This window comes from Podarcis erhardii, assembly GCF_964252035.2.
Source record: "Podarcis erhardii genome assembly, chromosome: 13".
Taxonomy (NCBI): Eukaryota; Metazoa; Chordata; class Lepidosauria; order Squamata; family Lacertidae; genus Podarcis; species Podarcis erhardii.
In genome coordinates, this window is record NC_138502.1 from 54,473,364 (window position 1) to 54,543,825 (window position 70,462).

At 49.8% G+C, this 70,462-nt stretch overlaps 1 protein-coding gene, 2 long non-coding RNA genes and 1 pseudogene across 4 annotated transcripts; 2 read left to right on the forward strand and 2 right to left on the reverse strand.

Moving 5' to 3' along the window:
* Positions 1 to 20,456: 20,456 nt before the first annotated feature.
* LOC309327358 lies at positions 20,457 to 34,566 on the reverse strand. Its single transcript, XR_014150517.1, has 2 exons — positions 33,643 to 34,566; positions 20,457 to 20,719 (listed from the first exon to the last, which is right to left on the reverse strand). It is a non-coding gene; the product is annotated as an uncharacterized lncRNA (long non-coding RNA).
* On the forward strand, positions 20,882 to 29,905 carry LOC309327323 (vomeronasal type-2 receptor 26-like; annotated as a pseudogene). Its single transcript, XR_014161597.1, has 6 exons — positions 20,882 to 21,610; positions 23,171 to 23,462; positions 23,755 to 24,567; positions 26,790 to 27,017; positions 28,062 to 28,188; positions 28,774 to 29,905. The product of XR_014161597.1 is annotated as a vomeronasal type-2 receptor 26-like (transcript).
* On the reverse strand, positions 22,903 to 24,484 carry LOC309327356. Its single transcript, XR_014150515.1, has 2 exons — positions 24,451 to 24,484; positions 22,903 to 23,023 (listed from the first exon to the last, which is right to left on the reverse strand). It is a non-coding gene; the product is annotated as an uncharacterized lncRNA (long non-coding RNA).
* A 1,339-nt stretch (positions 34,567 to 35,905) lies between the features above and the next one.
* Positions 35,906 to 39,651, forward strand: LOC309328504 (vomeronasal type-2 receptor 26-like; the record flags this gene model as incomplete). Its single annotated transcript, XM_081838505.1, has 4 exons — positions 35,906 to 36,004; positions 36,714 to 36,935; positions 37,933 to 38,059; positions 38,741 to 39,651. 4 exons carry the CDS (start codon positions 35,906 to 35,908, stop codon positions 39,649 to 39,651), a joined length of 1,359 nt encoding a protein of 452 aa, XP_081694631.1.
* Positions 39,652 to 70,462: the final 30,811 nt, after the last annotated feature.

Consider the following 70,462-nt stretch of genomic DNA (forward strand, 5'->3'; position numbering starts at 1 on the left):
CTCCTGGGCTCACCTGGGGGCCCCGTCCCTGCCAGCCTCTCTGGCCTCTGAGGGTGTGCAGAGTGCAGATCCCCCAAGGGGCCCCTCTCTCTCTCGGGCTCACCTGGGGGCCCCGTCCCTGCCAGCCGCTCCGGCCTCTGAGGGCGTGCAGAGTGCAGATCCCCCCAGGGGCCCCTCTCTCTCTCTCCCGGGCTCACCTGGGGGCCCCGTCCCTGCCAGGCTCTCTGGCCTCTGAGGGTGTGCAGAGTGCAGATCCCCCCAGGGGCCCCTCTCTCTCTCTCCCGGGCTCACCTGGGGGCCCCGTCCCTGCCAGGCTCTCTGGCCTCTGAGGGTGTGCAGAGTGCAGATCCCCCCAGGGGCCCCCTCTCTCTCTCCCGGGCTCACCTGGGGGCCCCGTCCCTGCCAGGCTCTCTGGCCTCTGAGGGTGTGCAGAGTGCAGATCCCCCCAGGGGCCCCTCTCTCTCTCTCCCAGGCTCACCTGGGGGCCCCGTCCCTGCCAGCCTCTCCGGCCTCTGAGGGTGTGCAGAGTGCAGATCCCCCCAGGGGCCCCTCTCTCTCTCTCCCGGGCTCACCTGGGGGCCCCGTCCCTGCCAGCCGCTCCGGCCTCTGAGGGCGTGCAGAGTGCAGATCCCCCCAGGGGCCCCTCTCTCTCTCTCTCCCGGGCTCACCTGGGGACCCCGTCCCTGCCAGCCTCTCCGGCCTCTGAGGGCGTGCAGAGTGCAGATCCCCCCAGTGGCCCCCCTCTCTCTCTCCCGGGCTCACCTGGGGGCCCCGTCCCTGCCAGCCTCTCCGGCCTCTGAGGGTGTGCAGAGTGCAGATCCCCCCAGGGGCCCCTCTCTCTCCCGGGCTCACCTGGGGGCCCCGTCCCTGCCACCCTCTCCGGCCTCTGAGGGCGTGCAGAGTGCAGATCCCCCCAGGAGCCCCTCTCTCTCTCTCCCGGGGTCACCTGGGGGCCCCGTCCCTGCCAGCCTCTCCGGCCTCTGAGGGCGTGCAGAGTGCAGATCCCCCCAGGGGCCCCCCTCTCTCTCTCCCGGGCTCACCTGGGGGCCCCGTCCCTGCCAGCCTCTCCGGCCTCTGAGGGCGTGCAGAGTGCAGATCCCCCCAGGGGCCCCTCTCTCTCCCGGGCTCACCTGGGGGCCCCGTCCCTTCCAGCCTCTCCGGCCTCTGAGGGCGTGCAGAGTGCAGATCCCCCCCGGGGCCCCTCTCTCTCTCTCCCGGGCTCACCTGGGGGCCCCGTCCCTGCCAGCCTCTCCGGCCTCTGAGGGCGTGCAGAGTGCAGATCCCCCCAGGGGCCCCTCTCTCTCTCTCCCGGGCTCACCTGGGGGCCCCGTCCCTGCCAGCCTCTCCAGCCTCTGAGGGTGTGCAGAGTGCAGATCCCCCCAGGGGCCCCTCTCTCTCTCTCCCGGGCTCACCTGGGGGCCCCGTCCCTGCCAGCCTCTCCGGCCTCTGAGGGTGTGCAGAGTGCGGATCCCCCCAGTGGCCCCCCTCTCTCTCTCTCTCCCGGGCTCACCTGGGGGCCCCGTCCCTGCCAGCCTCTCCGGCCTCTGAGGGCGTGCAGAGTGCAGATCCCCCCAGGGGCCCCTCTCTCTCCCGGGCTCACCTGGGGGCCCCGTCCCTGCCAGCCTCTCCGGCCCTTGGGTGACTCTGGCCAGCTGGACGGGCTGCAGGCGCTGGTGTCCCTGGCGGACGAGGAGGGTCATGTGGCCCTCGGAGGGGAAGGGGCCACCTTCCAAAGGCCCTGCAACTCCCGCCAGCCTCCGCCGGCAGACTTCCCAGCATGCACTGCCAGCTCCATTAGGCCAATGGTTGAATCCCAGCATGAAGAAATTTGAAATTTACTCGTTTTTCCAGTGTATAACCAAATAATTCAATCTCAAGGAGTCTTATGTTTGGCTTCGCTTATTAGCTTCATGGATAAATTAACCTCTATTAGGTTTCATTTCATTTCCCTCAGGTCCTTCTTCCCAGCATGCTTTGCTGCCCCATCTTCTCACAAACAAAGATCCTGTGTCCTATAATTGAAATTTACTCATTTTCCAATGTGTAACTAAATAAATTAATCCCAAATTGTCTTTGGTTAGGTTTCACTTAATAGCTTTATTGGTAAATTATCCCTTATTAGGTTTCATTTCCCTCAGGTCCTTCTTCCCAGCATGCTTTGCTGCCCCTTCTTCTCCAAACAAGGATCCTGTTTCCTATAATTGAAATTTACCCATTTTCCAATGTTTAACTGAATAAATACATCTGAAAGTGTCTTTCGTTAGGTTTCACTTATTAGCTTTATTGATAAATAAAGCGCCCTGCTTGTGGTTAACGCTTAGCTGGAATGAAATATTCAACGCAGCAATAGAGAAATTAAAATAGTAATTTATTTGTCAGACAAATAAATGAGAGGCTCAGTGGTACATGGTTACCAAGCTCTGGCCTGGCCTCCTGCCATTCTGGCCAGCACTTATATTTCCTTAATCCAACCCCCTTGCTCCTCCTGTGGCTGCCTCTGTCCAATCAGCCTGGTTGAAATTCCTATTGGCTGTTTGCTAGAACCAATCACAAGAGATACACCCACTTCCTTCTGTCCTTTTATGGAACACAAAGAGCTATATATTGTTACATCTATAAATGACAAATAAGTAGTAATATATCTTACATATGTCTCAACAAGGAATCTTAATTACCAGCTCACCTCTTGCCCTCCTTGCCCTATTGCCTTCTAAAACAGATGGTTAATCTTAAATTTTTATCTTCAACAGATGTCAAGGATCTTGAGTTCACATCAACATTGAAAGATCTCCTTCATTTGATGGTTTCTAAACAAAAAGGCCTGACAACTATATATCAGGAGTGCTCGATGGCGTCTCCTGTCTGGCAGGAGGCTGGGCTCATTTGCCCCTCTGGTCTCCTATTGCAATATGACTCTATGAAATAAGAATCTAGCATTTCTTAAATCCTTTGCATAATTACATTTAAGCCAATATATTTAAGCTAATATATTTCATACATTATCATAGGTAGCCTTTTAAAAGGAATAAGGCCTTTGTAAAGTAAAAAAGGAACTCAGTAAAAAACAGCTTTAAAAGAAGCCTCTTCAGTTTACACCCCTCCTTTCACAGCCAGCTAGATGCTTCTCCATTGCTCTTGGCCTTTCAACCTTAGGAAGAAGATATGGCTCATTTTACTGGGAGGCAAATGGTATTATTTTACTATTTATCCACCCTTAATTTAGTACTTTGCAATATGCAAGGTCAGTGTCTGTAACTCCCTTTTTTTACGACTTTGAGAATTGTTTTCTGCTATAAATCAGGGGGCCCCTTTCCTAGGAGGAAAACATTGCCAAGGTTCTTTCTAAGCAGCTGGTCTTTTGCCTGGCATGAAACATTTGAAAATCTTTAAGCTTATTTTAAAATGCAAGCCCTGATTAAACATATAGAAGCTTTGATAAAAATGCAGGCTTATGATTAGATGCCTCACTATAATTGAAATTTACCCATTTTCCAATGTATAACTGAATAAATACATCTGAAAGTGTCTTTCGTTAGGTTTCACTTAATAGCTTTATTGATAAATTACCCTTTATTAGGTTTCATTTCCCTCACGTCCTTCTTCCCAGCATGCTTTGCTACCCCTTCTTCTCACAAACATGGATCCAGCTTCCTATACTTGAAATTTACCCATTTTCCAACATATAACTGAATAAATAAATCCCAAGGTGTCTTTTGTTAGGTTTCACTTATTAGCTTTATTGGTAAATTATCCTTTGTTAGGTTTGATTTCATTTCCCTCATGTCCTTCTTCCCAGCATGCTTTGCTGCCCCTTCTTCTCCAAACAAGGATCCTGTTTCCTATCATTTTCTTTTTCTCTAGGCGTATTTGGATTCTTCCATTTAAACTTGATGGAGGGGCAGAGCGATGGAAAAAGAGAGGCGGCTTTTCCTCCCAGCCTTTCCCTCGCCCTTCCCAGGCTGCCCTGCGCAACCTTCCTCCTGGCCTGCTCATCAACTCAGAAGAACCAATTCTTCGACTCCTAAACCCCCATAACCCAGGAAGCCTCCCAGAGACCTCGTCCTTTTCCTCATTCCCTTGGAGGCACCTAGAAGGGCTTCCCCCTTTTCCCGACGTCCCGCGGCTCCGGCGCCCTGGACAACAGAGGCCAAAATGGCCTGGGCCACCCGCCAGTTGTTTTCCCTGCAATTTAGAGCTCCCAAAATGCTTGAAATGCATGTTGTGGCTGTGATTTGGAGAGTGCTTTTAATGTTCTGTTGGGAGCCGCCCAGAGTGGCCAGGGAAAGCAATATTATTATTATTATTATTATTATTATTATTATTATTATTATTATTATTATTATCATCTCATCGCCTTGATTGCAATGAAACCTAAAGCAGACCCATTGAAATGCAATTATTAACTTGGTTTCGGGTTTACACCAACCATTCTTCTTTTCGCAGTTGAGATGTTATTTCTGACCATTCACTTTGTTCTGATTGGTACCTGATTGATAAACTCATTCTTTAACGTCATCTGAATCTCTTGCTATTGGTTTATAGATACAAATTCTGTTCTTAACCTGAAATTGTTCTTAACCTGAGGTACCATTTTAGCTAATGGGGCCTCCTGCTGCCGCCTCGCCGCTGCCACGTGATTTCTGTTCTCATCCTGAAGCCAAGTTCTTAACCCGAGGTACTATTTCTGGGTTAGGGGAGTCTGTAACCTGAAGCGTCTGTAACCCGAGGTACCACTGTATGTATATAAAGTCAGAACATGATTGTAAAGTTACAAGAAAGGAGATTCCAAACCAACATCAGGAAAAACTTTCCGATAACAATGACTCGCGAATACAGCATCGAAGATGCAGAGAGAAGCCCCGAACAAGGGGGGCTCCTCCTTTTAACAAGTTTCTCCAGGTTACCCCCCACACCTTGTGGGAAGCATCACACACATGTCGTGAACATGTCAGAGAACAGGTGTGGTCCTGGGGTGAAAACTGATGCCGTGTCCATCCCAAATGTCAGGCATCTCTGACCCTCCAGACCTTTCTCTTTCCAATACACGGAGACCGGGAGGACATGGTTTCCGGGATGGGTTGGGGTCCGGCTGGAGGGCTTGACCCTTCTGCCATAGGGCAGGTGGGGACGTGAGCATAAGCTTCAGAGATGAGGGCAATGCCAGGCTCAGCCCCAAGCCCCTCCTCGGATGGCCACCTTCCCCCTGAAGAAGCAGCCTGGGCAGGATGCCAACCCGTCCCGGGAAGGATTTCTGCTGATTTCTTTCTCCAGATTCCTCCTCAATGGAGGGTCGCTCCAATGCAGCCCGTGGGTGTCCATGGCTTCTTCGCCCTTCCCTGCTTGGGCAGCTGCAGTACCAGCGCAGGCGTCGCTAGAGGGCGATGTTTCGCAACCTCTCCTGATCCCGCGCTTCGGATTGGCAAAGGAAAGAGGGCTCTGTCAGGAAGGGCGCTTGGGGATTGGTCAAGCCCTTGATGAAGGGGGGAAAGGAGGAAACGAAGGGGATCGCTGTACGCTGCGCTGCACGGGGTTGAGCTACAGACGTGCAGGTCTGCAACACGTGCAAAGAGTCGGCGAAAGAATCCGAGACCAGGGAGAAGAGTCGGGGGAAGAAGATTGGAAGAAATTTAAAGACTACTTACATAAATACTGCCAAATTAATGAATGTTAGAATGATGTCGGAATGAAGTTAAGTGCTTTTAGCAGTAATGTTATAAAGGAATATGTAAAAATGGATTGTTACTAAGTGAGAATACAAAGCTATAATACATTAAGGTAAAGGATTAAGATAAAGATAAGGAAGGAAAGGATTTGCTGGATTAACTAACTGAATTGGAATACAAAAAAGGGAGGTGTGAGGAGGTCAAGGAAACAAGCAAATGAAAGACAAGACATGAAAAGATTGATTTGTTTTTAATTGTTTGTACTTTGTATTTTTTCTCTTTTTTCTCTTTTTTCCTTATTTTGTAACCTTTTTGAAACTCCAATAAATATCTTTAAAAAACAACAACAAAGAGTCGGCGAACAAAACACAGGATCAAAATTCAGGGCGCCACCGGCGAAGTCAGTCCTCTGTTCTTTTCTCCGGTTACAACCTCCCTGATTTCAGAATGGGGGGAGAGTCACATTTATAAGCCCCCCCCCCCATGGATCAGCAAGGGCATCAGCCCCAATTTCAACCCAGAGGGGAGGGGAGGCCAGGAAGCAAGCCGCCCCCTCCCCTCAGCTGGAAGGGGCCGTTAAAATGGGGAGGGCTCAGAGCCACAGACTTTAAGTCCCCTAAGCTATTGGTCTGAAGCTCAACATCCAAAAAACGAAGATCCTGGCCACTGGTCCCCTCACCTCCTGGCAAATAGAAGGGGAAGAAATGGAGGCAGGGAGAGATTTCACTTGCTTGGGCTCCATGATCACTGCAGATGGTGACAGCAGCCACGAAATTTAGAGACGCCTGCTTCTTGGGAGAAAAGCAATGACAAACCTGGACAGCATCTTAAAAAGCAGAGACATCACCTTGCCAACAAGGGTCCATATAGTTAAAGCCATGGTTTTCCCAGGAGTGATGGATGGAAGTGAGAGCTGGACCATCCAGAAGAATGGATGCTTTTGAATTCTGGTGCTGGAGGGGTTCTGTTTGTCTTTAAAAGGGGGGTCCAACTCTGTTACTCCCCCCCCCCATTTCCCCCATGCGCCTCCCGCTGCCGACCACGCTGAGGACTCAGCCCCCCCCTTCAGCTGCCTCCTTCCTCCAGCTGCTTCTGGCGCCCTTGCTCCGCCTCCCTCCGCCAGGCCACGCCCCTTACAGGCCCCCCGTCTTGGCCAATCAGCGCGGGCGAGGCAAGCGGGAAGGGAGGGGAGGGGAGGCTCCTGTGCTTGTGAGAGTGGCAGGCCGCCTACGCCAATCCGGGCGAGCCATTGTGAAAGGAGGCGGGGAGAGTGGAGCTGGGGAAGGCAAGAGGTGGGCGGGGCTTAGTGGGGAGTGGTCACGCCCACTGGGAGGGTCAAGGCAAAGCTGGGAGGAGCCTCTGGCCGGACTTATTTCATTATTATTACTAATATTAATGAGTAATGAAGTATGAATTTGGGGGGAGAGGAATACATTACATTAGTGTGCGATCACTGCATTACTAGGATATTTCATTTCAATCAATCAGATCTTTATTACCTTAGTAGACCAGCATCAGTAGGGTGAGGTACAATCATTTACAGTCTGTAAAACGTTTTGGACAGCTAAAAAGTATTAATCACAAAGTATATATAAAAGTCTAAAAGAAGCTAACAGAATCTAAAAGAAAGGTTTAGGAGCATTAAATGGATGTGGAAGAACATAAAATGTTAGTATATAAAGACTATGGCTATCAATTTACAATGTACTCTGATATGAGTGTTCATTAAATCTAGAATAATAATAATAATAATAATAATAATAATAATAATAATAATAATAATAATAGGTGTTGCAATGGAGGAGTGCAGGGGAAAAGAAAACTCCTGGCACTCATTCTTTCTTGCTACAGAATTAAAAGATTTCTCTCCTTTTCTCCTTCTTTTTCTCTTGGGTGGTGTGTTCAGCGGTCACCCTCAGGGGAAACAGGGTCACCCCCCTGGAGGAAATGGACTGTTCGGAACCTGGCTGTGACATCGGCTCAGAATCCCAACCTCACTTGGCAGTTGAAGCCAACCCCTGCCTTGATCAGCAGCCTTTGGGTGCCTTATATGCAACTGCAAAGTGAGACGATTGACGCCTGGGAAAATGGTGAGGGGACCAGCAGGAAACTGCTAAGGGAGTTTGGAGTCCTTTTTTTCTGTTGCAGTTGCAGAGAAAGGAGGGTGGGGGATTGGGGGCCACCCCAGGTGTCATCACTGAGGGGGGTGGCAAAAGGACAAAAAGCCGAGTTTAAAATTAAAATAAAAATTGGGCTCACCAAACCTTTTAGTTGAGTCAAAAAACATGGCTGGCACTGGGCGCCACACCGTGGGGGCTGGCACTTACCGGGGGGGGGGCTGTAGAGTGCCTGATCCTAGCGTCTCTCCTGGGAGTGACATGGTGGCGTGGGCCCCTGCAGGCTGGGCGCTGCCTGAAACACCAGCGTGGGGCTTGCGTCTGCCCTCTGCCTCTCCCTCAGCCGCCCTACAGCTGAGGGGGAGGCAGGAGATAGGCTCCAGGTAGCGCTCCCCACCTGCAGGACCCCCGCGTTGAACTGGGCACCCGAGCGGCTGGCTATGCCGCTGTTCTGTTGTTTCAATTATGGGTGCCTTGAGAGTTAATGTGCTGTGCTTGCTGCCCCACTCGTCCTGATGGACCAGCCCCCCATGGCACCAGGGCTGTAGGTCTTCCCTGGCTAGCTACTCAATGTGGGCAGGAGAGTTTGCCTTCTGGGTTCCTGTCTCATTTTGGGCTGCTCTCGGACTTCCGGGTTGGCGCCTCCGGCAATGGCTGAATTCCTCTGATCGGGAGGCATTTGCCTCGTGGAAATCTGGGTCTGGCCGCCATGGCGAAGGCGGAGACCCACTAAAAATCACCGGCGGGTGAAGCCTGTGAACCTGGGATTCGGCTGGCACCTTTTGCGCCTCCCCCACTCGTGGGGAAACCCGGTTTCGGGGTTCCGGAGCAACGTGGGGTGAGTGTCACGGTGCTTCGAATTGACTGCTTCTTCCACGGAGCAAAGCCGCATAGCTGTTGCTGGAGAGCGCTGACGTTTTCCTGTGGACAATTTGATGTTAAAGCAACTACCCGTGAGTAGAGCGGAGAATTGGATTTTTAAACATCTTAATTTGACACCGAAACGGGGAGGTTCAAAACAGGAAGTCCGCCTTCCCCTTTTGTAAATAGATCACAGCAAAGAGACTGTAAGCTAAAGTCTTGGAAAGCCTATTGTACAGGACTAAATTTCCATCGGTAGAAAACATCAAACCCCCCTTGGAAGCAGGAGAAGAGGGGGAAAGTTTTGGATTGTGTGTGCCTGCAGGAGAAAGTGAAGAAAGTCAAAATACCACCGCTCCAAACCTGGAAACGGGCTGCTAGTAAGACTGACGTTTTTGGATTGGTCGTTGACAGTGAATAGAACATTCGCTGACAGCTAGCTAAATAAGAGAGATACATTGTTTCTATTCTCTCCGTCTGCTCTTAAAAAGGAGTAAAAGTAACTGAAAACTGAAACTAACTTTATTGTTTGAACTGTGCTTAAAAGGATTGATACAAATAGAAACTGTTTCCCTCTAGAGGAAGCCTTTGAAACTATGACAAGAGCTGAGCTGGGGGAATTTCCAGCTGCAAGATAAGGCTGTGAGACTTTGGGAATGACCTTGAATCGGTTAAGAATGTCGACAGAAGAGGCCTTAGTGGCTGTATTATGTAAGATAAAGGATTCATTGGAACAGCTTCACAAGAAGGTGGATTTTTTGGGACAAAAGGTGAATACCAATACAGAAACTATCCAGAAATTGACACAGGAATCTACTTTGACTTGGCAAACTGCGGAGAAGGCTAGGGAGAAAGCTGTTGCCGTTGAACCTAAAGTAACACAATTGGAGAGAGAAAGAGTCCCAGCCTCATACATGCAATTTGATGATCATAAGTTGATGCCTGTTATGATTGAATCTAAAGGAAAACAGACTTTGAGGATCAGAGCCCTGCCTGAACTGGAGAGGGAAGTTTTGATGGACTTTCTTACACAGGAATCTGCTGATTTTTGGGACCTGGACTTGGGCCAAGAAGAGACTAAAATTGTGAGGGTTTTCAGACTTTACCAGAAGAACTTAGAAGAACAACAGTCAAGAGTGGAAATTTTGAAAGACGTCCTGAAATACCTTTTGGATCTTAGGTTTAACTATGGAGATTTGGTTACCCTGTCGAGATGGAATAAAATTATCTTTAGGTGGGAGTTTCCCCAAGACCTACTCTTCAGCCTCAAAGGAAGGAAAACAAAAATAAGATCAGTAGAAGACAAAGTAAAGTTCTTGTATAAGTACGAAGAAGACCCGCAGAAGGGACTTGGAAAAGAGTTAAGAGCATCGGACAGAAGATCACCAAGTTGGTGGACTATATGGAATTGGCGGAATGGACTGGCAGAATCCGAGACCAGGGAGAAGAGACGGTGGAAGAAGATTGGAAAAAGTTTAAAGACTATTTATAGAAATAATGTAAAATTAATGAGTGTTTGAAAAATGTTGGAATGAAGTTATACGGCTTTAGTAGAAATGTTATAAGGAATTAAGTATAGATAGATTATTAGAGTATTACAGGGAAAATAAGGTTAAAATATGTTAAGACAATTATATGACAGAAATAGAGGAAGATGGAAAGGATTTGCTGAAATAATTAACAGAAGTGGAATACAAAAAGGGAGGTGTGAGGAGGTCGATGAAACAAGGGAATGAAAGTTAAGATATTGGTATGGTAAGAAGTGTGTTTTAAAATGTTTTTGTTTGGTTATGTTTAGTTTATTGTGTTAGTGTTGTGTTGTGTATTGTTTATATATTGTATTGTATTGGGTTTTTTTTTCTTCTCTTCTTTTTCTTCTTCTTTGTAATGTTTAAAAGCAATAAACATTTTGGGCTGCTCTCTTTCTCCTTTCTCCCTGCCACCACCACTGGGTCTCTGCCAGCAGTCAGCCATCGAGGAGGACATTTTCCATGAAAAGGACAATGAAGGAAAAGGCGAGGAGGAGTCCGCAAGACGGCTGGATCTCCTCAGTCCTGACTGGGTAGGTGGCCGTGGCCTAAGTGGCCGCAGGATGAAACTGTTGTTTCAGTTAGGGGTGCCTTGAGTTTTAATGTTTGGTTTGGTTTTTTAATTGCTCGTTTTTTGCATCTTTCCTTGCAGGTTCCAAGTATGTCACCCTTTTCCAGTGTTTCCTCCCTGTCCTCCCTGGATTCCCTTTGGGACTCCCTCAATGAGGTACGTAGCAGACAGAGCAGGAGGGAAGCCCTGCTGAGCTGGGCAACCCTGAGGCCGGGGAGGAGGAGGAGGAGGAAGCCGGCCGGCCGGCTGGTCAGGCCACCTTCTGGACTGGTCGTGAGCAAGGGGGCAGGCAGGCAGGCAGGGGGATGCTAAGGGTATGCTTGCTGCCCCACTTGTCCTGATGGACCAGCCCCCCATGGCGCCAGGGCTGTAGGGCTTCCCTGGCTAGCGACTTAGTGTGGGTTCCTGTCTCATTTTGGGCTGCTCTCTTTCTCCTTTCTCCCTGCCACCACCACTGGGTCTCTGCCAGCAGTCAGCCATCGAGGAGGACATTTCCCATGTAAAGGAGGATGAAGGAAAAGGCGAGGAGGAGACCGCAAGACGGCTGGATCTCCTCAGTCCCGACTGGGTAAGTGGCCGTGGCCTAAGTGGCCGCAGGATGAAACTGTTGTTTCAGTTAGGGGTGCTTTGAGTTTTAATGTTTGGTTTGGTTTTTTAATTGCTCGTTTTTTGCATCTTTCCTTGCAGGTTCCAAGTATGTCACCATTTTCCAGTGTTTCCTCCCTGTCCTCCCTGGATTCCCTTTGGGACTCCCTCAATGAGGTACGTAGCAGACAGAGCAGGAGGGAAGCCCTGCTGAGCTGGGCAACCCTGAGGCCGGGGAGGAGGAGGAGGAGGAAGCCGGCCGGCCGGCTGGTCAGGCCACCTTCTGGACTGGTCGTGAGCAAGGGGGCAGGCAGGCAGGCAGGGGGCTGCTAAGGGTATGCTTGCTGCCCCACTCGTCCTGATGGACCAGCCCCCCCCCCCATGGCTCCAGGGCTGTAGGGCTTCCCTGGCTAGCGACTCAATGTGGGTTCCTCTCTCATTTTGGGCTGCTCTCTTTCTCCCCTCTCCCCACCACCACCTCTGGGGTCCTGTCTCTAGCAGCAGTCAGCCTCTGAAGTGGCTATCCAGGAGGAAGAGCCACAAGAAGAATCAGGGAGCCCCCCAGAGGAGGACGGGGAGGACAAAGAGGACAGGGAGGACCTTGATTTGGCGTGCCCCCCACCTGGAGAACACCTGGAGGCAAGCGTAATTGAGGTCAGACGAAACATTCATTCATGACATATGAAAAGCTTCCCTGAACAGGGCTGTCTTCAGATGTCTTCTAAAAGTCAGATAGTTGTTTATTTCTTTGACATCTGGCGGGAGGGCATTCCACTGGGCGGGTGCCACTACCGAGAAGGCCCTCTGCCTGGTTCCCTGTAACTTGGCTTATCGCAGTGGGGAACCGCCAGAAGGCCCTCAGCGCTGGATCTCAGCAGAACGATGGGGGTGGAGATAATTCTCCTGGGTTGCTTTTCGTTTGGTATTTGTTTTGTAAGATAACTCTTTTGAATGCGTTTCCAGGTGGCTCCTGCCAAATGAAGTTAGTAATTGCAAAGTGGGTTTGGCGATAATAAAACCATGTTGGCACTTTGCAAAGCCGGTTCTCTCTGGGGTTTTCCTGCCTCCTGTACCTTCCCCCCATCCGCTTGTTCTTGGTTTTGTGTCTCGTTCAGATCTCTCCAAGGCCGGCCACATGAGAACTTGGGAGAGGAGTGTTCCCTCCTGACTACAACCCTTTCATATAACTCCTCGCCCCCAAACAGAAAAGGAGGGATTCTGACAGCCTGCCACCACACAGGCCCTTCTTCGTGTGGCACCTTCACAAACGGTCTGGAGGGCAGCAACACAAGAAGGGGCCTTTTCTGTGGTGGCTCCCACTTGGGGAATGCTCTCTCCAGGGAGGCTCATCTGGCACCTTCATTATGTATCTTTAGGTACCAAGCAAAGACGTTTCTCTAGAACAGAGCTTTCCAAACTGTGTGTCGCAGAACCTTTGTGCTCCTCCCAGGGCTGGAAAAGGGCTAGTTGAACTGAATCCCTATGTTGCGAAATGAGGCATGTCTCCAAAGTGTGTCACCAACATGGAAAGTTCTGCTCTAGAACCAGCCTTTGGCTAATTGAACAATGCATGGCCTTTTCAACATGCTTGTGGATTGGGAGGTTGGCTTATGACTTCGTTTTTGTTTTTAATACATATGTTGTGTTTTTATTTTGTATTTTTATCCTGTAAGCCGCCCTGAGAGCTTCAGGTTTTAATTAATCAACCAATTGATTGATTGATTTATTAAAGATTGTGGCATTTTCCCAGAATCTGGAGGTGAATTGTTTACTTTTCTCACAGGACTGCGAGGAAGAGAGGCCCCTGAAGACCCCCAGTTGCCTGGCTTCCATCATCTCCCGGATTCGCAAGATCTTCAGAAGAGCGCCGCCGCCAGCACCACCAGTGCCACCGGGGCGACCCAGTACAAGAGCCAGCAGCGGGGCGCAGGCAGAACGGAGGCCACTCTGCACGCGGCTCAGGCGCTGGATGCGGCAGCATCGCAGCTGTGTCCACCCCGAACCAAGGTGAGGAGGAGTTGGGAGACTTGCACCGATCCGCCCGGGGGGATTTTGTCAGCCCCCCCCAAGGGATGACACTCGGGGCAATACCCCCCCCCCCCGCACCCCACCTTCCTCCGCCAGTGGTGGCTGGGGAAGTAGCACCTGGAGGCGCGTGAGTCCCTAAGGGACATTTCCTTTTTGTTGTCCTTGCACAGGTCTTAATCCTTGTGGGCTGAACTGGAGAGGAAAGATCAGAACGCGGAGGAAAGCGGGGCGAGAAACCCAAACTCTCGTGGCCCTACGCCCGGGGGGATTTTGTCAGCCCTCCCCCCAAGGGATGACACTTGGGGCAATACCCCCCCCGCACCCCACCTTCCTCCGCCAGTGGTGGCTGGGGAAGTAGCACCTGGAGGCGCACGAGTCCCTAAGGGACATTTCCTTTTTGTTGTCCTTGCACAGGTCTTAATCTTACGCCGGCGTCCCACACGGCCAGCCCCAGTCCTAGAGCCTGTCACCTTTTGAGATTATGGAGCGGAACAGAGAAGACAGCGGGCAAAGGGTGGACGGCGAAGGAGAAGTGCGAGAGAACGACAGCGTCTGCGAGAAGTGCGAGAGAACGACAGCGCCACGCTGCCCACGCCCAAAGGAGGAGGAAGGAAAGGAGGAAATCAAGCGAGCCAGAAGGGACAGCTAAAGAAAGAACTGAGAAAAGAGACAGCGAGACCTTCTGGGGGTCAAAGAAACTACAATGAGAAGGAAACTGAGTTTCCTTCCCCCCCCCAGCTTGCTGATGGTCCTGCAATGTTCTATTTACTTTTTATGTATAATTCTGTATTATATTGTTGAACTGTTTTCTTAGGTGATAAGCCTATAAAGGAGGGATTTAAGGGAGGGGGGAAGGTATTAAGGGAAGACTTTGAAAAGAAAGGCAGAAAATAAAAAGGGGTGGGAAGAAATAAGTGAGAGGGAACGTGTAAAGGGAAGATACAAAGCATTATATAATTTTTGATTATTGTTTAAAATAAAGAAATAAGTTGGGTTTTAAGCGATTCCAGTCTTTTAATAATTTCTTTTTGTTCCACCACTGGTAAATCTGCAAAGGAGGCAATGAGTTCGATCTCTTCTGGTGGTGTCAGGCCACTTTCCGGATGGTCATTGTCCTTTGCTAGGGGAGAGGAGGCTACATAGCTCTTCTCCTGGAGTAGAACACCCCCTCCGGTGACCACTGGTGGATCGGGTTTAGCAGATTTTGAGCCCTCTTTGGTTATTGCCTCCAACAGTAGGGGTTTAGGCGTAGAGTCTATAAAAGCTCTCGTTGGTACTATCCCACAGCGAAACAAAAATGCTTAATTCCTTGACATTTGATGGAAGGGCGTTCCACAGGGCAAGCGCCACTACCAAGAAGGCCCTCTGCCTGGTTCCCTGTAACCTCATTTCTCGCAATGAGGGAACCGCCAGAAGGCCCTCGGCGCTGGATCTCAGTGTCCTGGCTGAACAATAGGGGTGTAGATGCTCCTTCAGGTATACTGGGCCGAGGCCATTTAGGGCTTTAAAGGTCAGCACCAACACTTCGAATTGTGCTTGGAAACGTACTGGGAGCCAATGCAGATCTCTCAGGACCGGTGTTATATGGTCCCAGTGGCCACTCCAAGTCACCAGTCTAGCTGCCACATTCTGGATCACCTCTAAAGGTAGCCCCATGTAGAGCTCATTGCAGTAGTCCAAGCGGGCAATAACTAGAGCATGCACCACTCTGGCGAGACAGTCCGCAGGCAGGTAGGGTCTCAGCCAGCATACCAGATGGAGTTGGTAGACAGCCACCCTGGACACAGAATTGACCTGTGCCTCCATGGACAGCTGTGAGTCCAAAATGACTCCCAGGCTGCGCACCTGGTCCTTCAGGGGCACAGTTACCCCATTCAGGACCAGGGAGTCCCCCTACCCCCGCCCACCCCCCGTCCCCCCAAAACAGTACTTCAATCTGTTAGCCGCCATCCATCCTCCAACCGCCTCCAGGCACTCACACAGGACCTTCACTGCCTTCACTGGTTCTGATTTAAAAGAGAGGCAGAGCTGGGTGTCATCTGCATACTGATGAACACCCAACGCGAACCCCCTGATCATTTCTCCCAGCGGCTTCATATACATATTAAAAAGCATGGGGGAGAGGACAGAACCCTGAGGCACCCCACAAGTGAGAGCCCAGGGGTCTGAACACTCATCCCCCAACACTACTTTCTGGACACGGCCTGGGAGAAAGGAGCGGAACCACTGTATAACAGTGCCCCCAGCTCCCAGCCCCTCCAGAAGGATGTTATGGTCAATGGTGTCAAAGCCTGCTGAGAGATCCAGCAGAACTAGGAAGCAGCTCTCACCTTTGTCCCTAGCCCACTGGAGATCATTGACCAGGTCGACCAAGGCAGTTTCAGTCCCATGGTGAGGCATTTCTCATAAATAATGGACAGATGTTGTAAAGTAGCAAATTTTTCACATTGCATGGAAGCAACAGAAAAGTGTTTGCATTTAAAAGGTTCAGACAAAGAGGTGTTTCTTCAGGATTAGGCAGGATCCAAACAATGCAGTTAACAGAAATGGAGTGGTCACTGCCTCTCAGTTTATCCTAGATCACAATGTTAATAGAGCACAGATCATGAGGGATGTAACTGATGCTGCAGCCACTCTTTTCCTCTTTCCCAGATGCAGAACATTGCACCAAATGCTCAGAAGATCACCATTCAAACAAGGACAGAGATCAATGTGTCCCCAAGATTACCACCTTCCTGACTTATGGAGAATATTTGGGAATGGTTTTAGCTTCCATTGCCCTCTTCTTGTCCTTAACAGCAGACACTGTGTTGGGAATCTTCATTAAATACAAGGAAACTCCCATTGTCAAAGCCAACAACCGGGACCTCTCCTACATCCTCCTCGTCTCCCTCCTGCTTTCCTTTTGGTCCTCCTTCCTCTTCATCGGGCGCCCAAGGAAAGAGACCTGCCTTCTCCGACAAACGGCCTTCAGCATCATCTTCTCAGTTGCTGTTTCTTCTGTCTTGGCAAAGACCATCACGGTGGTGCTGGCCTTCCTGGCCACAAAGCCCGGGAACAGGCTGAGGAGATGGCTGGGCCAGAGTCTGGCCAACTCCATTGTCATCTCCTGTTCTGGGGGGCAAGTTCTCATCTGCACCATCTGGCTGGGCTCTTCTCCCCCATCCCCAGAACCCGACATGCGCTCCCAGGTGGAAGAGATCATCCTGCAATGCAACGAAGGGTCTGTGGCCATGTTTTACGTTGCCCTCGGCTACCTGGGCTTCTTGGCTGCCACCTGCTTCACAGTGGCTTTCCTAGCCAGGAAGCTGCCTGGCTCCTTCAACGAAGCCAAGCTGATCACCTTCAGCATGCTGGTCTTCTGCAGTGTTTGGGTGTCTTTTGTGCCCACCTACCTGAGCACCAAGGGCAAGTACATGGTGGCCGTGCAGATCTTCTCTATGTTGGCCTCCAGCGCTGGGCTTCTGGGCTGCATCTTCCTTCCCAAGTGCTACATTATTGTGCTGAGGCCTGAGCTGAACACAAAGGAGCACCTGACAACAAGGAATTCAGGGGACCTCTGATTCTTGAAACAGTCCATGTTCCTGATGTCCAGAAGTGCCTAAAGGAAACACAGCTACTCACCCATGCTGTTTATTCTCCATCTCTGAAAGAGATTGTGTTCATTCTTAGCCTGGGTTTTAGGAAGTCCTGTTCACATGAACAGTAAGATGGGTGGAAATCCTTTGTATGCTGTATCATTTATAAGTGCACTTCACATCATTTCATTCTCCCAAGCTTAGTATATCAATAAACTGAGAAATTGATTTAAATTATCCTCCTTAGTCTGTTGATTTAATTTCTGTATCGTGTAAGCTCTGCTCCCTGTTCCAAAGAGTAGCCGCTGACCTTAAGCATAGCCTTGACTGGAGTAAAATGAATTCTCTTGATTTGGCCTGGATCTGACACGTTGTGCACTGATGTTGAGTGGATCACCAGAGTGAGTGAGCCAGCAACAAGTTCAGCATTGGAGGGAAGCAATGAGGCGATGCCAAATAGTTGTATTCCCTGCCTGCCAAACCTTATGCTCAGTCAAGAAGGAAGAGCGAGAGGCCTCCTCCTCCAACTCAGGTTCGTCCCACTCAGGCCCCCATTTATAGAGGAAAGCCAAGATCAGATGGGCAACTAAAAATAATTCACAGAACAGCCACTGATAAAGCATTTATATTAATTAGCCAAGATCGCATCCTGCTTCAACTTTCATGACTCAAAACTAGTGGAAAGCTTACCAAACTCTCAGTCTTATAGCAATTCAACCTGTAGCATTCCAATGAAGGGTGCTTTATAAATTTAATAAATAAAGGTCCTGAGAGAGCTGACTGTTTGTTTGTTGAATCTGGAGGTCTAAAGACCTAAAATATATTGGTCTATATCCCTATATCTATATACCTGGAGGTCTAAAACAACAACCCAATAACAAACCCCTGAAACCCCACATTTTAAAAGGGCATAAGATGTCCTTCCAATCAACCAAAGGCCTGGTTAAAAAGCAACGTTTTTGCTTGGTGCCTAACTGTGCATAATGAAGGTGCCAGGTGAACTTCCCTGGGGAGAGCATTCCACAGACGGGGAGCCACTGCAGAGAAGTCAACAGACACTCAAGGAATAGTTTCGGAGAAAAAGCTTTATTTCTACCATCCATGAACTGGTAGAAGGAGCAAGTGTGATAGTTCACAAACAAGCACGGGTTCACAGTCATTTGCACAGAGCATATATTCCCCTTCCAGTTCCCTCCCCTTTCTCCTCCCCTTCAGAGTCCTGCCTCGAGTTCCCCTGAGCATGAACAGAAAGCTCCTGTCTTGGGACTCTTGGACTCTTGGCACCCTTCCCAGGAAAGGGAGTGAGAAGCCTTGCGTTCAGCATGTCCAAGATGTTGCAACTGAATGAGATAAAAGTCACTTCTCAGGCCTGAGTATTCTTGGCAATGACAGAGCCTATTCATTAGCCTTTTTTGAAGCTCTCTTGTACTGATAAAAATCACGGTTTGCCTATGAGAAAACAGAGGAAAACTTTAGCTGTGGCTTTTTTAGGAGACAAAAAAGGAATTTTGGACAGTTTTGAGGCCTGGGGTGATTATTGGGGGGGGGGGTGACTTCAGCCTAGGCGGGGTCACCTGTCCTCACCTCCTTCATTCCCTCCTCTTAATTTTTGGACAGCTGCCAGGCTCGTCCCAAGCTAGGCTGTATAGGGCTTTAAAGGTTAAAACCAGCACCTTGAACCTGATCCTACATATTACTATTATTCAACTACCAGACTTTTAGAAGACATCTGAAGGCAGCCCTGTTTAGGGAAGCTTTTAATGTTTGGTGTATTACAGTATTTTAATGTTTTTTTGGAAGCCACCCAGGGTGGCTGGGGAAGCCCAGCCAGGTGGGCGGGATATAAATAATAAATCATTATTATTATTATCCTGTACTCCACTGGGAGCCAGTGCCCTGTGGAACCCCACATTCAAGGCTCCCGGGAATGAAAAACATTCCCCAACTAACACCGTCTGGAAACGACGTCAGACCTAATCTGACGCGTAAATTAATAATGCAGAGTTTTCAATTGAAAGAATAAGAGCTTTACTGAGTTAAAATAAACTTCTTCCTAAACACCATGTTTCCAAACAGTTTGACTGAGATTGCACACTGCTCACAACTGAGGCAGACTGACTCTGACTGAAACCTAAGAGAGAAGACAGAGGGAAAATGGTTGCCAAGTCCCATGCCAGAGCGACTCAGCAGTGAGCAGTCCGGTCTGGAGAACTTGACTAGGCAGCCCCAATGACTGGCCAGTCCCAGCACTTCCCAGCCTGCTTGGCCTAAAGCCCACTTGAAAGGGATCCAGAAAACCAGTTTCTTTCAAAAGCGCCTGGATCTGGTCCAGAACCTTGCTCAGGAAAGGGAGATGAGAAACTGGCACCGGTGGTTAGTTAGGTTTTCTGAATGCAACCACAACAGCAGCTAGGACTTTATACACACGGAAGTGGAAAGAAGAATTCCCCACCAACGAGGAATGGCTTATGAAGCTGGTGGAAGAGGCTGAAATGGAGAAATTCCCTGCGAAACTAAGAGGACATAAGGAAGAATTGTTCAAGGAAGAATGGAGACCATTGTTATATTATCTGCCATACTAACATCCATACCTGAAGTCAAAGGCAGGATTTGAAATATAAGCAGAGGATTACTGATATACGACTTCGGGGCTTAGATAACTTAAACATGTTTTTAAAAACAGGTGATAAAAAGTAGTAATAAAACAAACATCAAAAAAGGAGGGGTGCGAAGTCAAGAAGCAATTATGTATTTAGTTGTTTTAAAAAACAACTCTAGTGTTTAGACAAGTGTTTTGGAATATCTTTGGAGAATTAATAAAAAATATTTTTTAAAAATAAATTTAATAATATAGCATCCACCCAGATTCTTAGGAAGCTGATACAATTTTGTTATTTTAACTTTTTTTAATGTTCTGAAGTAAGTTTGTAAACTTTTTTCTGAATGTCCTGCCTTATCTTAAAATAAAGTGCTTTAGGGGTTATTGGCCTAATCAAGTGCTGCATGGATTTTATGAATCAGATTAAATAAATAAGAATAAATAAATAGATAAAGAATAATAAAGCTGCTAAAATGCTAGCCTGGCTTCTGCGCAGACAATTTGTTTATGAGTAGAGAAGTTTCTGCTCAAAGACGAGGAGCAAGTTGGCTCCATGTGCAACAGAAGCTCTCCTTCCCCAGAACATGTCGAAGGGGAAGGGAGAGCCTAAGGCTCAGAGCAACCTTTCTCCCCTCCACCAACCCCAGAGAGCTTCCCTCTGTTGGAGAAGCCTTTCAAAGATGGGGTGGAAATTCACTTGAAGTGGCTTCAAAGCCACCAAAGAGCTACTTCGCTTCCGGGGGAGAACCAGAAGGGATAGGCAGGAATCAAGCAGCCCAGACCCAGCCAAAGGGGCCAGAGGGTGGGCTTGAGAAAGCCCTCCCCATCGCAGGCTCCACCAGTCTCTGTCTCTAGCAGCCTCCAGGAAACAAGATCTCACCATCATGTATCCCGTTCACAGTAGTGAGGATGGCATTTTTCAGCATTCTCCATTGATTGATTTTTATTTATTCATATTTATTCCTTTATTTATTGATGTACTGAATCTATATATCGCCCTATCCCTGGAGGTCTCAAGGCTGTTCACAGAACAAAATCAAAATATAAAACCACAACATATATAATCAAAATAAAAACAACAAGCCAATAATACCCCCAAAACCCCCACATTTGAAAAGGGCTTAGGATGCCTGGGATACAAGGCTAGGACTCCTACATCTGGCTGTTGTCCATCCCTGACTTTCCCACCTCTTCTTAAAAACCTCCAATGAATCATAGAATGGGAGACTTGAAAAGGGACCCCAAGGTCCTCTAGTCCAACCCTCTGCAATGCAGGAATCTCAGCTGAAGAATCCCAACAGATGGCTATCCAAACTCTGCATTAAAATCTCCAAGGAAGGAGAGTCCATGGTCGGATCCAGCTTCAGGGCTCTTCTTTGGTCCTTGGGAGCAAGGTTCAGGCCAAACTTCCAACTCCCAAACACACCCCTTGACTTCTGTTCAACATGTTTTTCTCCAGCTCTGCACCTGCCGCTTGAGCCATTCAAGACTCCAGAAAGTTATTGTGGTGAAACTTATTCCACTTGGAATAATCAAAATTATAGTCATCTCATCTTCTGAAAGCTCAGGAGATATTTCTGGGGGTAGCACAAGACTCGGAAAGCAACAACAGCATGGCAATATTAATTGCACTGTGACTGGGAAAGAAAAAGTTGGTGCAGAGAATCTTTCCTGTGTTGGAGACAGACTGTGTCAAGATGCAGAGCTGGCGAAAGAGGGGTGTGCCTGCCTTGGGCTTCCGAGCTCTGAAGGTAGAGTTGAAAACCACCCAGATTGGGAAAGCCCAGGCAGTCTGGCCTTGCAAGAGTCTTTGGGTTCTTCTGCTTTGCCTCCTTGGTAGGTAAGAGGAGGAGGAGGCAGAGCCAGAATGAGATCCCTGCTTCTGCTGCTCATGATGCCCTTTGGAGTCTGCGGGAACCACAAGGCGAAATGCCCCTTGAATCTGGTCAGGGATGAAACGGATGCTCGCAATTACTACCGGCCTGGACACTTTCTCATCAGTGGGATCATCTCTCCAAAACGCCTTATTGAGACAACTCCATACAACTTTACTCAGACACCCTTCGCCAGGAATGAAGTGTATGTAAGATCATATGCGGCTGGGTTTCATGGTCCTCCAGTCCTTGCAATGGTTGAAATAGGAAATAGCCCCTTTCTCAGGGCTGGGGAGCCAAGGGCTGATGTTGCAGGACTGCCCTGCCCTGACCATTGGTCTTGCTGGCTGGGGCTGATGGGAGCTGGGTCGTCCAGGAGAAGATTCCACACAAACCTCTCCAATTTCCTTGTTCCCTCTGTCTTCCTAAGTAAAACAATCCTGTACCTATTCCTCTGTGTTGCTTTTAGAAGAATGCAAGAAATCTGGTAAGGGTTCAAAAGGATGCACTGAATTTCCCCACCTGCGGGATGCCATGAAACTCAGACAATTTCCAAGGCTTAAAGGTTTTATGCAATATTATTCCATTTGGACCATTCATAAACTGTCATTAAGGAATGCTACAGTTTTGCACATGGAATTTTAAGAGCCTCTTGGGGACCTTTCGTAGCTGAAGAGCAGGAAAGATGTGCTTTAATTGAAAGGATAAATAAAATAATATGTCAGGGGAGTTCCTTGTAAGTGGACTTAGATCTCTAAAATGTGAAAAGGAATTATTCCTTTTTTGACCACACACAACTGGCCTCATTTCAAAGTAGTGAGGTGTTTGAGGTTTCTTCCTAAGCCAGAGGGTGGCATGAAACTCAAGCAATTTCCAAGCTGCTATGATTATTTTATGTTTATTCTATTTGGGTCATTTGTGAACAACCTTAGCACAAATCTCTTTACACAATGCAACGGGAGACCTACAGCCCATCATGGGGAACTCTGTCTCAGCTACATTAAAGGTTTCCTCCTCCAATCCCAGCACTTTCCCCTTTCTGTCATTTTTTTAAAAAAATTAGAAGCGTTTTAAGAAACTCCTGAAAATGGCTGGATTTTTATGGGCGAAGAACAGGAATGATATGCTTCAAATAAAATGATTATGTAAAATAATACAGACCAGGGGGTGTCCTCATTGGTGGAGTCAGTGATGAAAAATATGAGCAAAATTATAAATTCTACTACACACTCAAACCTGAAAGCCACCAGGCCTCATTTCTAAGTAAAAGTGTACTGAAGTATTTGGTGCTTCCTCTCTTTCAATAAAATTGTCTCTTATCTACCTGTAGTCTAGCCCCTTGGAAGGCGCCAAAGACCACTGCAGGAAAAGCAACCTAGGGAGCAGCTTCCCAGTATATCTCAAATTTTGAGGGCCGCCTTAATTTCCTACTCATAGAAACACAGTAGAAAAGAATCATAGAGTTGTAGAGATGGAAGGGACCTGGAGGAATCTCACCTGGAGCATCCATGACACATGGTCACCTTCGGAGGGAGTCTGTTCCACTGTTGAACAGCTGTGTGCTGTTTGCATCAAAGCTCCGGTTATGGAGCAGAGATTTCCAAATTTTTATTTTATGCTAGACAGGAAAAGGTTTGATGTCGATGCAAAAGGATGGATAAACAAAGAAACAAACAAATATTAATCTTTGTGGATCATATAATGTCCCCAACCCCATTAATATGAATGCCAGTTTCACTCTTTTTAAAGAATTCCTTTATTGCAGGGAGGCAGCTAGGTTCTACTGGCACATGTTGTCTTTCCTGCTCACCATCCAAGAGATCAACCAGGATCTCAGGCTCTTACCCAACATCACCCTGGGCTACAACATCTATGAGAACTATTTTGATGCAAGGATGACTTCGGACGCCATGCTAGAGCTGCTTGCAGGCAGTGGATGCCATATTCCCAATTATCACTGTGGAGAACAGAATCACCTGCTGGCTGTTCTTGAAAGAGGCAATACTGTCATCTCAAGAGTGATTTCAGCCTTGTCAGGCATCTACAAAATCCCACAGGTAAGTAGTGGGAGAGCATGGAGGGAAAGAGAATTTCAGCTGCGTAAGATTCTACTTTCCCTTTGGAGGGGTCAAGTGGGGATATTTTTAAAAATGGGAAAATCCTGAGCTATGGATGCTACATCCCTTTTTCAAAACTGAGCCTTCACCAACTTGTCACCTCCAGATGTTTCAGACTAAAACTCCCAACAGCCTCAGCCAGCAGAGATTTAGATATCAGTCATTTCAGATAATTAAATATCTGTTGTGCTGAAAGTAAAATAAATTGTTGATCTTTTGCTTTCCTTGCTAGATCAGTCATGGCTTCACTGCCCAGGTTCTCGAAGGTAAAACCCTGTTCCCTTTTGTCTACCGGATGAGTCCCAAAGAGGAAAGTCAGTACCAGGGGATTGTTGAATTACTCCTGTATTTTGGATGGACGTGGATTGGCCTCTTCACTCCAGACAATGACAGTGGAGAAAGATTTGTGAGCGCTGTGAAACCTCTGATGCTCAGCAGCGGAACCTGCATTGCTTTATCAAAAAGACTACCAGAAAATAATATAGAACAATTTATCAGACCTGGGGAACCTTTTTTCCTATGGAGACAAGTTGGGGTATTTGTTTCCTATATAACCAATGCACATGTTATCATAATACTCATGGTAATACACGATATCTATGAGAAGGAAATAGGGGCGAAAGTCTGGATCACAACAGCTTCGCAAGAAATCAGATTTAGCTTTTACATCCCTACAAATTACTTCCAGCACCTCCATGGTTCTCTGTCCTTTGAAATTCAGACCGGAATAAGGAGCAACAAAGGTGAGAAATATAAATCGCAGTCCAATCTTCTTGGAGATTTTTTGGATGAAGCTTTTCAGTGTTCATATTCAAAGCATCTGTTGTCTGTGAAAGGCCGAACAAGATGCAGAGAGGAGGAGGAAATGGAGATGGTGTCCCAAGGGGTATGTGAGACAATCCTGTCTCTAGACAGCTATGGCACTTACATCCATGTTCAAGCTGTGGCTCAGGCCTTGCATGCTTCACTTTCCACTAGATCCCAGAGGAGGCTGATGGTGGAGGAAGGAGAGCAATGGGGACCCCAAAGGCTACAGCCGTGGCAGGTATTTCCTTCCCCTTTTTGCAACCTGCAGTCCACACAGATGCTGATCTGTCTAACTGTGGATAGACCTGCAAAATATCATAGTTACTTTTAGTATTACTAATAGTAGCTTACCTTCCAACATGTCTCCGATGAAAATAGGGATGTCCCATCCCATAACGATCATTTTGCTATTTATACCCAGGGCTTTCTTCAGGGGGAACTCGCTGGAACTCAGTTCCAGCACCTCTCAACTGGGTGCCATTTTGACCTTTGGAGGGTCTGTAGCAATAATATTAGTATTATTCTGTTTATATATCAACTTTCATCTGAAGATCACAGGGTGGTTTACAGAATAAAAATACAAAATGAGAATAGAAAAAGCAAATGAAAGAAACAAAACAAGCAAACCAAAAGCACATTAAAATGCCCAGAGATGGTTTTATCCACCCAAATCCTGGTTACAGAATAACTTTCTCGCCTGGCACCTAAAGATTTGTCACAAAGGCAAAGGACAGCATCCCCCAAGCGAGGAGCCACCACAGAAAAGTCCTGTTGTCGTGCTGCCACCCTCCAGATATCTCTCATATATATATATATATATATATATATATATATATATATATATATATATATAAAATTTAAGTTTTTCTTCATTTCTCTCCAAGCTCCTGTGTAGTTATTCTTAAAAATATTTATGTTCATAGCTGTTATCCATACTCCTAAATATTAAACTTTCTTCTCAATCATCAGTTCCGTTTTTTGTCTTTTTTATTTTGCTCTTTCACATTTTACACCAATACTTTCGTTCTACCTTTATTTAGTTTAAAACCTGCTACTTCTCCAAACTTGAGAATCTGTTCAAGACCCTTGGTTTACTAGCCAAGGGGTCTTCTACAGTTACCACTTGGTCATCTGCAAATGCCTTGAGTTTATATGCTTTGTAACCTAATGTTGGGGTGCGGGTGGCGTTGTGGGTTAAACCACATAGCCTAGGACTTGCCAATCAGAAGGTCGGTGGTTCGAATCCCCGTGACGGGGTGAGCTCCCATTGCTCAGTCCCTGCTCCTGCCAACCTAGCAATTCGAAAGCATGTCAAAGTGCAAGTAGATAAATAGGTACCGCTCCGGAGGGAAGGTAAACGGCGTTTCCATGAGCTGCTCTGGTTCGCCAGAAGCGGCTTAGTCATGCTGGCCACACGACCCGGAAGATGTACGCCGGCTCCCTCTGCCAATAAAGCAAGATGAACGCCGCAACTCCAGAGTCAGTCAGGACTGGACCTAATGGTCAGGGGTCCCTTTACCTTTACCTTTAACCTACTGTTATCCCTTTTATTTCTTCATCTGATCTTCTACTTCTGACCAGGGTCTCTAAAACTAAAATAATAATGGTGACTGGGGATATCCCTGTCTTGTCCCTTTCATTATTTTGAGTTTTTCTCTTATTACATTATTTACTATCATCATAGCCTGTTAGTCAGAATAAATTGAGTCAATTCCTCTAAGTACAGTGGTACCTCAGGTTACAGACACTTCAGGTTACAGATGCTACAGGTTACAGACTCTGGCAACCCAGAAATAGTACCTCGGGTTAAGAACTTTGCTTCAGGATAAGAACAGAAATCGTGCGGCGGCAGCGGAAGACCTCATTAGCTAAAGTAGTACCTCAGGTTAAGAACAGTGTCAGGTTAAGAATGGACCTCCAGAACGAATTAAGTTCTTTACCTGAGGTACCACTGTAATGACTCTCTGAAATTCATCATCTCTATAGTCTTCTTTGTAGAAGTCCATGAAACATGGTCAAATGCCTTCTCTGCGTCTATAAAAATCAACACTGCTTGCCTATCATTTCTAACCTCCAGATCTTCTATTATATCAATTATATTCCTTATATTATCCTTCATCTGGCGGCCTGGTAAAAAACCAGCCTGGTCCTGATGAATTAAATCCATTAATAGCACTTTCATGTTGTTTGTCAATAGGTCTGCAAACAGCTTATAGTCATTATTTAATAGAGAAATCAGCCTATAATTTTTGACTGATAATAGATCTGTATCTTTTTTCAGAATCAGCGTAATGTAAGTATCTTAAATCTTTTAGTGGTTGTGCCAAATAATCTTGTAATTTCTTATAGTACTTTGCTGATAGACCACCTGGCCCCGGTGTTTTCCCCATTTTGGCTTGATTAATTGCCTGTTGTAGCTTCCCAGTTTCTTAATGCTGCTGCTTTCCCCTGCCATTCCAGCCTCACCCTTTCTTGAGAGAAATCCGGTGTCTGAATACTTCCAGGGGCAGACTGTGCTTGGATGAGAACTGGGAGCTACCAGCGGACTTCGATATTATGAACTGGGTGATGTCTCCCAATAAGTCTCGTGACCTTGTGAAAATTGGGAATATAAGGAGTGAGACGTCTGCTGGTATAAAGTTCACCATTAACCCAGAAGCCATTGAGTGGAACAAGAAATTCAATAAGGTAGAGGGAATAATTGGGGGAGGGGGGGCTAGGAGATCCTGATTGTGGTGTTCCTTGAACAACCACTGCAGAATGACCATGTCAGGCTGACTGTCCAGTAACAGCTGGAACCACCACTCCTTCTTTCTCTAGCTGCTGAGATAGGAGTGGAATTTGGGATGCTCAAATAAAGGATATTGACCTTTCACACATGCAGAAGGATGAAAAGTAATTTATTTTAGAAATGATAATTACTGATTTATTGTATATATTTTTTAATTTGTGAGTAAGCTCACTTGTATTAAATTTGTCTTAATTTGTGGTTGATGTGGTGAAATTTGGAAAATCAATTAAAGCAATTTGGCAAAAAAAACCCCAAAAAACCCCAACTCTCCTTTCAGTTGGGCATTGAACAGCAAAGAGCTTTCTCTCTCTCTCTCTCTGAAACACACAAACACAAACACGGGAATGAACCATGTGAGAGATTATTCGAATCCTGAAATTTGGGGGAATCACATGTCAGACCCATTGTCATTTGCTTTGAAGTTTTTTTAAGAAGGGAAACAGGTAAATGGAGAAGATGAAACAAAGTTCTGTGGCTCAAACCTCAGTTGTACTGAACTAAATTTCAAGCACAAGATATTCTGGTCACCCCAATGGTCAGTGCAGGGTTGAAATTCCAGGCTGCATTCCAGAGATCATGTTCTGAAGCTAAAGAGAACTGACCGCATTAAGGGAATGGGGAGATGGCAGCCTACTGAGGTTCTTGGCTGCTGGAAACGGCAACTGGGATCTCTCAGGATTCCCTGCCAGACAGACCCCTCCCCAACCTTCTATGTGATGTGATGTAGAGCTGTGATGATTTCCTGAATGATTCATTGGGGGCCACAACTGCAAATCTTTGGGTAGATCAGGCTTTCCCAAACTTGGGTCCCCAGTCTTTGGACTACAGCTCCCATCATCCTGAGCCGGGAAGACCGGTTGTCAGGGATCACCACCATGCTATAGAGATTGCGTTACTCCTAACTGTTCCTCTTTGTTGCACCTTCTTGTCTTTCTGGTTAGACTGTACCTCGTTCCAGGTGTACAGAAAGATGTCGACCTGGATATGCCAAAGTGATTCTAGAAGGAAAGCCTGTTTGCTGCTACGCTTGTGCTCGGTGTGCGGAAGGGACCTTCTCCGCTTGGGAAGGTGGGTGACTCCATGGGGAAAGGAATTCCTGGAGAGAGTAAACACAGGGCAGAAATTCAGTCTCACACACTTTTTGTGAGAATTCTGCAGACATAGGGGAATAGGAATCCTTCCTCGACTTCCTTAGTATTAATCACCTTTATTACATCCAGGAAGTGAGTTGATAGGAATGACCATAACGAAGAAATCTCTGGGGTGCAAACTGGGCAGCTCTGATAGGAATGCCCGCAAAGCATTCCTTTTTTATTTTTTAAAACAAGCCACACAAAAAGGAAATAATGTTGACACTTATCAAAAATAATGGATAGACGATGAAAAGCAGCAAATTACTAACAGCAAAAGCACACTAAAAAATAAACAATACTTTATTTGAAAATTATTACAATTATAATCTATGGACCGTTTTGATCTCACTGCTATGAACTTTGCATGTCTGCATTTTAAAGGTTCAGAGGAATAGTCAGGATCCAGTTAACAGAAGTGGAGTGGTCACTGCCTCTCAGTTTATCCTAGATCACAATGTTAATAGAGCACAGATCATTAGGGGTGTAAGTGATGCTGCAGCCATTTTTTCCCCTTCCCCAGATGCAGAACATTGCACCAAATGCTCAGAAGATCACCATTCAAACAAGGACAGAGATTAATGTGTCCCCAAGATTATCATCTTCCTGGCTTATGAAGAATATTTGGGAATAGTTTTAGCTTCCATTGCCCTCTTCTTGTCCTTAACAGCAGGCATTGTGATGGTAATCTTCATTAAATACAAGGAAACTCCCATTGTCAAAGCCAACAACCGGGACCTCTCCTACATCCTCCTCGTCTCCCTCCTGCTTTCCCTTCTGTCCTCCTTCCTCTTCATCGGGCGCCCAAGGAAAGAGACCTGCCTTCTCCGACAAACGGCCTTCAGCATCATCTTCTCAGTTGCTGTTTCTTCTGTCTTGGCAAAGACCATCACGGTGGTGCGCCTTCCTGGCCACAAAGCCCGGGAACAGGGTGAGGAGATGGCTGGGCCAGAGTCTGGCCAACTCCATTGTCATCTCCTGTTCTGGGGGGCAAGTTCTCATCTGCACCATCTGGCTGGGCTCTTCTCCCCCATTCCCAGAGCCCGACATGCGCTCCCAGGTGGAAGAGATCATTCTGCAATGCAACGAAGGGTCTGTGGCCATGTTCTATGTTGCCCTCGGCTACCTGGGCTTCTTGGCTGCCACCTGCTTCACGGTGGCTTTCCTAGCCAGGAAGCTGCCTGGCTCCTTCAACGAAGCCAAGCTGATCACCTTCAGCATGCTGGTCTTCTGCAGTGTTTGGGTGTCTTTTGTGCCCACCTACCTGAGCACCAAGGGCAAGTACATGGTGGCCGTGCAGATCTTCTCTATGTTGGCCTCCAGTGCTGGGCTTCTGGGCTGCATCTTCCTTCCCAAGTGCTACATTATTGTGCTGAGGCCTGAGCTGAACACAAAGGAGCACCTGACAACAAGGAATTCAGGGGACATCTGATTCTTAAAATAGTCCATGTTCCCAGTGTCCAGAAGTGCCTAAAGAAAACACAGCTACTCATCTATTGGAGGGAAGCAATGAGACGAAGCCAGATAGTTGTATTCCCTGCCTGCCAAACCTTTTAAGAGGAGGCATCTTATGCTCAGTCCGGAAGGAAGAGCGAGAGGTCTCCTCCTCCTCCAACTCAGGTTCCTCCCATTCAGGTCCCCATTTATAGAGCAAAACCAAGATCAGATGGGAAGTGAAAATAATTGGCAGAACAGCCACTGATGAAGTATTTAGAATAGGTTAATAAGCCAAGATTGCATCCTACTTAATTTTTCCACACTTCAAATTGGTGGTAAGCTCACTAAGCTCTAAGTCTTTTAGCAATTCAACCTGTAGAATTCCAATGAAGGGTGCAATATAAAATTAATAAATAATGGTCCAGAGAAAGCTGACTAGTTTATGTATGTCTACAACCACAGCAGCTAGAACTTTATATGCACAGAAATGGAAAGACTTCCCCACCAAAGAGGAATAATAATAATAATAATAATAATAATAATAATAATAATAATAAATTTTATTTATATCCCGCCCTCCCCAGCCGAAGCCGGGCTCAGGGCGGCTAACAACAATCAAACAATCAAACAATCAAACAATCAGATAATCGCACATTCTAAAAATATTTCATTATAAAAATCAATTAAAATCAATTTAATGGCAACTGATTAAGCAAGATTCTGTGCAGGTTGCCAGAGGAGGGAGTCAGGCTGCGCCCTGACCAAAGGCCTGGTGGAACAACTCTGTCTTGCAGGCCCTGCGGAAGGATGTCAGGTCCCGCAGGGCCCTAGTCTCTTGTGACAGAGCATTCCACCAGATTGGAGCCGCAGCTGAGAAGGCCCTGGCTCTAGTTGAGGCCAGCCTAACCTCTCTGAGGACTGGGACCTTGAGGATGTTATTATTTGCAGACCGTAGGTTTCTCTGTGGGGCATACCAGGAGAGGCGGTCCCGTAGGTACGAGGGTCCTAGGCCGTATAGGGCTTTAAAGGTTAAAACCAGCACCTTAAACCTGATCCTGTACTCCACCGGGAGCCAGTGGAGCTGGTATAGTACCGGGTGAATGTGATCTCGCAGCGAAGACCCCATAAGGAGTCTCGCCGCGGCATTCTGCACCCGCTGGAGTTTCTGGGTCAGTCTCAAGGGCAGCCCCACGTAGAGCGAGTTACAATAATCCAGTCTGGAGGTGACCGTCGCATGGATCACAGTGGCTAGGTCAGGGCGAGAGAGATAAGGGGCCAACTGCTTAGCTTGGCGGAGATGAAAAAATGCCGCCTTTGTTATAGCTGTAATCTGCGCCTCCATAGAGAGGGAGGTATCGAAGATTACACCCAGACTCTTAACGGACGGTGCTGGCACTAATTGCACCCCCGCAAGAGATGGGAGTTGCCCCCTCAATGGCTTATGAAACTGGGGGAATATGCTGAAATGGTGAAATTACCTGCTAAAATGACCATCCAAAATGACCATCCAAAATGATGGATTGTTTAAGGAAGAATGGAGACCCTGGATATATTATCTGTCAAACCATCATCCATACATGAAGTCAAAGGCAGAGGATTATTGAAATATGACATCAGGGCTTACATAATAAAAGCATATATATTTTAAAACATCTGATAAAAAGGAGTAATAAAAACAAACATCGAGAAAGGAGAGGTGAGGAGTCAAGAAGAAATTATGTATTTATTTTTACAAATTGTACAAGAAGAAAGGTGTTTTGGAATATCTATGGAGACTTTATTAAATTGTTATAAAAAATATATTTTCGTTAAGGATCCACCCAGATTCTTAGGAAGTTGAGGTAATTTGAGTCTGTTTTATTATTTTAACTCTTTGTATGTTCTGAAGTAAGTGTGTAAACTTTTTATGATTGTTACATAAAGTGCTTTGGGAGTTATTGGCCTAACCCTGTGGTACGTGGATTTTATGCAAGAGATGAAATGAGTAAGTAAGAAAGAAGTAAATATTAATAAATAAATTGATAAAGAATAATAAAACTGCTAGAATGCTAGCCTGGTGCAACGGGCTTGGCGCCTCAATGTGCCTGCTCTTTTTTACATATATTGCCCCCCCCCCTCACTGAACCACCCTTAAAACCAATGCTAACTATCCCAGAGTATTCTGTAGGGGACCTGGGTGTGGGGGATAACCAGTGAGCTGGAGTCTCAAGCAGATGTTTTTAAAATAACAATAAAGATTTATTTTTAAACAAGGTAGTATAATACAAGTGGAGAAACTTAGGTTACTCCAATAATAATACGCTAGTTCAATTCATTTTCACAGGTTTCAGCTTTATAGTTTGGTTCCGTTCTAAGGCGGTACTTTCCTTCAGTTAAAGATAAAGGGAGCCCTAACAGTTAAGTCCAGTCGCGGAGCCAGCGTTTGTCCGCAGGTCATGTGGCCAGCATGTCTGGGTCATGTGGCCAGCATGACTAAGCCGCTTCTGGAGAACCAGAGCAGTGCACGGAAACATCGTTTACCTTCCCACTGGAGAAGTACCTATTTATCTACTTGTACTCTGATGTTCTTTCAAACTGCTAGGTTGGCAGGAGCATGGACCGAGCAACGGGAGCTCACCCCGTCGTGGGGATTTGAACCGCCGACCTAGGCAAGCCCTAGGCTCTGTGGTTTAGACCACAGCACCACCCGCATCCCTCTTTTCCTTCAGTTACCCACCCCTTTAACAAACTGAGGGCGGACTTTCAGTAACAGTCTTAAGGGTTCACCACACACACCCTTCCTTCACTGGGTTTTGGGAGTCTCTTCTTTCCTCAGAAGAGTCTCTCCCCTCCAGACTAGTTTGAGACCTAAGTAGACCTCAGCTCCTACTTCTGTCTCAGCCTCAGTCTCCCTGCAAGATCTGGTCCTATTACTCCCGCAGGACACTACACGCAGACACTACACTCAGTCCTTCACTGTACAGTGGAGTGGACCTTTTCTCCAGAACCATCTCTGCCTCCTCAACACTCTTTGTATTTCAACCTGACTCCTATCCTATCTCCCTATCTAACGCCCAACCTCCTTCCTCAACCAGCTCAACTCAACCAACCACACCACCCTCAACAGCCCAACTCCCTGTCTCCCTCCAACGTCTCTCTTTTTAAACTCTTCCTCCTGGAACCTCAGCCAATCAGAGGCTGTCGTTCTTTCACCATTTGCTGGCAGGAGATAAAAGTAAAAAAGAAATACTTATGGAACCAACTTTTCCATCACATCTGGCTTCTGCACACGCAATTGTTTACAAGTAGAGAAGTTTCTGCTCAAAGACCAGGAGAAAGTTGGCTCCATGTGCAACAGAAGCTCTCCTTCCGCAGAACATGTCGAAGGGGAAGGGAGAGTCGAAAGTTCAGAGCAACCTTTTCCACCTCAACCAACCCCAGAGAGCTCCCCTCTGTTGGAGAAGCCTTTCAAAGATGGGGTGGAAATTCACTTGAAGTGGCTTTGAAGCCACCAAGGCGCTACTTCCCTTCAGGGAGAGAACCAGAAGAGAGCGGCAGGAATCAAGCAGCCCAGACCCACCCAAAGGGGCCAGAGACGGGCTTGAGAAAACCCTCCCCATCGCAGGCTCCACCAGTCTCTGTCTCTAGCAGCCTCCAGGAAGCAAGATCCCACCATCATGTATCACGTTCACAGTACTGAGGATTCTCAGCATTCTCCATTTATTCCTTCATATTTATTTACTTGTTGAATCTATATACCGCCCTATGCCTGGAGGCCTCAGGGTGGTTCAGAGAGCAAAATCAAAATGTAAAACCACAATATATATAATCAAATAAAAACTACAACCCAATAACAGCCTCTGCCCTCCCAAAAATACTCTACATTTTAAAAGAGTTTGGATGCCTGGGATACGATGCTGGGACTTCTTCATCTGGCTGCTGTCCATCCCTGACTGTCCGACCTCTTCTTAAAAACCTCCAATGAATCATAGAATGGGAGACTTGGAAAGGGACCCCAAGGTCCTCTAGTCCAACCCTCTGCAATGCAGGAATCTCAGCTAAAGAATCCCAACAGATAGCCATCCAACCTCTGCTTCAAAACGTCCAAGGAAGGAGAGCCCATGGTCGGATCCAGCTCCTTCTTTGGTGCTTGTGAGCAAAGTTCAGGCCAAACTTCCAACTCCCAAACACACCCCTTGACTTCTGTCCAACATGTTTTTCTCCAGCTCTGCACCTGCTGCTTTAGCCATTCAAGACTCCAGAAAGTTATTGTGATGAAACTTATTCCACTTGGAATAATCAAAATTATGGTCTTCTCATCTTCTGAAAGCTCAGGAGATATTTCTGTAGATTGCATGAGGCTCGGAAAGCAACAGCAGCATGACAATATTAATTGCACTGTGTCTAGGAGGAAAAAGTTGGTGCAGAGAATATTTCCTGTGCTGGAGACAGACTGAGTCAAGATGCAGAGCTGGCGAAAGAGGGGTGTGCCTGCCTTGGGCTTCCGAGCTCTGAAGGTAGAGTTGAAAACCACCCAGATTGGGAAAGCCCAGGCAGTCTGGCCTTGAAAGAGTCTTTAGGTTCTTCTGCTTTGCCTCCTTGGCAGGTAAGAGGAGGAGGAGGCAGAGCCAGAATGAGATCCCTGCTCCTTCTGTTGCTGCTTCTGCTGCTCATGATGCCCTTTGGAGTCTGCAGGAACCACAAGGCGAAATGCCCCTTGAATCTGGTCAGGGATGAAACGGATGCTCGCAATTACTACCGGCCTGGACACTTTCTCATCAGTGGGATCATCTCTCCAAAACGCTTTGTTGAGGAAACGCCATACAACTTTTCTCAGACACCCTTCGCCAGGACTGAAGTGTATCTACTTATATGCAGATGGTTTCATGGTCCTCCACTCCTTATATATATATATATATATATTATAAATATTTATTAAGGTTTTTAAATATAAATGCACACATAATAAACAATCTTATTTCTGTCATAACAATTTCATCACTTCTTTGGACTCCCTCACGTCTCCCGCTCCCATTTACATCGTTAAAATTTTTTCCACACAAATTATCAACTTGTTTTCAATCTCATGTCTATTCATTCAAATATAATCTAGCACTTCTTCCAAAAGATTTTATATTTTCTTTAGTCTCACTTATCATCAAATTTAAATCTAATTTAGTGGTGAGCAGTTTTTTATAATCCAGCATCCTTCTTAAGATTCAACCAAATTACAATGTTTTTGTAAATACATTTTGAATTTCTCCCAGTCTTCCTCCATCTTCTCTTCTCCCAGATCACGGATTCTGCCGGTCATCTCGGCCAGTTGCATATAGTCCATCAGCTGCATCTGCCACTCTTCCAGTGTGGGTAGATCTTGAGTTTTCCAGTTTTTTGCGATAAGAATCCTTGCTGCCGTTGTTGCATACATGAAAAATGTTCGATCCTTCTTTAACACCTTCTGGCCGACAATACCCAGGAGGAAGGCCTCTGGTTTCTTTGTGAAGGTATACTTAAATACCTTTTTCAGTTCATTATATATCATTTCCCAGAAGACCTTCACCTTAGGGCATGTCCACCAGAGGTGAAAGAATGTTCCTTCATTTTCTTTACATTTCCAACATTTATTATCAGACGAATGGTATATTTTAGCAAGTTTAACTGGGGTCATGTACCATCTATATATCATTTTCATAACATTTTCCTTCAGAGCATTACATGCGGTGAAGTTCAGCCCAGTGGTCCACAACCTTTCCCAGTCCTCAAACATAATGTTATGCCCAATGTCCTGTGCCCATTTTATCATAGCCGATTTAACCATTTCGTCTTGTGTATTCCATTTTAGCAGCAAGTTATACATTCTAGATAGTACCTTGGTCTTTGGTTCTAACAATTCTGTTTCTAACTTCGATTTCTCCACCTGGAACCCTAACTTTTTATCATTTTTAAAAAACTTCTTTAATCTGAGCATAATGTAACCAGTCTCGCACCTTATCCTTCATTTTCTCCAAACTCTGCAATTTCCAATTGTCTCCATCTTTTTCTAATATTTCCCAATATTTTGGCCATTTGGCCTCCATATTGGGTCTTTTTCGGGCCTTAGCCTCCAGAGGTGAGAGCCACCTTGGAGTTTTATTTTCCAGTAAGTCTTTATATTTTGTCCAGACATTAAACACTGCTTTCCTGACAATATGGTTCTTGAAGGCCTTATTGATCTTAACTTTATCATACCATAAGTATGCATGCCAACCAAAAGCATTGTTAAAACCTTCCAGGTCCAGAGGAGGCTGATGGTGGAGGAAGGAGAGCAATGGGGACCCCAAAGGCTACAGCCGTGGCAGGTATTTCCTTCCCCTTTTTGCAACCTGCAGTCCACACTGATGCTGATCTTGACTGGGGATAAACATGCAACATATCATAATTACTATTAGTATTAGTAATAGTAGCATACCGCCCAACATTTCTCTGATGAAAATAGGGACATCCCATTCCATAATGAAAATTTTACTGTTGATACCTAGGGCTTTTTTTCTGGGGGGTCGGGATGCACTCAAACTCAGTTCTGGCACCTCTCAGGCGGGTACCATTGCCATTCTCAGAGAGAGGTGTTCATGGTGATTTCCGGCACCCTCTTTGCTAGAAATATAGCACTGTTTATATCCCACACATCTTTTTGGCTTTCCTCAGCACTCTGGGCAGCTCCCAAAATAAAGAAATTCATACTAAAATATAAAACATATTAATATTCCCGATACAGGATTGGACGGCTTGTGGGTTGGACAACTCCACATTTGCCAACTTTTCTCCAATGAAGAAAAGGAAAAGTGGGACATTCCGGGATCAAATGAAAAACTGTCTCTAATCCAGGGACATCCCTGGAAAATTGGGGCACTTGCAGGGTCTGTAGTAATAATAATGGCTGAATAGGAATTCCAGTCTACATGAGATACACGCAGGCCCCAAATCATAAGAGGTTGAAGTGAGTAGGACTGAGATATCCATCTTGGCTTCAAGCTTTCTCAGTGCTGGTGTTTCCCCCTGTCATTCCAGCTTCACCCTTTCTTGAGAGAAATTCGGTGTCTGAATACTTCCAGAGGCAGGCTGTGCTTGGATGAGAACTGGGAGCTGCCAGGAGACTTCAATATTATGAACTGGGTGATCTCTCCCAATAAGTCTTGTGTCGTTATTGGGAATATAAGGAGAGAGACATCTGCTAGCATAAAGTTCACCATTAACCCAGAAGCCATTGAGTGGCCCAAGAAATTCAACAAGGTAGGAGGAATCACAGAGAGGGGAGGCTAGGAGATCCCAGCTTTCCTTGAACAACTGCTGCAAAATGGCTATATCAGGTTGACCAATGATGTCTTGACCGTCCAATAACAGCTGCAACGGCCACTCCTTCTTTCCACAGCAGCTGAGATAGGAGGGAAATTTGGGGTGCTCACAGAAAGCATAGAGCCCAGAGGTACTTAGAAAAGACACTATCTATTTCCGAGCCAGACTGAGAATTTAAGAATTCTGGATAGAATCTTTAACCAAATGGACTACATAGATAAGAAGAAAAGGGAAAGCCCCTAGTAAAAGGGAACTATTGGGTTTTCATACATGCAGAAGGATGGAAAGCGATTTATTTTAGAAATGATGATTACTGATTTATTGTGGATTTCTTAAATTTGTGGAGTAAGCTCACTTGTAGATGTTGCAAATGTTAAAGTATTGTATGTGCAGGAATAGAGAAGTGCACAGTTGTTGGTAAAAGATGATAATTTAAAAAAGCAACAACCCTATTGTAACATAAGGTTAACGTTAAGAAATGGCATGTAAACTAGAAATAACTAGGGAAATAGATCAGCGACAAGAGGAAACCTTGCATTCCTCAAGAACAGAGTGAGGGAAACCAATATTTGGAAAAGTCATATCAATTTTATCTGAATTAGTGGTTGAGAGATTATCCGAATCCTGAAATTTGGGGAAATCACATTTCAGACTCCATTGCTATCTTCTTTGAAGATTTTTTAGGCAGGGAAGCAGGTAAACGGAGAAGAGGAATCAGAGTTCTGTGGTGCAAACCTCAGTTGTCCTGAACGAATTATGAAGAACATGATATTCTGGTCACTCCAATGGTCAGTGGGGGGTTGAAAGGACCCTGATGAGGGGGTCAAAGACTGCAGTCCAGAGATCCGTTTCAATTCACTGTATGAGTGAATTACATACCCACAAATACTCCTAACTGTTCCTCTTTCTTGCACCTTCTTGTCTTTCTGGTTAGGGCGTACCTCGTTCCAGGTGTACAGAAAGATGTCAGCCTGGATATGCCAAGGTGGTTCTAGAAGGAAAGCCCATTTGCTGCTATGCTTGTGCTCAGTGTGCGGAAGGAACCTTCTCCGCCCAGGAAGGTGGGTGACTCCAAGGGGGAAGGAACTTCTGGAGAGAGTAAACACAGGGCAGAAATTCAGTCTCACCCACTTTTTGTGAGATTTCTGCAGACACTGGGGAATGTGGATTCTTCCTCGACATCCATAGGATTAATCAACTTTATTACATCCAGGAAGGGAGTTGAAAGGAGTGGCCATAAGGAAGAAATCTCTGGGGTTGAAAGTGAGCAGCTGTGAGAGGAATGCCCATAAAGGATTCCTTTTTTATTTTTTATACCAAGTCACACCAAAAAGGAAATAATTTTGATATTTATAAAAAATAATGGACAGGTGATGCAAACCAGCAAATTTTTAATAGCAAATGCACAATAAAAAACAATACTTCATATGAAAATTATTACAATATAATCAATGGACTGTTTTGATCTCACTACTATGAACATTGCATGGAAGCAACAGAAAACTGCATTTAAAATGTCAAGTTAAAGAGCTGTTTCTTCAGGACTAGGCAGGATCCAAACAATGCAGTTAACAGAAGTGGAGTGCTCATTGCTACTCAGTTACCCTAGATCACAAGGTTGCTTGACCTATTTTAACATTCTTATTTCCTGAGGTCCACCACAGACTTTTTCAAAACGTAAAAGAGCACCGATCATGAGGGATGTAACTGATGCTGCAGCCACTCTTTGTCCTCTTTCCCAGATGCAGAACATTGCACCAAATGCTCAGAAGATCACCATTCAAACAAGGACAGAGATCAATGTGTCCCCAAGATTACCACCTTCCTGACTTATGGAGAATATTTGGGAATGGTGTTAGCTTCCATTGCCCTCTTCTTGTCCTTAACAGCAGACACTGTGTTGGGAATCTTCATTAAATACAAGGAAACTCCCATTGTCAAAGCCAACAACCGGGACCTCTCCTACATCCTCCTCGTCTCCCTCCTGCTTTCCTTTCTGTCCTCCTTCCTCTTCATCGGGCGCCCAAGGAAAGAGACCTGCCTTCTCCGACAAACGGCCTTCAGCATCATCTTCTCAGTTGCTGTTTCTTCTGTCTTGGCAAAGACCATCACGGTGGTGCTGGCCTTCCTGGCCACAAAGCCCGGGAACAGGCTGAGGAGATGGCTGGGCCAGAGTCTGGCCAACTCCATTGTCATCTCCTGTTCTGGGGGGCAAGTTCTCCTCTGCACCATCTGGCTGGGCTCTTCTCCCCCATTCCCAGAGCCCGACATGCGCTCCCAGGTGGAAGAGATCATCCTGCAATGCAACGAAGGGTCTGTGGCCATGTTCTACGTTGCCCTCGGCTACCTGGGCTTCTTGGCTGCCACCTGCTTCACGGTGGCTTTCCTAGCCAGGAAGCTGCCTGGCTCCTTCAACGAAGCCAAGCTGATCACCTTCAGCATGCTGGTCTTCTGCAGTGTTTGGGTGTCTTTTGTGCCCACCTACCTGAGCACCAAGGGCAAGTACATGGTGGCCGTGCAGATCTTCTCTATGTTGACCTCCAGTGCTAGGCTTCTGGGCTGCATCTTCCTTCCCAAGTGCTACATTATTGTGCTGAGGCCTGAGCTGAACACAAAGGAGCACCTGACAACCAGAAATGAAGGGGACATATGATTCTTAAAATAGTCCATGTTCCTGATGTCCAGAAGTGCATAAAGGAAACACAGCTACTCACCCATGCTGTTTATTCTCCATCTCTGAAAGAGATTGTGTTCCTTCTTAGCCTGGATTTTAGGAAGTCCAGTTGACATGAACACTAAGATGGGAGGAAATGATTTGCTCCCTTGCTTTGCCAAGGACTACAATGAGTCCTGGTCTACTGCCCTTAGTTTGTAAACTATTATCTTTTAATAATTTTGTGTTTTGGAAACTTATATTTATCTCACAACAAGATAGTTTAGAGGGAGAGGAGTTAGGTTTTTGAGTCTGTTTGCTTTGTCATGACTACCTATTAACCATATCAATTCTGATATTCAACAATACTGTTTGGTTATGCCAGTTCTATGTATTCAATTTTCTATGCTCCATTTCCCACATTTATGCACTATCATTCATAAGCTCACTTCACATCATTTCGTTCTCCTAAGCTTTGTATATCAATACACTGAGAAATTCATTTAAGACATCTTCCGTAGTCTGTTGGTTTAATTTCTGTATTGTGTAAGCTCTGCTCCCTGTTCCAAAGAGTAGCAACTGACCTTAGCCAAGCCTTGACTGGGATCCAATGAACTTTATTGCACTGGCCAGGGTTAGGGGCGGGCGAGGCTAGCGGGAAGAGAGGGGAGAGGGAACTCTCATGGGAGTGGCTCACGGGAGTGGCAGGCCGCCTACGCCAATCTGGGCAAGTCATTGTGAAAGGAGGTGGGGAGAGGCAATGGGTTGTGAAAGGCAGCAGTGGAAAGCTGGGAGAGGCAGGGCGGGGTTTAGTGGAGAGTGGCCACGCCCACTAGGCAGGGCAAGTCAAAGCTGGGCTGACTTATTTCATTATTATTGCTAATATTATTACTAATATTAATTAGTAATGAAATATTAATTTGAGGGGAATGTATATTTATATTATATTATGTTTTATGTTATGTTGTGTTGATATGTTATGTTATGTTATGTTATGTTATGTTATGTTATGTTATGTTATGTTATGTTATGTTATGTTATGTTATGTTGTTATGTATTATATTATATTATATTATATTATATTATATTATATTATATTATATTATATTATATTATATTATTATAATGTTGGGACACAGGTGGTGCTGTGGGTTAAACCACAGAACCTAGGGCTTGCCGATCAGAAGGTCGGTGGTTCGAATCCCCGCAACGGGGTGAGCTCCCGTTGCTCGGTCCCTACTCCTGCCAACCTAGCAGTTCGAAAACAAGTCAAAGTGCAAGTAGATAAATAGGTACCACTCCGGCGGGAAGGTAAACGGCGTTTCCATGTGCTGCTCTGGTTCGCCAGAATGACCATGCTGGCCACATGACCCAGAAGCTGTATGCTGGCTCCCTCGGCCAATAAAGCGAGATGAGCGCCGCAACCCCAGAGTCGTCCGCGACTGGACCTAATGGTCAGGGCTCCCTTTACCTTGACTTATTCTATTCTATTCTATTCTATTCTATTCTATTCTATTCTATTCTATTCTATTCCATATTACTTTATTTTCCCATGTAGAACATGCCCCCGTGTATAAGACACCCCCTATTTGGGGGGAATCAGAATTAAGAAGATGGGGGGATCCCATTTTACTCCTCTTATACACGGAAAAGTACGATATTATATTAGATTATATTATTATACAGGGTGATTCATAATGAAGTACACAGTTTCAACACACTATAAAAAAGAATATAATATATCTCATGTTACCTGTGACAGAATTGTAGGGCAATGTTTAAAGTATTTTAGAAACAGTCACAGATGTTCTATGTGTGCACCCTTTGTCACACGACACACATCACAATCGAAAATGCCGTTGCACAGCAAACTCCGTTTTGCTCAGTTCAAGAACACAAAACGCCTTCTCCACTGCAGACGCAGCCATTTTGCCTGATAGTCACGTGACACGCGCACTATCACCTCCATCACTTCCCTCAGTCGCGGGACACAAACTTTGAGTACATCTACCTAACAGTTCGCAGCTGTTTTCCGTGTCGGCGCCTGTCTTACAGGATCTGGAAACTGTATATTTCATTATGAATTACCCTGTATTATATTATTTTGGTGTCCAATCACTGCATGACTATAGGATACTTCATTTCAATCAATCAAATCTTTATTACGGTAGTAGACCAGCATTCAGTAGGGTGGGGTACAGTCTTTTCCAATCTGTAAAACGTTTTGGAAAGCTAAAAAGAATTTAAACGCAAAGCATATATAAAAGTCTAAAAGAAGTTAAAAGAAGCTAAAAGAAGAGTTTCGGAGCATTAAACGGATGTGGAAGAGCAGAAAAAGTCAGTATATAAAAGACTATGGCTATCAATTTACAGGGCACTCTGATAGGAATGTTCATTAAATCTAGTGTAACAACAACAGCCATTTATTTATACCCCACCCATCTGGCTTGGTTTCCCCAGCCACTCTGGGTGGCTCCCAATAGAATATTCAAAACACGATAAATACATCAAACACTAAAAACATCCATAAACAGGGCTACCTTCAGATGTCTTCTAAAAGTCAGGGAGTTGTTTCCTTCCTTGACATCTGCTGGGAGGGCGTTCCACAGGGAGGGCGCCACCACCAAGAAGGCCCTCTGCCTGGTTCCCGGTTTGTGGCACAGGTCATCATCCGATGAATTTGGAGCTTCATTTATTTCTGTGTTTATATTTAAAGAAATTATGCATTTTAACAGTATTGCTCCTTGATTGTAATATCAAGAATGCACTTAAAATTACTACGCACAACCGTGAATAAGTGATTGCAATGCACACACAGTTCAGCAGCATACATATTTGTTAACAAAGTCTAATATTACTATCTTGTTGTGATTCTTATTACTTTTATTGCTACTAATCCCAGTGGCTTACAAGACTGAGCTCTCTTCTGCCTTGGTCAGTCCCCACCTGGAATACTGTGTCCAATTCCGGGCACCACAATTTAAGAAGGATGCTGACCAATGGGAAGAAACCCCTCACCCCCCAGAGAGATGCCGGCTCAAAGAGCCCCCTGAGCTTAGACTACGAAGCCTCTGAGGGCGTGCAGAGTGCAGATCCCCCCAGGGGCCCCTCTCTCTCCTGGGCTCACCTGGGGGCCCCGTCCCTGCCAGCCTCTCCGGCCTCTGAGGGCGTGCAGAGCGCAAATCCCCCCAGGGGCCCCTCTCTCTCCCGGGCTCACCTGGGGGCCCCGTCCCTGCCAGCCTCTCCGGCCTCTGAGGGCGTGCAGAGTGCAGATCCCCCCAGGGGCCCCTCTCTCTCCCGGGCTCACCTGGGGGCCCCGTCCCTGCCAGCCTCTCCGGCCTCTGAGGGCGTGCAGAGTGCAGATCCCCCCAGGGGCCCCTCTCTCTCCCGGGCTCACCTGGGGGCCCCATCCCTGCCAGCCTCTCCGGCCTCTGAGGGCGTGCAGAGTGCAGATCCCCCCAGGGGCCCCTCTCTCTCCCGGGCTCACCTGGGGGCCCCGTCCCTGCCAGCCTCTCCGGCCTCTGAGGGCGTGCAGAGTGCAGATCCCCCCAGGGGCCCCTCTCTCTCCCGGGCTCACCTGGGGGCCCCATCCCTGCCAGCCTCTCCGGCCTCTGAGGGCGTGCAGAGTGCAGATCCCCCCAGGGGCCCCTCTCTCTCCCGGGCTCACCTGGGGGCCCCATCCCTGCCAGCCTCTCCGGCCTCTGAGGGTGTGCAGAGTGCAGATCCCCCCAGGGGCCCCTCTCTCTCTCTCCCGGGCTCACCTGGGGGCCCCGTCCCTGCCAGCCTCTCCGGCCTCTGAGGGTGTGCAGAGTGCAGATCCCCCCAGGGGCCCCTCTCTCTCCCGGGCTCACCAGGGGCCCCGTCCCTGCCAGCCTCTCCGGCCTCTGAGGGCGTGCAGAGTGCAGATCCCCCCAGGGGCCCCTCTCTCTCTCTCCCGGGCTCACCTGGGGGCCCCGTCCCTGCCAGCCTCTCCGGCCTCTGAGGGCGTGCAGAGTGCAGATCCCCCCAGGGGCCCCTCTCTCTCTCTCCCGGGCTCACCTGGGGGCCCCGTCCCTGCCAGCCTCTCCGGCCTCTGAGGGCGTGCAGAGTGCAGATCCCCCCAGGGGCCCCTCTCTCTCCCGGGCTCACCTGGGGGCCCCGTCCCTGCCAGCCTCTCCGGCCTCTGAGGGCGTGCAGAGTGCAGATCCCCCCAGGGGCCCCTCTCTCTCCCGGGCTCACCAGGGGCCCCGTCCCTGCCAGCCTCTCCGGCCTCTGAGGGTGTGCAGAGTGCAGATCCCCCCAGGGGCCCCTCTCTCTCTCTCCCGGGCTCACCTGGGGGCCCCGTCCCTGCCAGCCTCTCCGGCCTCTGAGGGCGTGCAGAGTGCAGGATCCAACCCCCATGGGCCCCTCTCTCTCTCTCCCGGGCTCACCTGGGGGCCCCGTCCCTGCCAGCCTCTCCGGCCTCTGAGGGCGTGCAGAGTGCAGGATCCAACCCCCAGGGGCCCCTCTCTCTCTCTCCCGGGCTCACCTGGGGGCCCCGTCCCTGCCAGCCTCTCCGGCCTCTGATGGCGTGCAGAGTGCAGGATCCAACCCCCATGGGCCCCTCTCTCTCTCTCCCGGGCTCACCTGGGGGCCCCGTCCCCGCCAGCCTCTCGGGCCTCTGAGGGCGTGCAGAGTGCAGATCCCCCCCAGGGGCCCCTCTCTCTCTCTCCCGGGCTCACCTGGGGGCCCCGTCCCTGCCAGCCTCTCCGGCCTCTGAGGGTGTGCAGAGTGCAGATCCCCCCAGGGGCCCCTCTCTCTCCCGGGCTCACCTGGGGGCCCCGTCCCTGACAGCCTCTCTGGCCTCTGAGGGTGTGCAGAGTGCAGGATCCCCCCCCCCCGGGGCCCCTCTCTCTCTCTCCCGGGCTCACCAGGGGCCCCGTCCCTGCCAGCCTCTCCGGCCTCTGAGGGCGTGCAGAGTGCAGGATCCCCCCCCCGGGGCCCCCCTCTCTCTCTCCCGGGCTCACCTGGGGGCCCCGTCCCTGCCAGCCTCCCCGGCCTCTGAGGGTGTGCAGAGTGCAGGATCCCCCCCCCCGGGGTCCCTCTCTCTCTCTCCCGGGCTCACCTGGGGCCCCGTCCCTGCCAGCCTCTCCGGCCTCTGAGGGCGTGCAGAGTGCAGATCCCCCCAGGGGCCCCTCTCTCTCTCTCCCGGGCTCACCTGGGGGCCCCGTCCCTGCCAGCCTCTCCGGCCCTTGGGTGACTCTGGCCAGCTGGACGGGCTGCAGGCGCTGGTGTCCCTGGCGGACGAGGAGGGTCATGTGGCCCTCGGAGGGGAAGGGGCCACCTTCAAAAGGCCCTGCAACTCCCGCCAGCCTCCGCCGGCAGACTTCCCAGCATGCACTGCCAGCTCCATTAGGCCAATGGTTGAATCCCAGCATGAAGAAATTTGAAATTTACTCGTTTTTCCAGTGTATAACCAAATAATTCAATCTCAAGGAGTCTTATGTTTGGCTTCGCTTATTAGCTTCATGGATAAATTAACCTCTATTAGGTTTCATTTCATTTCCCTCAGGTCCTTCTTCCCAGCATGCTTTGCTGCCCCATCTTCTCACAAACAAAGATCCTGTGTCCTATAATTGAAATTTACTCATTTTCCAATGTGTAACTAAATAAATTAATCCCAAATTGTCTTTCGTTAGGTTTCACTTAATAGCTTTATTGGTAAATTATCCCTTATTAGGTTTCATTTCCCTCACGTCCTTCTTCCCAGCATGCTTTGCTGCCCCTTCTTCTCACAAACATGGATCCAGCTTCCTATACTTGAAATTTACCCATTTTCCTTTTTTTTTTAAAATATTTTTATTAGTTTTACAGAATAATAAAGAACAAAGAATAAAATACAAAAGTTTCATAAATCATATTTCTTTTACAGAATCTTTTGGACTTCCCCACATCTTCCCGAATCTGCATTATTTATAATACCAACTTCAGCATTTTGTTATCTTATTTCATCGCTTATTGTATCTTTCATTTTGTCATATTACCCATTTCAATATATTTGTAACCCAATATTCATAATACAAAGTCTTCAGCTATTTATTATCTTATTTCATTACTTATTGTATCTTTCAGTTCATTATTGTATCTTTCAATTCATTACTTATTGTATCTTTCAATTTCATGTTACCAAAGTCAAAGTTATTGTAACCATGATCTTATATATTGTGATTAAAACATAATGCAATAAAGATTTTTCTTAATTTCACCTCTCTTTTCTTGTGCCTTAATTTTCATTTCACCTAATTACCATTGCTGGGGCTAATATTTCCTAAAAAGTGCATTTTCTTAACATTCATACAGCTTATAATATTTTTGTAAATAGTCCTTAAATTTTTTCCAGTCCTCTTCCATTGTTTCTTCTCCCAAGTCTCGGATTCTGCCAGTCATCTCCGCCAGTTCCATATAGTCCATCAACTGCGTCTGCCATTCCTCCAGTGTGGGTAAATCTTGTGTCTTCCAACACTTTGCGATGAGAATTCTTGCTGCTGTTGTAGCATACATAAAAAAGGTTCTATCCTTCTTTAACACATTCTGGTCTACAATGCCCAGAAGGAAGGCCTCCGGTTTCTTAGGCAAGGTATATCTGAATACCTTTTTTAACTCATTATAGATCATTTCCCAAAAGGCCTTCACTTTCGGACATGTCCACCAGAGATGAAAGAACGTCCCTTCCGCCTCTTTACACTTCCAACACTTATTATCAGACAGGTGATATATCTTAGCAAGCTTGACTGGGGTCATGTACCACCGGTATATCATTTTCATAATATTTTCTTTCAGGGCACTACATGCCGTGAATTTCAATCCGGTGGTCCATAGCCTTTCCCAGTCCTCAAACTTAATGTTATGTCCAATATCCTGTGCCCACTTTATCATGGCGGATTTGACTGTCTCATCCTGTGTATTCCATTTAAGCAGCAAGTTATACATTCTTGAAAGTAATTTGTCTTTAGGTTCTAACAGTTCTGTCTCTAATTTCGATTTTTCCACCTGAAACCCAACCTTTTTATCTGTTTTGAAAATTTCCCGAATTTGAGCATAATGCAACCAGTCTCGCACCTTGCTTTTTACATTTTCAAAACTCTGCAGCTTCCAATTGTCACCATCTTTTTCAATTAATTCCCAATATTTTGGCCAGTAGGCCTCCATGTTAAGTCTCTTGCGTGCCTTGGCCTCTGCCGGTGAAAGCCACCTTGGTGTTTTACTCTCCAATAAGTCTTTATATTTTGTCCAGACCATAAAAATTGCTCTTCTAACAATATGATTTTTGAACATTTTATGAACTTTAACCTTGTCGTACCACAAATACGCATGCCACCCAAAAGCGTTATCAAACCCTTCCAGATCTAGGACATCAGTGTTCTCTAACAAAAACCAATCTTTCATCCAGCAGAAGGCTGTAGATTCATAGTATAACCTCAAGTCTGGCAGGGCAAATCCCCCCCTTTCTTTCGCATCTGTTAATATTTTAAACTTAATTCGGGGCTTTTTGCCCTGCCAAACGAACTTAGAGATATCCTTCTGCCACTTTCCAAAACATACCACTTTGTCCACAATCTGCAGGGTCTGAAACAAGAATAACATTTTCGGCAAAACATTCATCTTTATAGCTGCTATTCGGCCTAACAAGGAAAGTTTTAGTCTTGTCCAAGTTTCCAAATCCCTTTTGATTTCTGACCAGCATTTCTCATAGTTGTCCTTAAACAAATTCAAGTTTTTAGAAGTCAGGTACACCCCTAGATATTTTACCTTTTTAACCACATTTAATCCTGTCTCTTTCAAAAACTCATCTGCTTCTGTAGACGTTAGGTTCTTTGCTAAGACCTTAGTCTTTTGCTTGTTCAACTTAAATCCCGCCACCCGACCATAATCGGAAATTAAATCCAAAACTCTTTTTGTGCTAGAAACTGGCTCACTTAATAGCTTTATTGATAAATTACCCTTTATTAGGTTTAATTTCCCTCACGTCCTTCTTCCCAGCATGCTTTGCTGCCCCTTCTTCTCACAAACATGGATCCAGCTTCCTATACTTGAAATTTACCCATTTTCCAATGTATAACTGAATAAATAAATCCCAAGGTGTCTTTTGTTAGGTTTCACTTATTAGCTTTATTGGTAAATTATCCTTTGTTAGGTTTGATTTCATTTCCCTCATGTCCTTCTTCCCAGCATGCTTTGCTGCCCCTTCTTCTCCAAACAAGGATCCTGTTTCCTATCATTTTCTTTTTCTCTAGGCGTATTTGGATTCTTCCATTTAAACTTGATGGAGGGGCAGAGCGATGGAAAAAGAGAGGCGGCTTTTCCTCCCAGCCTTTCCCTCGCCCTTCCCAGGCTGCCCTGCGCAACCTTCCTCCTGGCCTGCTCATCAACTCAGAAGAACCAATTCTTCGACTCCTAAACCCCCATAACCCAGGAAGCCTCCCAGAGACCTCGTCCTTTTCCTCATTCCCTTGGAGGCACCTAGAAGGGCTTCCCCCTTTTCCCGACGTCCCGCGGCTCCGGCGCCCTGGACAACAGAGGCCAAAATGGCCTGGGCCACCCGCCAGTTGTTTTCCCTGCAATTTAGAGCTCCCAAAATGCTTGAAATGCATGTTGTGGCTGTGATTTGGAGAGTGCTTTTAATGTTCTGTTGGGAGCCGCCCAGAGTGGCCAGGGAAAGCAATATTATTATTATTATTATTATTATTATTATTATTATTATTATTATTATCATCATCATCTCATCGCCTTGATTGCAATGAAACCTAAAGCCGACCCATTGAAATGCAATTATTAACTTGGTTTCGGGTTTACACCAACCATTCTTCTTTTCGCAGTTGAGATGTTATTTCTGACCATTCACTTTGTTCTGATTGGTACCTGATTGATAAACTCATTCTTTAACGTCATCTGAATCTCTTGCTATTGGTTTACAGATACAAATTCTGTTCTTAACCTGAAATTGTTCTTAACCTGAGGTACCATTTTAGCTAATGGGGCCTCCTGCTGCCGCCTCGCCGCTGCCACGTGATTTCTGTTCTCATCCTGAAGCAAAGTTCTTAACCCGAGGTACTATTTCTGGGTTAGGGGAGTCTGTAACCTGAAGCGTCTGTAACCCGAGGTACCACTGTATGTATATAAAGTCAGAACATGATTGTAAAGTTACAAGAAAGGAGATTCCAAACCAACATCAGGAAAAACTTTCCGATAACAATGACTCGCGAATACAGCATCGAAGATGCAGAGAGAAGCCCCGAACAAGGGGGGCTCCTCCTTTTAACAAGTTTCTCCAGGTTACCCCCCACACCTTGTGGGAAGCATCACACACATGTCGTGAACATGTCAGAGAACAGGTGTGGTCCTGGGGTGAAAACTGATGCCGTGTCCATCCCAAATGTCAGGCATCTCTGACCCTCCAGACCTTTCTCTTTCCAATACACGGAGACCGGGAGGACATGGTTTCCGGGATGGGTTGGGGTCCGGCTGGAGGGCTTGACCCTTCTGCCATAGGGCAGGTGGGGACGTGAGCATAAGCTTCAGAGATGAGGGCAATGCCAGGCTCAGCCCCAAGCCCCTCCTCGGATGGCCACCTTCCCCCTGAAGAAGCAGCCTGGGCAGGATGCCAACCCGTCCCGGGAAGGATTTCTGCTGATTTCTTTCTCCAGATTCCTCCTCAATGGAGGGTCGCTCCAATGCAGCCCGTGGGTGTCCATGGCTTCTTCGCCCTTCCCTGCTTGGGCAGCTGCAGTACCAGCGCAGGCGTCGCTAGAGGGCGATGTTTCGCAACCTCTCCTGATCCCGCGCTTCGGATTGGCAAAGGAAAGAGGGCTCTGTCAGGAAGGGCGCTTGGGGATTGGTCAAGCCCTTGATGAAGGGGGGAAAGGAGGAAACGAAGGGGATCGCTGTACGCTGCGCTGCACGGGGTTGAGCTACAGACGTGCAGGTCTGCAACACGTGCAAAGAGTCGGCGAAAGAATCCGAGACCAGGGAGAAGAGTCGGGGGAAGAAGATTGGAAGAAATTTAAAGACTACTTACATAAATACTGCCAAATTAATGAATGTTAGAATGATGTCGGAATGAAGTTAAGTGCTTTTAGCAGTAATGTTATAAAGGAATATGTAAAAATGGATTGTTACTAGGTGAGAATACAAAGCTATAATACATTAAGGTAAAGGATGAAGATTAAAAATAAGGAAGGAAAGGATTTGCTGGATTAACTAACTGAATTGGAATACAAAAAAGGGAGGTGTGAGGAGGTCAAGGAAACAAGCAAATGAAAGACAAGACATGAAAAGATTGATTTGTTTTTAATTGTTTGTACTTTGTATTTTTTCTCTTTTTTCCTTATTTTGTAACCTTTTTGAAACTCCAATAAATATCTTTAGAAAACAACAACAAAGAGTCGGCGAACAAAACACAGGATCAAAATTCAGGGCGCCACCGGCGAAGTCAGTCCTCTGTTCTTTTCTCCGGTTACAACCTCCCAGATTTCAGAATGGGGGGAGAGTCACATTTATAAGCCCCCCCCCCCATGGATCAGCAAGGGCATCAGCCCCAATTTCAACCCAGAGGGGAGGGGAGGCCAGGAAGCAAGCCGCCCCCTCCCCTCAGCTGGAAGGGGCCGTTAAAATGGGGAGGGCTCAGAGCCACAGACTTTAAGTCCCCTAAGCTATTGGTCTGAAGCTCAACATCCAAAAAACGAAGATCCTGGCCACTGGTCCCCTCACCTCCTGGCAAATAGAAGGGGAAGAAATGGAGGCAGGGAGAGATTTCACTTGCTTGGGCTCCATGATCACTGCAGATGGTGACAACAGCCACGAAATTTAGAGACGCCTGCTTCTTGGGAGAAAAGCAATGACAAACCTGGACAGCATCTTAAAAAGCAGAGACATCACCTTGCCAACAAGGGTCCATATAGTTAAAGCCGTGGTTTTCCCAGGAGTGATGGATGGAAGTGAGAGGTGGACCATCCAGAAGAATGGATGCTTTTGAATTCTGGTGCTGGAGGGGTTCTGTTTGTCTTTAAAAGGGGGGTCCAACTCTGTTACTCCCCCCCCCATTTCCCCCATGCGCCTCCCGCTGCCGACCACGCTGAGGACTCAGGCCCCCCCTTCAGCTGCCTCCTTCCTCCAGCTGCTTCTGGCGCCCTCGCTCCGCCTCCCTCCGCCAGGCCACGCCCCTTACAGGCCCCCCGTCTTGGCCAATCAGCGCGGGGCAAGGGCGAAGGGCGGGGCGGGCGAGGCAAGCGGGAAGGGAGGGGAGGGGAGGCTCCTGTGCTCGCGAGAGTGGCAGGCCGCCTACGCCAATCCGGGCGAGCCATTGTGAAAGGAGGCGGGGAGAGTGGAGCTGGGGAAGGCAAGAGGTGGGCGGGGCTTAGTGGGGAGTGGTCACGCCCACTGGGAGGGTCAAGGCAAAGCTGGGAGGAGCCTCTGGCCGGACTTATTTCATTATTATTACTAATATTAATGAGTAATGAAGTATGAATTTGGGGGGAGAGGAATACATTACATTAGTGTGCGATCACTGCATTACTAGGATATTTCATTTCAATCAATCAGATCTTTATTACCTTAGTAGACCAGCATCAGTAGGGTGAGGTACAATCATTTACAGTCTGTAAAACATTTTGGACAGCTAAAAAGTATTAATCACAAAGTATATATAAAAGTCTAAAAGAAGCTAACAGAATCTAAAAGAAGGGTTTAGGAGCATTAAATGGATGTGGAAGAACATAAAATGTTAGTATATAAAGACTATGGCTATCAATTTACAAGGTACTCTGATATGAGTGTTCATTAAATCTAGAATAATAATAATAATAATAATAATAATAATAATAATAATAATAATAATAATAGGTGTTGCAATGGAGGAGTGCAGGGAAAAGAAAACTCTTGGCACTCATTCTTTCTTGCTACAGAATTAAAAGATTTCTCTCCTTTTCTCCTTCTTTTTCTCTTGGGTGGTGTGTTCAGCGGTCACCCTCAGGGGAAACAGGGTCACCCCCCTGGAGGAAATGGACTGATCGGAACCTGGCTGTGACATCGGCTCAGAATCCCAACCTCACTTGGCAGTTGAAGCCAACCCCTGCCTTGATCAGCAGCCTTTGGGTGCCTTATCTGCAACTACAAAGTGAGAAGATTGACGCCTGGGAAAATGGTGAGGGGACCAGCAGGAAACTGCTAAGGGAGTTTGGAGTCCTTTTATTCTGTTGCAGTTGCAGAGAAAGGAGGGTGGGGGATTGGGGGCCACCCCAGGTGTCATCACTGAGGGGGGTGGCAAAAGGACAAAAAGCCGAGTTTAAAATAAAAATAAAAATTGGGCTCACCAAACCTTTTAGTTGAGTCAAAAAACATGGCTGGCACTGGGCGCCACACCGTGGGGGCTGGCACTTACCGGGGGGGGGGCTGCAGAGTGCCTGATCCACGCGTCTCTCTTGGGAGTGACATGGTGGCGTGGGCCCCTGCAGGCTAGGCGCTGCCTGAAACACCAGCGTGGGGCTTGCGTCTGCCCTCTGCCTCTCCCTCAGCCGCCCTACAGCTGAGGGGGAGGCAGCAGATAGGCTCCAGGTAGCGCCCCCCACCTGCAGGACCCCCGCGTTGAACTGGGCACCCGAGTGGCTGGCTATGCCGCTGTTCTGTTGTTTCAATTATGGGTGCCTTGAGAGTTAATGTGCTGTGCTTGCTGCCCCACTCGTCCTGATGGACCAGCCCCCCATGGCACCAGGGCTGTAGGTCTTCCCTGGCTAGCTACTCAATGTGGGCAGGAGAGTTTGCCTTCTGGGTTCCTGTCTCATTTTGGGCTGCTCTCGGACTTCCGGGTTGGTGCCTCCGGCAATGGCTGAATTCCTCTGATCGGGAGGCATTTGCCTCGTGGAAATCTGGGTCTGGCCGCCATGGCGAAGGCGGAGACCCACTAAAAATCACCGGCGGGTGAAGCCTGTGAACCTGGGATTCGGCTGGCACCTTTTGCGCCTCCCCCACTCGTGGGGAAACCCGGTTTCGGGGTTCCGGAGCAACGTGGGGTGAGTGTCACGGTGCTTCGAATTGACTGCTTCTTCCACGGAGCAAAGCCGCATAGCTGTTGCCGGAGAGCGCTGACGTTTTCCTGTGGACAATTTGATGTTAAAGCAACTACCCGTGAGTAGAGCGGAGAATTGGATTTTTAAACGTCTTAATTTGACACCGAAACGGGGAGGTTCAAAACAGGAAGTCCGCCTTCCCCTTTTGTAAATAGATCACAGCAAAGAGACTGTAAGCTAAAGTCTTGGAAAGCCTATTGTACAGGACTAAATTTCCATCGGTAGAAAACATCAAACCCCCCTTGGAAGCAGGAGAAGAGGGGGGAAGTTTTGGATTGTGTGTGCCTGCAGGAGAGAGTGAAGAAAGTCAAAATACCACCGCTCCGAACCTGGAAATGGGCTGCTAGTAAGACTGACGTTTTTGGATTGGTCGTTGACAGTGAATAGAACATTCGCTGACAGCTAGCTAAATAAGAGAGATACATTGTTTCTATTCTCTCCGTCTGCTCTTAAAAAGGAGTAAAAGTAACTGAAAATTGAAACTAACTTTATTGTTTGAACTGTGCTTAAAAGGATTGATACAAATAGAAACTGTTTCCCTCTAGAGGAAGCCTTTGAAACTATGACAAGAGCTGAGCTGGGGGAATTTCCAGCTGCAAGATAAGGCTGTGAGACTTTGGGAATGACCTTGAATCGGTTAAGAATGTCGACAGAAGAGGCCTTAGTGGCTGTATTATGTAAGATAAAGGATTCATTGGAACAGCTTCACAAGAAGGTGGATTTTTGGGGACAAAAGGTGAATACCAATACAGAAACTATCCAGAAATTGACACAGGAATCTACTTTGACTTGGCAAACTGCGGAGAAGGCTAGGGAGAAAGCTGTTGCCGTTGAACCTAAAGTAACACAATTGGAGAGAGAAAGAGTCCCAGCCTCATACATGCAATTTGATGATCATAAGTTGATGCCTGTTATGATTGAATCTAAAGGAAAACAGACTTTGAGGATCAGAGCCCTGCCTGAACTGGAGAGGGAAGTTTTGATGGACTTTCTTACACAGGAATCTGCTGATTTTTGGGACCTGGACTTGGGCCAAGAAGAGACTAAAATTGTGAGGGTTTTCAGACTTTACCAGAAGAACTTAGAAGAACAACAGTCAAGAGTGGAAATTTTGAAAGACGTCCTGAAATACCTTTTGGATCTTAGGTTTAACTATGGAGATTTGGTTACCCTGTCGAGATGGAATAAAATTATCTTTAGGTGGGAGTTTCCCCAAGACCTACTCTTCAGCCTCAAAGGAAGGAAAACAAAAATAAGATCAGTAGAAGACAAAGTAAAGTTCTTGTATAAGTACGAAGAAGACCCGCAGAAGGGACTTGGAAAAGAGTTAAGAGCATCGGACAGAAGATCACCAGGTTGGTGGACTATATGGAATTGGCGGAATGGACTGGCAGAATCCGAGACCAGGGAGAAGAGACGGTGGAAGAAGATTGGAAAAAGTTTAAAGACTATTTATAGAAATAATGTAAAATTAATGAGTGTTTGAAAAATGTTGGAATGAAGTTATACGGCTTTAGTAGAAATGTTATAAGGAATTAAGTATAGATAGATTATTAGAGTATTAAAGGGAAAATAAGGTTAAAATATGTTAAGACAATTATATGACAGAAATAGAGGAAGATGGAAAGGATTTGCTGACATAATTAACAGAAGTGGAATACAAAAAGGGAGGTGTGAGGAGGTCGATGAAACAAGGGAATGAAAGTTAAGATATTGGTATGGTAAGAAGTGTGTTTTAAAATGTTTTTGTTTGGTTATGTTTAGTTTATTGTGTTAGTGTTGTGTTCTCTTCTTTTTCTTCTTCTTTGTAATGTTTAAAAGCAATAAACATTTTGGGCTGCTCTCTTTCTCCTTTCTCCCTGCCACCACCACTGGGTCTCTGCCAGCAGTCAGCCATCGAGGAGGACATTTTCCATGAAAAGGACAATGAAGGAAAAGGCGAGGAGGAGTCCGCAAGACGGCTGGATCTCCTCAGTCCAGACTGGGTAGGTGGCCGTGGCCTAAGCGGTGATAGGCAGAAGGGGAGGGGGGCATATCAACCGCAGGATGAAACTGTTATTTCAGTTAGGGGTGCCTTGAGTTTTAATGTTTGGTTTGGTTTTTTAATTGCTCGTTTTTTGCATCTTTCCTTGCAGGTTCCAAGTATGTCACCCTTTTCCAGTGTTTCCTCCCTGTCCTCCCTGGATTCCCTTTGGGACTCCCTCAATGAGGTACGTAGCAGACAGAGCAGGAGGGAAGCCCTGCTGAGCTGGGCAACCCTGAGGCCGGGGAGGAGGAGGAGGAAGCCGGCCGGCCGGTCAGGCCACCTTCTGAACTGGTCGTGAGCAAGGGGGCAGGCAGGCAGGCAGGGGGCTGCTAAGGGTATGCTTGCTGCCCCACTTGTCCTGATGGACCAGCCCCCCATGGCGCCAGAGCTGTAGGGCTTCCCTGGCTAGCGACTTAGTGTGGGTTCCTGTCTCATTTTGGGCTGCTCTCTTTCTCCTTTCTCCCTGCCACCACCACTGGGTCTCTGCCAGCAGTCAGCCATCGAGGAGGACATTTCCCATGAAAAGGAGGATGAAGGAAAAGGCGAGGAGGAGACCGCAAGACGGCTGGATCTCCTCAGTCCCGACTGGGTAGGTGGCCGTGGCCTAAGCGGTGATAGGCAGAAGGGGAGGGGGGCATATCAACCGCAGGATGAAACTGTTGTTTCAGTTAGGGGTGCCTTGAGTTTTAATGTTTGGTTTGGTTTTTTAATTGCTCGTTTTTTGCATCTTTCCTTGCAGGTTCCAAGTATGTCACCCTTTTCCAGTGTTTCCTCCCTGTCCTCCCTGGATTCCCTTTGGGACTCCCTCAATGAGGTACGTAGCAGACAGAGCAGGAGGGAAGCCCTGCTGAGCTGGGCAACCCTGAGGCCGGGGAGGAGGAGGAGGAAGCCGGCCGGCCGGTCAGGCCACCTTCTGAACTGGTCGTGAGCAAGGGGGCAGGCAGGCAGGCAGGGGGCTGCTAAGGGTATGCTTGCTGCCCCACTCGTCCTGATGGACCAGCCCCCCCCCCATGGCGCCAGGGCTGTAGGGCTTCCCTGGCTAGCGACTCAATGTGGGTTCCTCTCTCATTTTGGGCTGCTCTCTTTCTCCCCTCTCCCCACCACCACCTCTGGGGTCCTGTCTCTAGCAGCAGTCAGCCTCTGAAGTGGCTATCAAGGAGGAAGAGCCACAAGAAGAATCAGGGAGCCCCCCAGAGGAGGACGGGGAGGACAAAGAGGACAGGGAGGACCTTGATTTGGCGTGCCCCCCACCTGGAGAACACCTGGAGGCAAGCGTAATTGAGGTCAGACGAAACATTCATTCATGACATATGAAAAGCTTCCCTGAACAGGGCTGTCTTCAGATGTCTTCTAAAAGTCAGATAGTTGTTTATTTCTTTGACATCTGGCAGGAGGGCATTCCACTGGGCGGGTGCCACTACCGAGAAGGCCCTCTGCCTGGTTCCCTGTAACTTGGCTTATCGCAGTGGGGAACCGCCAGAAGGCCCTCAGCGCTGGATCTCAGTGTCCGGGCAGAACGATGGGGGTGGAGATAATTCTCCTGGGTTGCTTTTCGTTTGGTATTTGTTTTGTAAGATAACTCTTTTGAATGCGTTTCCAGGTGGCTCCTGCCAAATGAAGTTAGTAATTGCAAAGTGGGTTTGGCGATAATAAAACCATGTTGGCACTACTTCCCCCCCATCCGCTTGTTCTTGGTTTTGTGTCTCGTTCAGATCTCTCCAAGGCCGGCCACATGAGAACTTGGGAGAGGAGTGTTCCCTACTGACTACAACCCTTTCATATAACGCCTCGCCCCCAAACAGAAAAGGAGGGATTATGACAGCCTGCCACCACACAGGCCCTTCTTCGTGTGGCACCTTCACAAACGGTCTGGAGGGCAGCAACACAAGAAGGGGCCTTTTCTGTGGTGGCTCCCACTTGGGGAATGCTCTCTCCAGGGAGGCTCATCTGGCACCTTCATTATGTATCTTTAGGTACCAAGCAAAGACGTTTCTCTAGAACAGAGCTTTCCAAACTGTGTGTCGCAGAACCTTCATGCTCCTCCCAGGGCTGGAAAAGGGCTAGTTGAACTGAATCCCTATGTTGCGAAATGAGGCATGTCTCCAAAGTGTGTCACCAACATGGAAAGTTCTGCTCTAGAACCAGCCTTTGGCTAATTGAACAATGCATGGCCTTTTCAACATGCTTGTGGATTGGGAGGTTGGCTTATGACTTCGTTTTTGTTTTTAATACATATGTTGTGTTTTTATTTTGTATTTTTATCCTGTAAGCCGCCCTGAGAGCTTCAGGTTTTAATTAATCAACCAATTGATTGATTGATTTATTAAAGATTGTGGCATTTTCCCAGAATCTGGAGGTGAATTGTTTACTTTTCTCACAGGACTGCGAGGAAGAGAGGCCCCCGAAGACCCCCAGTTGCCTGGCTTCCATCATCTCCCGGATTCGCAAGATCTTCAGAAGAGCGCCGCCGCCAGCACAACCAGTGCCACCGGGGCGACCCAGTACAAGAGCCAGCAGCGGGGCGCAGGCAGAACGGAGGCCACTCTGCACGCGGCTCAGGCGCTGGATGCGGCAGCATCGCAGCTGTGTCCACCCCGAACCAAGGTGAGGAGGAGTTGGGAGACTTGCACCGATCCGCCCGGGGGGATTTTGTCAGCCCCCCCCAAGGGATGACACTCGGGGCAATACCCCACCCGCACCCCACCTTCCTCCGCCAGTGGTGGCTGGGGAAGTAGCACCTGGAGGCGCGTGAGTCCCTAAGGGACATTTCCTTTTTGTTGTCCTTGCACAGGTCTTAATCCTTGTGGGCTGAACTGGAGAGGAAAGATCAGAACGCGGAGGAAAGCGGGGCGAGAAACCCAAACTCTCGTGGCCCTACGCCCGGGGGGATTTTGTCAGCCCTCCCCCCAAGGGATGACACTTGGGGCAATACCCCCCCCCCCGCACCCCACCTTCCTCCGCCAGTGGTGGCTGGGGAAGTAGCACCTGGAGGCGCACGAGTCCCTAAGGGACATTTCCTTTTTGTTGTCCTTGCACAGGTCTTAATCTTACGCCGGCGTCCCACACGGCCAGCCCCAGTCCTAGAGCCTGTCACCTTTTGAGATTATGGAGCGGAACAGAGAAGACAGCGGGCAAAGGGTGGACGGCGAAGGAGAAGTGCGAGAGAACGACAGCGTCTGCGAGAAGTGCGAGAGAACGACAGCGCCACGCTGCCCACGCCCAAAGGAGGAGGAAGGAAAGGAGGAAAGCAAGCGAGCCAGAAGGGACAGCTAAAGAAAGAACTGAGAAAAGAGACAGCGAGACCTTCTGGGGGTCAAAGAAACTACAATGAGAAGGAAACTGAGTTTCCTTCCCCCCCCCCCCCCGCAGCTTGCTGATGGTCCTGCAATGTTCTATTTACTTTTTATGTATAATTCTGTATTATATTGTTGAACTGTTTTCTTAGGTGATAAGCCTATAAAGGAGGGATTTAAGGGAGGGGGGAAGGTATTAAGGGAAGACTTTGAAAAGAAAGGCAGAAAATAAAAAGGGGTGGGAAGAAATAAGTGAGAGGGAACGTGTAAAGGGAAGATACAAAGCATTATATAATTTTTGATTATTGTTTAAAATAAAGAAATAAGTTGGGTTTTAAGCGATTCCAGTCTTTTAATAATTTCTTTTTGTTCCACCACTGGTAAATCTGCAAAGGAGGCAATGAGTTCGATCTCTTCTGGTGGTGTCAGGCCACTTTCCGGATGGTCATTGTCCTTTGCTAGGGGAGAGGAGGCTACATAGCTCTTCTCCTGGAGTAGAACACCCCCTCCGGTGACCACTGGTGGATCGGGTTTAGCAGATTTTGAGCCCTCTTTGGTTATTGCCTCCAACAGTAGGGGTTTAGGCGTAGAGTCTATAAAAGCTCTCGTTGGTACTATCCCACAGCGAAACAAAAATGCTTTCTTGCGTAGTATGATAGTGGGAATTTTTGTGGATTGGAACGCAAGCAGGACTCTCTGAGATTTATGATGATGGACAAGGGGGAGGACTGCACAGAGGTCAATTTGTGTTGCCTCCATATTTAAAAGCACCTTTAAGAGATCCTTGGCACCCCCCAGAGTTCTCCATCTTGGGTCCCCATTTTGTATAGTTAGGCTCACTTTCCTTGGTGTTAAGATCAAGGATTGATGACCTAATTGAAGGTTAAGGTTGTATTTAAATTTGTCAGTACGCTTGTTATTTAAGGACAAACTCCTCGTCCCCTTCCTCTCTTCAAGGGACTTAACACCGGCTGACGCTGGGGAAGTAGTAACTAGCTTTTGTTGGAGGCTGTGCAGCTGGGACGAAAGATCATCTAGTCTTTTGAATATACAGTGCAAGGTTTTGATTATTAAATGGGACTGTTCAAATGTCATATGATTGGCCGTGCCAAGGACCAGTTCCTCCTTCTGAGGAGAGACTACACTCTTACTGTTGGCCGCATCGCTTGTTGTTTGTGGAATTATTCGCTCTTCGTCTTTAAGTGCTGACGCGCAGTCAATCAGTGGGTTGAAACGGTTCTGCGTTTCTACCATGTAGGAACAATCCAGTAGATTACTCCCTTCTTTAAAGTGACATGGTTCGACCCTTATTTGCTTTGATCTCGGAAAGGGAGCGGGGACCATCTCCTCGGGATCTCTAAGACGTTTCCCATATCCCATGGTTCAGATATCGAGAAGAGGGGGGATAGTATTTCAACGTCAACTCAGGTGATAAATATTTCCTTCTAGCCAGCCAGCACTTGCAATGGGGGTATATTTCGCTGCCTGTTCATATGAAAGTCGGCGTCTTCACCCTCACCCTCACAGGCCGGCAATTTAGGTCTATTTAGATCTACAAGGAGACTACCAGTAAGCAACACAGACCATTCCTTTGAAGTCCTACTCCCACCAGGACTAAGACTAATATAAGATTCTGCTTCAAAGCTTCTCGCAGGGCCCACCGCAGTTCGGTCTCAGATGAAAGGGAAACTCTCAGATGAAAGGGAAACTCACAAAGGCCTCACCTTGAACAGGGGAGTTTCTCGTCATGCAGCTTCGAGCTTGGTCTGGATTCCGAACTCGGCTGCAGTAGAAGTTCACAGCAGGTTTCCTTCAGCTGTTAATCTTCCTTATCACTTAAAACAATTAGAGTAGAGAGCGGCGACACACGAACGGGAGTTCCCATAGGGCTTTCCGAGCAGTTTTTCTTAATATGTCTTTGGCTTAACTCAGCCTGCCTGCCAGTGAAGTGTTTCCCAGCAGCTGCAGAGATCCTTTTTTTGTAAAAATAATAAAAATGCTGATGAAGGTAATAAAAAAGCTGATAAAACTAGTAAAAACTAATATAAACTAATAAAAACCGCACAACTAACACGGAGCTCAAATCAATGCTTCTTCTAACGACGCCATCTTGGGAGACTCGTATTAAATTTATCTTAATTAGTGGTTGAGAGATTATCAGAATCCTGAAATTTGGGAAATCACATTTCAGACTCCATTGCCATTTTCTATGAAGATTTATTAAGCAGGGAAGCAGGTAAACGGAGAAGAGGAAACAGAGTTCTGTGGCGCAAACCTCAGTTGTCCTGAACGAATTACGAAGAAAAAGATATTCTGGTCACCCCAATGGTCAGTGGGGGGTAGAAACTGTTACGATATGGATGCAATGCAGCTGCAAAGTGCTAGCTTGAAAAGTAAACATGATGGGAATGTTGGGACTGTCCGTGGGAAACAGAGGGACAGTCAACTCACAGTGCGAAGCACCGGAATTAGCTCAGAGTGTAATATGAGCTCTTCCGTTTATTCCTGTCCTGGAAGTACAGGAAGTGTTTTGTCTCTACACAGCTATAGTTTGAAGACAGCAGTCATGTTTTTTGTAACGCTGCAAAGACAGAAATAAAGGCATGTAAATACGTTTCTGTCTATCTCTTTCCCCTGCCAGGGGGCAGGAAAGAGGGGGGGTGTTCTTCTCACGTTTGAGAAGAATCGCCGATCGAGACCTTGCCTGCGCCTGCTGGGGAATGCAGCCAGGGAGGTCAACAGGGAATCATGCCGGGTGCCTTGGAGAGTTGCCAGTTTCTCCTGATATGGGCTTGATTTCCCGACAGAAAGGACCCTGAAGAGGGATTCAAAGGCTGCATTCCAGAGATCCGTTTGAATTCATTCCATGAGTGCATCACATACCCACAAATACTCCTAACTGTTCCTCTTTGTTGCACCTTCCTCTTTGTTGCATCCTCCTCGTCTCCCTCCTGCTTTCCTTTTGGTCCTCCTTCCTCTTCATCGGGCGCCCAAGGAAAGAGACCTGCCTTCTCCGACAAACGGCCTTCAGCATCATCTTCTCAGTTGCTGTTTCTTCTGTCTTGGCAAAGACCATCCCGGGAACAGGCTGAGGAGATGGCTGGGCCAGAGTCTGGCCAACTCCATTGTCATCTCCTGTTCTGGGGGGCAAGTTCTCATCTGCACCATCTGGCTGGGCTCTTCTCCCCCATTCCCAGAGCCCGACATGCGCTCCCAGGTGGAAGAGATCATCCTGCAATGCAACGAAGGGTCTGTGGCCATGTTCTACGTTGCCCTCGGCTACCTGGGCTTCTTGGCTGCCACCTGCTTCACGGTGGCTTTCCTAGCCAGGAAGCTGCCTGGCTCCTTCAACGAAGCCAAGCTGATCACCTTCAGCATGCTGGTCTTCTGCAGTGTTTGGGTGTCTTTTGTGCCCACCTACCTGAGCACCAAGGGCAAGTACATGGTGGCCGTGCAGATCTTCTCTATGTTGGCCTCCAGCGCTGGGCTTCTGGGCTGCATCTTCCTTCCCAAGTGCTACATTATTGTGCTGAGGCCTGAGCTGAACACAAAGGAGCACCTGACAACAAGGAATTCAGGGGACATCTGATTCTTAAAATAGTCCATGTTCCTGATGTCCAGAAGTGCCTAAAGGAAACACAGCTACTCACCCATGCTGTTTATTCTCCATCTCTGAAAGAGATTGTGTTCCTTCTTAGCCTGGATTTTAGGAAGTCCTGTTGACATGAACACTAAGATGGGAGGAAATGATTTGCTCCCTTGCTTTGCCAAGGACTACAATGAGTCCTGGTCTACTGCCCTTAGTTTGTAAACTATTATCTTTTAATAATTTTGTGTTTTGGAAACTTATATTTATCTCACAACAAGATAGTTTAGAGGGAGAGGAGTTAGGTTTTTGAGTCTGTTTGCTTTGTCATGACTACCTATTAACCATATCAATTCTGATATTCAACAATACTGTTTGGTTATGGCAGTTCTATGTATTCAATTTTCTATGCGCCATTTCCCACATTTATGCGCTATCATTCATAAGCTCACTTCACATCATTTCGTTCTCCTAAGCTTTGTATATCAATACACTGAGAAATTCATTTAAGACATCTTCCGTAGTCTGTTGGTTTAATTTCTGTATCGTGTAAGCTCTGCTCCCTGTTCCAAAGAGTAGCAACTGACCTTAGCCAAGCCGTGACTGGGATCCAGTGAATTTTATTGCACTGACCAGGGTTAGGGATCGGGTTAGGGGCGGGCGAGGCAGGCGAGGCAGGCGCCAATCTGGGTGAGTCATTGTGAAAGGAGGCGGGGAGGGCGTTCCACAGGGCAGGCGCCACCACCGAGAAGCCCCTCTGCCTGCTTCCCAGTTTGTGGCACAGTCGTCATCCGATGAATTTAGAGCCTCATTTATTTCTGTGTTTATATTTAAAGAAATGATGCATTTTAAAAGTATTGCACATTGATGGTAAAATTAAGAATGCACTTAAAATTACTACGCACAACAATGAACAAGTGATTGCAATGCACACACAGTTAAGCAGCATAAATATTTGTTAACGAAGTCTATTCTTGTTGTGATTATTATTACTTTTATTGCTACTAATCCCAGTGGCTTACAAGACTGAGCTCTGTTCTGCCTTGGTCAGTCCCCACCTGGAATACTGTGTCCAATTCCGGGCACCACTATTTAAGAAGGATGTTGACCAATGGGAAGAAACCCCTCACCCCCCAGAGAGATGCCGGCTCAAAGAGCCCCCTGAGCTAAGACTACAAAGCCTCTGAGGGTGTGCAGAGTGCAGATCCCCCCAGGGGTCCCTCTCTCTCTCTCCCGGGCTCACCTGGGGGCCCCGTCCCTGCCAGCCTCTCCGGCCTCTGAGGGCGTGCAGAGCGCAAATCCCCCCAGGGGCCCCTCTCTCTCTCTCCCGGGCTCACCTGGGGGCCCCGTCCCTGCCAGCCTCTAGGGCCTCTGAGGGTGTGCAGAGTGCAGATCCCCCCAGGGGCCCCTCTCTCTCTCTCCCGGGCTCACCTGGGGGCCCCGTCCCTGCCAGCCTCTCCGGCCTCTGAGGGCGTTCAGAGTGCAGATCCCCCCAGGGGCCCCTCTCTTTCCCAGACTCACCTGGGGTCCCTGCCCCTGCCAGCCTCTCCGGCCTCTGAGGGCGTGCAGAGTGCAGATCCCCCAGGGGCCCCTCTCTCTCTCTCCCGGGCTCACCTGGGGGCCCCGTCCCTGCCAGCCTCTCCAGCCTCTGAGGGTGTGCAGAGTGCAGATCCCCCCAGGGGCCCCTCTCTCTCCCGGGCTCACCTGGGGGCCCCGTCCCTGCCAGCCTCTCCAGCCTCTGAGGGCGTGCAGAGTGCAGATCCCCCCAGGGGCCCCTCTCTCTCCCGAGCTCACCTGGGGGCCCCATCCCTGCCAGCCTCTCTGGCCTCTGAGGGCGTGCAGAGTGCAAATCCCCCAGGGGCCCCTCTCTCTCCAGGGCTCACATGGGGGCCCCCGTCCCTGCCAGCCTCTCCGGCCTCTGAGGGCGTGCAGAGTGCAGATCCCCCAGGGGCCCCCTCTCTCTCTCCAGGGCTCACATGGGAACCCCCGTCTCTGCCAGCCTCTCCGGCCTCTGAGGGCGTGCAGAGTGCAAATCCCCCCATGGGCCCCTCTCTCTCTCTCCCGGGCTCACCTGGGGGCCCCGTCCCTGCCAGGCTCTCTGGCCTCTGAGGGTGTGCAGAGTGCAGATCCCCCCAGGGGCCCCTCTCTCTCCCGGGCTCACCTGGGGGCCCCGTCCCTGCCAGCCTCTCTGGCCTCTGAGGGCGTGCAGAGTGCAGATCCCCCCAGGGGCCCCTCTCTCTCCCGGGCTCACCTGGGGGCCCCGTCCCTGCCAGCCTCTCCGGCCTCTGAGGGCGTGCAGAGTGCAGATCCCCCCAGGGGCCCCTCTCTCTCTCTCTCCCGGGCTCACCTGGGGGCCCCGTCCCTGCCAGCCTCTCTGGCCTCTGAGGGCGTGCAGAGTGCAGATCCCCCGAGGGGCCCCTCTCTCTCTCTCCCGGGCTCACCTGGGGGCCCCGTCCCTGCCAGCCTCTCGGGCCTCTGAGGGCGTGCAGCGTGCAGATCCCCCAGGGGCCCCTCTCTCTCTCTCCCGGGCTCACCTGGGGGCCCCGTCCCTTCCAGCCTCTCCGGCCTCTGAGGGTGTGCAGAGTGCAGATCCCCCCAGGGGCCCCTCTCTCTCTCTCCCGGGCTCACCTGGGGCCCCGTCCCTGCCAGCCTCTCTGGCCTCTGAGGGCGTGCAGAGTGCAGATCCCCCAGGGGCCCCTCTCTCTCCCGGGCTCACCTGGGGGCCCCGTCCCTGCCAGCCTCTCCAGCCTCTGAGGGTGTGCAGAGTGCAGATCCCCCGAGGGGCCCCTCTCTCTCCCGGGCTCACCTGGGGGCCCCGTCCCTGCCAGCCTCTCTGGCCTCTGAGGGCGTGCAGAGTGCAGATCCCCCCAGGGGCCCCCCTCTCTCTCTCTCCCGGGCTCACCTGGGGGCCCCGTCCCTGCCAGCCTCTCCGGCCTCTGAGGGCGTGCAGAGTGCAAATCCCCCAGGGGCCCCTCTCCCTCCCGGGCTCACCTGGGGGCCCCGTCCCTGCCAGCCTCTCCGGCCTCTGAGGGCGTGCAGAGTGCAAATCCCCCAGGGGCCCCTCTCTCTCCCGGGCTCACCTGGGGGCCCCGTCCCTGCCAGCCTCTCCGGCCTCTGAGGGCGTGCAGAGTGCAAATCCACCCAGGGGCCCCTCTCTCTCCTGGGCTCACCTGGGGGCCTCGTCCCTACCAGCCTCTCCGGCCTCTGAGGGCGTGCAGAGTGCAAATCCCCCAGGGGCCCCTCTCTCTCCTGGGCTCACCTGGGGGCCTCGTCCCTACCAGCCTCTCCGGCCTCTGAGGGCGTGCAGAGTGCAGATCCCTCCAGGGGTCCCTCTCTCTCTCTCCCGGGCTCACCTGGGGGCCCCGTCCCTGCCAGCCTCTCCGGCCTCTGAGGGCGTGCAGACTGCAAATCCCCCAGGGGCCCCTCTCTCTCCTGGGCTCACCTGGGGCCCCGTCCCTGCCAGCCTCTCTGGCCTCTGAGGGTGTGCAGAGTGCAGGATCCACCCCCCAGGAGCCCCTCTCTCTCCCGGGCTCACCTGGGGGCCCCGTCCCTGCCAGCCTCTCCGGCCTCTGAGGGTGTGCAGAGTGCAGATCCCCCCAGGGGCCCCTCTCTCTCCCGGGCTCACCTGGGGTTCCTGCCCCTGCCAGCCTCTCCGGCCTCTGAGGGTGTGCAGAGTGCAGATCCCCCCAGGGGCCCCTCTCTCTCCCGGGCTCACCTGGGGGCCCCGTCCCTGCCAGCCTCTCCGGCCTCTGAGGGTGTGCAGAGTGCAGATCCCCCCAGGGGCCCCTCTCTCTCCCGGGCTCACCTGGGGGCCCCGTCCCTGCCAGCCTCTCCGGCCTCTGAGGGTGTGCAGAGTGCAGATCCCCCCAGGGGCCCCTCTCTTTCCCAGACTCACCTGGGGGCCCCGTTCCTGCCAGCCTCTCTGGCCTCTGAGGGCGTGCAGAGTGCAGGATCCACCCCCAGGGGCCCCTCTCTCTCCCGGGCTCACCTGGGGGCCCCGTCCCTGCCAGCCTCTCCGGCCTCTGAGGGTGTGCAGAGTGCAAATCCCCCCAGGGGCCCCTCTCTCTCCCGGGCTCACCTGGGGGCCCCGTCCCTGCCAGCCTCTCTGGCCTCTGAGGGTGTGCAGAGTGCAAATCCCCCTAGGGGCCCCTCTCTCTCCCGGGCTCACCTGGGGGCCCCGGCCCTGCCAGCCTCTACGGCCTCTGAGGGCGTGCAGAGTGCAGATCCCCCCAGGGGCCCCTCTCTTTCCCAGACTAACCAGGGGGCCCCGCCCTGCCAGCCTCTCCGGCCTCTGAGGGCGTGCAGAGTGCAGATGCCCCCAGGGGCCCCTCTCTTTCCCAGACTGACCTGGGGGCCCCGTCCCTGCCAGCCTCTCCGGCCTCTGAGGGTGTGCAGAGTACAGATCCCCCCAGGGGCCCCTCTCTCTCCCGGGCTCACCTGGGGGCCCCGTCCCTGCCAGCCTCTCCGGCCTCTGAGGGTGTGCAGAGTGCAGATCCCCCCAGGGGCCCCTCTCTCTCCCGGGCTCACATGGGGGCCCCGTCCCTGCCAGACTCTCTGGCCTCTGAAGGCGTGCAGAGTGCAGGATCCACCCCCCAGGGTCCCCTCTCTCTCCCGGGCTCACCTGGGGGCCCCGTCCCTGCCAGCCTCTCTGGCCTCTGAGGGCGTGCAGAGTGCAGGATCCACCCCCCAGGGTCCCCTCTCTCTCCCGGGCTCACCTGGGGGCCCCGTCCCTGCCAGCCTCTCCGGCCTCTGAGGGTGTGCAGAGTGCAGATCCCCCCAGGGGCCCCTCTCTTTCCCAGACTGACCTGGGGGCCCCGTCCCTGCCAGCCTCTCTGGCCTCTGAGGGCGTGCAGAGTGCAGATCCCCCCAGGGGCCCCTCTCTCTCTCTCCCGGGCTCACCTGAGGGCCCCGTCCCTGCCAGCCTCTCCGGCCTCTGAGGGTGTGCAGAGTGCAGATCCCCCCAGGGGCCCCTCTCTTTCCCAGACTGACCTGGGGGCCCCGGCCCTGCCAGCCTCTCCGGCCTCTGAGGGTGTGCAGAGTGCAGATCCCCCCAGGGGCCCCTCTCTCTCTGTGGCTCACCTGGGGGCCCCGTCCCTGCCAGCCTCTCCGGCCTCTGAGGGTGTGCAGAGTGCAGATCCCCCCAGGGGCCCCTCTCCCTCCCGGGCTCACCTGGGGCCCCGTCCCTGCCAGCCTCTCCGACCTCTGTGGGCGTGCAGAGTGCAGATCCCCCCAGGGGCCCCTCTCTCTCCCGGGCTCACCTGGGGCCCCGTCCCTGCCAGCCTCTCCGGCCTCTGAGGGTGTGCAGAGTGCAGATCCCCCCAGGGGCCCCTCTCCCTCCCGGGCTCACCTGGGGGCCCCGTCCCTGCCAGCCTCTCCGGCCTCTGAGGGCGTGCAGAGTGCAAATCCCCCAGGGGCCCCTCTCTCTCCCGGGCTCACCTGGGGCCCCGTCCCTGCCAGCCTCTCCGGCCTCTGAGGGCGTCCAAAGTGCAAATCCCCCAGGGGCCCCTCTCTCTCCCGGGCTCACCTGGGGGCCCCGTCCCTGCCAGCCTCTCCGGCCTCTGAGGGCGTGCAGAGTGCAAATTCCCCAGGGGCCCCTCTCTCTCCCGGGCTCACCTGGGGGCCCCGTCCCTGCCAGCCTCTCCGGCCTCTGAGGGCGTGCAGAGTGCAAATTCCCCAGGGGCCCCTCTCTCTCCCGGGCTCACCTGAGGGCCCCGTCCCTGCCAGCCTCTCTGGCCTCTGAGGGCGTACAGAGTGCAGATACCCCCAGGGGCCCCTCTCTCTCTCTCCCGGGCTCACCTGAGGGCCCCGTCCCTGCCAGCCTCTCTGGCCTCTGAGGGCGTGCAGAGTGCAGGATCCACCCCCCAGGGGCCCCTCTCTCTCCCGGGCTCACCTGAGGGCCCCGTCCCTGCAAGCCTCTCTGGCCTCTGAGGGCGTGCAGAGTGCAGATCCCCCCAGGGGCCCCTCTCTTTCCCAGACTCACCTGGGGGCCCCGTCCCTGCAAGCCTCTCTGGTCTCTGAGGGCGTGCAGAGTGCAGGATCCACCCCCCAGGGGCCCCTCTCTCTCCCGGGCTCACCTGGGGGCCCCGTCCCTGCCAGCCTCTCCGGCCTCTGAGGGCGTGCAGAGTGCAAATTCCCCAGGGGCCCCTCTCTCTCCCGGGCTCACCTGGGGGCCCCGTCCTTGCCAGCCTCTCCGGCCTCTGAGGGCGTGCAGAGCTCAAATCTCCCAGGGGCCCTCTCTCTCCCGGGCTCACCTGGGGGCCCCGTCCCTGCCACCCTCTCCGGCCTCTGAGGGTGTGCAGAGTGCAGATCCCCCCAGGGGCCCCTCTCTCTCCCGGGCTCACCTGGGGGCCCCGTCCCTACCAGCCTCTCCGGCCTCTGAGGGCGTGCAGAGTGCAAATCCCCCAGGGGCCCCTCTCTCTCCTGGGCTCACCTGGGGGCCCCGTCCCTGCCAGCCTCTCCGGCCTCTGAGGGTGTGCAGAGTGCAGATCCCCCCAGGGGCCCCTCTCTCTCCCGGGCTCACCTGGGGTTCCTGCCCCTGCCAGCCTCTCCGGCCTCTGAGGGTGTGCAGAGTGCAGATCCCCCCAGGGGCCCCTCTCTCTCCCGGGCTCACCTGGGGGCCCCGTCCCTGCCAGCCTCTCCGGCCTCTGAGGGTGTGCAGAGTGCAGATCCCCCCAGGGGCCCCCTCCGGGCCCCTGGGGGCCACCGTCCCTGCAGCCTCTCCGGCCTCTGAGGGTGTGCAGAGTGCAGATCCCCCAGGGGCAGTCTGGGAAAGAGAGGGCCCCTGGGGGCATCTCCTGCGGCCCCCAGGTGAGCCCGGAGAGAGAGGGCCCCTAGGGGAGTGCAGGATCCACCCCCCAGGGGCCCCTCTCTCTCCCGGGCTCACCTGGGGGCCCCGTCCCTGCCAGCCTCTCTGGCCTCTGAGGGTGTGCAGAGTGCAAATCCCCCTAGGGGCCCCTCTCTCTCCCGGGCTCACCTGGGGGCCCCGGCCCTGCCAGCCTCTCCGGCCTCTGAGGGCGTGCAGAGTGCAGATGCCCCCAGGGGCCCCTCTCTTTCCCAGACTGACCTGGGGGCCCCGTCCCTGCCAGCCTCTCCGGCCTCTGAGGGTGTGCAGAGTACAGATCCCCCCAGGGGCCCCTCTCTCTCCCGGGCTCACCTGGGGGCCCCGTCCCTGCCAGCCTCTCCGGCCTCTGAGGGTGTGCAGAGTGCAGATCCCCCCAGGGGCCCCTCTCTCTCCCGGGCTCACATGGGGGCCCCGTCCCTGCCAGACTCTCTGGCCTCTGAAGGCGTGCAGAGTGCAGGATCCACCCCCCAGGGTCCCCTCTCTCTCCCGGGCTCACCTGGGGGCCCCGTCCCTGCCAGCCTCTCTGGCCTCTGAGGGCGTGCAGAGTGCAGGATCCACCGCCCAGGGTCCCCTCTCTCTCCCGGGCTCACCTGGGGGCCCCGTCCCTGCCACCCTCTCCGGCCTCTGAGGGCGTGCAGAGCGCAAATCCCCCAGGGGCCCCTCTCTCTCCTGGGCTCACCTGGGGGCCCCGTCCCTGCCAGCCTCTCCGGCCTCTGAGGGTGTGCAGAGTGCAGATCCCCCCAGGGGCCCCTCTCTTTCCCAGACTGACCTGGGGGCCCCGTCCCTGCCAGCCTCTCTGGCCTCTGAGGGTGTGCAGAGTGCAGATCCCCCCAGGGGCCCCTCTCTTTCCCAGACTGACCTGGGGGCCCCGGCCCTGCCAGCCTCTCCGGCCTCTGAGGGTGTGCAGAGTGCAGATCCCCCCAGGGGCCCCTCTCTCTCTGTGGCTCACCTGGGGGCCCCGTCCCTGCCAGCCTCTCCGGCCTCTGAGGGTGTGCAGAGTGCAGATCCCCCCAGGGGCCCCTCTCTCTCCCGGGATCACCTGGGGGCCCCTTCCCTGCCAGCCTCTCCAGCCTCTGAGGGTGTGCAGAGTGCAGATCCCCCCAGGGGCCCCTCTCTCTCCAGGGCTCACATGGGGGCCCCTGTCCCTGCCAGCCTCTCCGGCCTCTGAGGGCGTGCAGAGTGCAGATCCCCCCAGGGGCCCCTCTCTTTCCCAGACTGACCTGGGGGCCCCGGCCCTGCCAGCCTCTCCGACCTCTGTGGGCGTGCAGAGTGCAGATCCCCCCAGGGGCCCCTCTCTCTCCCGGGCTCACCTGGGGCCCCGTCCCTGCCAGCCTCTCCGGCCTCTGAGGGTGTGCAGAGTGCAGATCCCCCCAGGGGCCCCTCTCCCTCCCGGGCTCACCTGGGGGCCCCGTCCCTGCCAGCCTCTCCGGCCTCTGAGGGCGTGCAGAGTGCAAATCCCCCAGGGGCCCCTCTCTCTCCCGGGCTCACCTGGGGCCCCGTCCCTGCCAGCCTCTCCGGCCTCTGAGGGCGTCCAAAGTGCAAATCCCCCAGGGGCCCCTCTCTCTCCCGGGCTCACCTGGGGGCCCCGTCCCTGCCAGCCTCTCCGGCCTCTGAGGGCGTGCAGAGTGCAAATTCCCCAGGGGCCCCTCTCTCTCCCGGGCTCACCTGGGGGCCCCGTCCCTGCCAGCCTCTCCGGCCTCTGAGGGCGTGCAGAGTGCAAATTCCCCAGGGGCCCCTCTCTCTCCCGGGCTCACCTGAGGGCCCCGTCCCTGCCAGCCTCTCTGGCCTCTGAGGGCGTACAGAGTGCAGATACCCCCAGGGGCCCCTCTCTCTCTCTCCCGGGCTCACCTGAGGGCCCCGTCCCTGCCAGCCTCTCTGGCCTCTGAGGGCGTGCAGAGTGCAGGATCCACCCCCCAGGGGCCCCTCTCTCTCCCGGGCTCACCTGAGGGCCCCGTCCCTGCAAGCCTCTCTGGCCTCTGAGGGCGT